Source organism: Camelus ferus, chromosome 10, assembly GCF_009834535.1.
Source record: "Camelus ferus isolate YT-003-E chromosome 10, BCGSAC_Cfer_1.0, whole genome shotgun sequence".
Taxonomy (NCBI): domain Eukaryota; kingdom Metazoa; phylum Chordata; class Mammalia; order Artiodactyla; family Camelidae; genus Camelus; species Camelus ferus.
Window position 1 is genome coordinate 3,154,251 of NC_045705.1, and position 70,083 is coordinate 3,224,333.

At 43.0% G+C, this 70,083-nt stretch overlaps 3 protein-coding genes and 1 non-coding gene across 7 annotated transcripts; all 4 read left to right on the forward strand.

The window, feature by feature from the left end:
• The first annotated feature begins 1,556 nt into the window (after positions 1-1,556).
• Positions 1,557-12,995, forward strand: MMP8 (matrix metallopeptidase 8). The gene is made up of 10 exons (XM_014560449.2): positions 1,557-1,722; positions 3,475-3,719; positions 4,391-4,539; positions 4,627-4,752; positions 7,544-7,705; positions 9,037-9,154; positions 9,914-10,047; positions 10,613-10,766; positions 11,678-11,781; positions 11,979-12,995. Exons 1-10 carry the CDS (start codon positions 1,612-1,614, stop codon positions 12,086-12,088), a joined length of 1,413 nt encoding a protein of 470 aa, XP_014415935.2. The 5' UTR covers positions 1,557-1,611; the 3' UTR covers positions 12,089-12,995.
• Positions 12,996-17,997: 5,002 nt separating this feature from the next.
• Positions 17,998-30,126, forward strand: MMP27 (matrix metallopeptidase 27). 4 transcript variants are annotated; one of them, XM_032488247.1, is made up of 10 exons: positions 17,998-18,128; positions 19,132-19,336; positions 20,593-20,741; positions 20,836-20,964; positions 25,211-25,372; positions 25,554-25,674; positions 26,950-27,080; positions 27,878-28,037; positions 28,581-28,684; positions 29,636-30,126. In XM_032488247.1, exons 2-10 carry the CDS (start codon positions 19,191-19,193, stop codon positions 29,863-29,865), a joined length of 1,332 nt encoding a protein of 443 aa, XP_032344138.1. In that variant the 5' UTR covers positions 17,998-18,128; positions 19,132-19,190; the 3' UTR covers positions 29,866-30,126. The 4 variants fall into 4 exon arrangements, with proteins under 4 accessions (XP_032344138.1, XP_006186271.2, XP_032344135.1 ...); XM_006186209.2 differs by having other exon boundaries at positions 18,005-18,128; positions 19,098-19,336; XM_032488244.1 differs by having other exon boundaries at positions 18,005-18,128; positions 19,098-19,336; positions 27,920-28,037.
• TRNAA-GGC lies at positions 19,714-19,785 on the forward strand. Its single transcript has one exon. It is a non-coding gene; the product is annotated as a tRNA-Ala (tRNA).
• Positions 30,127-34,939: 4,813 nt separating the features above from the next.
• Positions 34,940-36,128, forward strand: LOC116666290 (guanine nucleotide-binding protein subunit alpha-12-like). The gene is given in 3 exon segments (XM_032488248.1): positions 34,940-35,213; positions 35,216-35,598; positions 35,600-36,128. Coding segments are annotated over 3 exon segments (1,116 nt in total). The 5' UTR covers positions 34,940-34,954; the 3' UTR covers positions 36,074-36,128.
• Positions 36,129-70,083: the final 33,955 nt, after the last annotated feature.

Genomic DNA, 70,083 nt, shown 5'->3' on the forward strand with positions numbered 1-70,083 from the left:
ATATGTTATCACCCAAGACATATTTCTTCTGACTGTTTAAAAAGCTCCTGAGAGACTTCAAGAGGGGCTGGAGCCATCTACCAGAGCATCTCAGATAAAGACATTGGTAACATATTAACACATGTAATGCACCACACATGTTGACATATTTACACACGAGAATGCCTGGCCCTTGCAGAGTGCAGTTGACCCTTGAACAACATAGGTTTAAACTGCACGGGTCTGCTTATACTCAGGTTTTTTTCAGTAGTTACTACTACGGTACTATACGGTATGCACTGGTTGAATTCGCCAATATGGAACCGCAGATACAAAGGAACTAAGTATGCAGAGGACTGACTATAAATTACACGCAGAATTTTAATTGTGCACGGAGGCAGCACCCCTAGCCCTGCCCCTTGCTGGAGTCAACTGTACATATAAATATATGGAAGTGAATATATACAGACAGTATACGGGAACAATCCACACGCTCGTGGAGTCAGAATAAGTGGGACCAGGTGACGTGACTTGAAAAGCACGTCCGAGGACCTCTGACTAACACTACACAGCCATGTTGTCTGAAAATCCTCAGTCCTTCCCCGTGGGAGCGTAAGCCTCCTCATGTTAAGCCTCCCTCGTCTTCTCCATGAACACAAGCCAAGGTCCCCCCGCTGTTGCAGGCCTGGAGCTACTGCTCCATCGTGGGCCAGCCGGGCACTGGGGTGGGTGATGAGGGAACAGGGATTGATGTCGTGGCTGCCAGCTCAGGCTCTAAGCTTCTCCCCTGGGTTGGATCCTGGCTTCTCCGCAAGTGACTTGTACAAGCCATCTCACGTCTCTGGGTATGATTCCATCTGCAAAATGCAGGTAAGACGAGCACCTACCTCCCAGGGCCTGGTGAGGTTGGAGGGAGGTGATGTGCACGCAGCATGGACGTCTGGGACGTAACACATACCCAGCCAGTGACCATTACTATCATCATCACCAGCGTTTCCTTCGTCGTCTTCGCCCTGGGAAGTCCAGCTTGCAGACTGGGGGTTTTCTAATGCACTGATGCCAAAACCGCATCCTCCAGGAACTGCTCTAGGACCCGCATACAAATCCAGCTTTGTCACACACGCACGCACGCACGCACGCTCTCCTCACCTCCAACCAGGGTGGGTAAGTGAGAGGTTCTCGGCTTGGGCTCCTCGGCCCCGCGCTACCGCCCACTGACCCAGCGACATCCTGCTGCATCAATGCCGCAGCCTCGGCCCCTGACCGCCCAGAAAACGCCAGCCCGGAGGCGACTGCTGTTCGCTAACCGCAAGATTCGCCTCCTCTCCCTCTTCCTTGACCAATTTTGCAAAAGGGAATATCCAAAAACCCCAAAGGCAGAGTAGCAAGTTGGCCTTTTTTCCCTGTTGAAAGACTCCTCCGTTGGTGGGGCACGGGATCGCATTATAGCGTTGCGAAACTGCGCGGGTGTAATTAACCTGGGTTGCGTCACGTTCCTGATGGGGCAATCGTTGAAGACACGCTTTATAAGGGACCAAAAGAAAGCAGTGAGTGACACAGGATGCTATGAACTTTGGGGCTCCCGCGGGGGCAGCCGGAAGGTCAGGAGAGGTAGTTTTTGAAGAAAAGACCATGTTCAGTCTGAAGATGCTTCCGGTTCTGCTCGCTCTGCACGAGCAGCTTTCTGGGGCCTTTCCAGTACCTTCTGAATCTCCAGAAGAGAAAAATATAAAAATTGTTCAGGTAAATTCGTTCTCCTTTAGGTGGGTGGTTGATTTGCTGGTCATTAGGAAACTGTGTGGGTTGTTTTCTTTAGTTAGAAGACCCTGAAAGAATTATGTGAATGATTTATTTAAGGCTGGACGTCAAATGTTTTCATGACTCGGAGGGTTCCAGCTGGGCCCTCTGAAAACTGGAAATGCAAACAAAGTGGGCTCTTCAACCCTTGGAAACCACTGCTTTCAGGCTGCTCCAGCTGGGGAAAACTTTTAGAAGGAGTGGTTTTAATTACAAAACTAAATGACATTCTTTCTCACTCATCTAAGATCTTCCCTTCCAGCGTATCTGCAATCCAGTTACTACATGACTGGTGCTTTCTAAATGGACTTGTCTTTGCAGCCAAAAATCTCAGGTGTACAAGAAAGCGTGAGGATTGGGAAACTGGAAGGAACTAGAAATCAGCTCCTAATGTAATCGGATTTCCAAAAACCAGATTATGGGGCTGTTTATAAACGCTCAGGCACACTATGAAAGCAAAACCAATAGCTTTTTTTCCCGTTGTTTCACGGTATGAAAGTCAGGCCAAAATTTTAAGAAACATGAGGCAGTGCTGTCAGAAAATTGTCAGGCACAATTTTCTTAGCATTACAGTTTTAGAAAGTCATTTTTCTTACTGATTTTTTGCTTCTCTTTCACTTAAATATATATATGTGTGTGTGTGTGTATATATATATGTATATATATATATATGTATGTATATGTATATATATATGTTTCTTACAACAGTAAGAGTCACCATGGGCTAATAGCTAGAATTAATTAAGTACTTACTCTGAACAAGGCACTCTGTTCAGCATTTCACAAACATTGTCTCATTTCATCCTGTGAAGGTGTATTGGTGTATTGTTATTTCCACTTGAGAGACAGAAGTGAATCTTAAGTCATCTAAGTGACGTGTCCAAGAACACACAGTCTGCGGCAGAGCTAAGATCTGAACGTAAACCCACCTGATCCTAAAGCCTGGGCACACACAAAAGGGCTTTGTCCTGTGTCCCTTGCAAAGTGCCACTGGGGGCTGCTTAGGGCGACAGAAAGAAGCCTCCTGATTGGCTTGTGAACACCCCTCGGAACCTTTCCCTAATGAGTGCTGGCCCCTCCCAGGGAGTCACCGTGGTGGATAAAATGCTAATGACAGTCGTGCTGCTGTTGCCCCAAAATGTATTTGGAGTTCTTCATTTGAAATTGTCAATTCTCATTTGAGAAAGAACGTGGTGAACTGGGGCCTGATTATCGTCTTGGCAAGTTCCTGATTTCTGTGCATCTTCTTTTTTTATTAATTCTTATTTTTTATTGAAGTGTAGTTGATTTACAATATTAGTTGCATGTGTATAGCAAAGTGGGTGTTTCTTTGGGGGGGGTAATTAGGTTTGTTTGTTTGTTTGTTTATTCATTTATTTTTGGTGGAGATGCTGGGGATTGAACTCAGGACCTCATGCATGCCAGGCGTGCACTCTACCACTCAGCTACACTCTTCCCTCGTGAAGTACCTATTTTTAGGCGTAAACATTAACTGTAGCCTGGAAAGGAGGGACCGTTCTTTCCGGTGGGCAGGGTTCTCTCGAAGTCAGCCGGCAGATTTGCGTTTTTCTGTCTTTGTGGCTATCGGGCTACTAGTTCTGGTGTGACTTCTGCAGTGACTTAGAAAGCGATGCAGAATACCCAGAGAACTGACAACAGTTTCACAGCCGATTGCCGCATGTGTTTGTCTTTTTCCAGGATTACCTTGAAAAATTCTATCAATTACCAAAGTACAGACACCCGTCTGAAAGGAAGAAGAGCGCGAGTGTGATTGTTGAAAAGCTGAAAGAAATGCAGCGATTCTTTGGGCTGAACGTGACCGGGAAGCAAGATGAGGAGACCTTGAAGACGATGCAGAAGCCTCGCTGCGGAGTGCCCGATTCTGGCAACTTCATGCTAACCCCGGGCCACCCCAAGTGGAAGCATACTAACCTGACCTACAGGTGATATGTCTAGAGTTTCAGACGTCGTTCACTCAGCCAGTGTTCACTGAGCTCCGATGACATGCCAGGCGCCATTCTAGACTTGGGGTACAACAGAGACAGGCAAATGAACAAATGCACCTGCTCTCGTAGAGTTTAGAATCTAGTGCGTGAGTAGGAGAATGAAAGGGTAAAGGCCCCGTGGGTTCTTTTCACTCCGGAGCTCGCCATTGTTGTCTTCCTTCTCTGATGATCTCAAGAGGAACCTGGCAATGTTAGGCTGCCTCTCTAAGAACTCACTTTAGGATCCAAAAAGGGCTTAAGCATTGCTGGAGAGAATCTAGCCCCACCATTCAGGCATCTTGATGATAATAACAATAATAATGTTACCCAAAATTTGTTGAATATTACTCTTTGCCAAGCAGTGAACTAAATGCTTTCCATATATTAAATCCCGACAACAACCCGATGAGAAGGGCACTATTTTATGATCCTCATTTTATGAATAAGGAAACTGAGTTTGAAGATATGTAGTCACTTGTCCAGAACCCACGACTGTCTTCAACTCTGAGGTCTGCCCTCCCTCCTTAACCCAAAACATCCCAACTAACTCCAAACTAGAGCAATTCAATCTGCTGACAGACTGGTGTCTTAAACAATAATGAACTTTCATATGCCCTCTCATTTTGAAGGATTATTAACCAAACAACAAACTTGACAAACGATGTTGTGGAAAGATATATAGAGGAAGCCTTTCAGCTGTGGAAGAACGCATCATCCCTGAACATCACCAGGGTCTTGCAAGGAGAAGCAGACATTAAGATTGCTTTTTTCCAAAGAGGTAGGCTCAGAGCAGTCAAGCTCAATTTCGCTTTCCCTGGCTAAGCTGAGATTCGGCAAATAGCTAACACGAACTGTGTTATTTCAGATCATGGTGACAACTCTCCATTCGACGGACCCAATGGAATCCTGGCACATGCCTTTCAGCCAGGCCCGGGTATTGGAGGCGATGTTCATTTTGATGCAGAAGAAATGTGGACCAACACCTCTAAAGGTAAGTTGACCAAGGCTGTGTCCACATGCAGTTTCTGGATGAACTCTCCCCCATTAGAGTCCCCCCCACCAAAACACACGCACATCCAAGTTACTGTGACATTTTAAACTCACACAAACTGGCCGTTTAAAATTCTTACCACCTCAAGACAGTAAGTCCATTTAGGTTTAGAAAAAAATCCTGAAACTAAAACCTGACCTTGTTTTCGAGACAGGAATCAGAAAACAACAGGCCATGGCTAAGTCCTTCCTGACCCCTAGTGTATAAATAAAGTTTTATTGGAACAGGATCACATACTGTCCTGTCTATGTGTCGTCTGTGGCCCCTTTCACACCACGATGGCAGAGCTGAGCAGGTATCACAGAGACCACGTGGCTCACAAAATCTAAAATATTGACTCTCTGGGACCCTTACAGGAAAAATTTCCTCACTGCTGCTTTAGGGTATATCTTCATTTTAATAGTGTGAAGTTTAATGATATTTGAACAAGATTCCCATTTTTGGAAATTCAGACATAATTGAGTTTATTTAGAAAACCGTCCTATTTAAGAAAGAGCATCCATCTCGTGATTCTTGTTCACCTAATTATTTCACCTTCCTTTTCAATGATACGTTCCCATGTAGCAACCCCCGCCCCTTCCAGGAGAAGACTCAGAGCTGTTGGGGAGAACTGGGTGTGAGGAGGGGTGTGCCCAGACCACGTGGTGCCTCACGAGGCCCCGGACACAGGAGGTCACAGAACGCTTCTTAGAAAACAATAGGAGAGGAGCATTTTACCTTTGCTTGGGACCTGATCCTCCCACCCTTTTCTCAACACATATGTCGTGAGTGTTTGTTCTGGCTCTGCCTAAGCCCCTGTGCTAGGCGCTCTGTGTACCCCAGGTAATAAACCCTCCCCACTCCTCTGCATTCCTGATCCCTGCCGGATCAGGTGGTCATTACCTGCTTTTTTTTAACTGAAGTATAGTCAGTTACAACGTGTCAATTCCTGGTGCACAGCACAATGTCCCAGCCATGTATATATATACATATATTCGTTTTCACTACAAGATACTGAATATAGTTCCCTGTGCTGTACAGAAGAAATTTGAACTAAATGAGCCAGATTCCCACCTGGACTCATGATGGCCAGTCTCTGCTTCCTCTAATTTTTCCCAGCACTGCAGCAACTTTTGTCTTCAGAAAACCCATCTTTACACTGGGGAAGCTCAGGGTTTCCATTTTCCAGATCAAATAATGTCCAAATACCTTCACTTGCCATCACAGGTTCTCGGTGACTCTCTTACCTCATCTTTCATGCCTTGTCTCCGTATGTCACACACAGCAGCCACATTGCACGGTCACTGTCCCTGGGTCACGCAGTGTGCTTTACAATTTCCCTACGTTTGCTCGCACTGTTTCTTCTTCCCGAAATGCCCTGCCCTGCACCCTAAGCCCCACCGTTCAAAACCTCCTTCTTTCCGCGCTATGCCGACTGCCACCTCCTTCACGCCTTTCCGCTGGAAATGAGACCTTCCTTTCAGAATGCCTTCACTTCTTCTCTGTCTGCTCTTTTCATTACTCTGTGCATTCAGATTGTTTGCACATGTCTCCCCTTCTAGTCTTTGCATCATGACAAATCCCCCAGAGCCCCTTGCACCATACCCCAGGCATTCAAAGACGTTTTTTAAAGCATTCCTGACTGCAAAAATGGAAGGAAGGGATGATCAAGAAAGCAAGTCTTGGGGCACGGGTAGAATATTCCAGGCCAGTTATCAGCAGGAGGTTGCACACTGGTACATGCACAGATCTCGCCCTCATACCTGGGCCCAACCCCAGCGCTACCACTTATTAGCTGCAAGATCAATAGCAAGATATTCAAAATCTGTGGGCTTCGGTTCCCTTACTGTAAAAATATTTCTAACAATACTTCATTAAAATATTAAGATTAAATAATATTACAATTTCCAGCATATGAGAAAGTGCTCTACAACCATGATTATTATTTCTTTTGAGTAAGCAGGTAAGAACATTCACAATGTGCTTGTGAGATGGCACATAGACCAGCTGGAGGGGAGGAGTTACGTCAGAAACCCATCCCTCGAATGTCTGCCAAAGCCGCATGGAGCAGCCTTGAACCTGGCAAAGGATCTCAGGCCTTATTTGATAGGAAATGCAAGCCTTGAATGGTTTTAGGTTCCCAGTTGCGAAGGGAAATATGTTCGTGGAAGTTAAAAGATAAGGGAAGGGAGCAGTAGGAGGTGGGGTTTGGCTCTCTCTGGTGGAGAATTCCTCCAGCTTCTTGGAGAACGTAGCATCAAGGAGGAGCCGGTGCGAGGCTATGGGCAATTAGGGAGCCACGGAGAGTCATCTCAGCATCTGAGGCTCCTTTTCTAAATCCCTCTTCACTGGGACTCTAACGGGGCTGTGGGTCTGGGAGGCTGGAGAGAGGTGGGTGTGGGTGCTCAAGGGGAGAGGGCTTCCGAGGGTCACAAGACCTGTGATGGCTCTGCCATCATTTCTCTAAGCCCAGGTCCGTACCCGTGAAACCTGAGAAGTGGAATAAAGGCAGCTCTTCCTGGTGCTCGGGTTCGATGGGAGGCTCACAGCCACCTAATCTCAGCATATAACTCCTGCAGGATTCCCTCCACTCTTGATTTCTTCAGGGGCCTGGCGAGAAAAGGGATAAGGCAGGAGTGGGAAGGGCTGTTTCTCCAGGCAGTTCTGGCCTGGAAGCTGCATTCCTTGAGATCCTGTTTCCACTACCCTTCAGTCCACTTGGAGCCATTCACCACCCATGCTTGCGTTGCAGATTACAACTTGTATCTTGTTGCCGCCCATGAGTTTGGCCATTCCCTGGGGCTCTCTCACTCCACCGACCCTGGTGCCTTGATGTATCCCACCTACTCTTTCCACGAACCCAGCACCTACGTGCTCCCTCAAGATGACATCAACGGCATTCAGGCCATCTATGGTAAGGTCATCTGAAGAGCAGCAGTCCATGGTGGGACCTGGGCGTGGCAAGGATGCTCAGGGCGGTCTTGTCTGCGGTGACAGAGGTTGGAGGGCAGCTGGGAGTCTATCGGGTGGAGAACCTATGGGCAAAATTTGCTGGATGCGTGCCACAGAGTCCCGTGCTGCGCTGAACTGGAGGTCTGTAGGGCAGCAACGTCGGTAAGTCTTTAAAGTGTTGTGCTTCATGGAAAAGAAACAGAATGATAACATCTTCCACGGTGTATAAATTACACATGTAGACACAACAAGGCATTTTCAAGAAACATGCTAAGAACTATATACATATGTATATACATACATATATGTATAGCACATCTGGATTGTTGTCTGTAGGGGAAAGAGGGAGCATGGAGTATGGAGAGAAGGAAACATTTTTTAAAGACGTGAGTGATACTTTTCAGGGAGGGATAAAGAGACCTTTGACCCTGTTTAAGCAGTACTGTCTGGGTAAGATCGGCCCATCTCTCCTTCCCCTTGCCCTCCTGCCCCCTGGTGACTGTGAGTAAGAACAAGAAACTAGACATCTTTGCAGCTCTCTTGATTTTAAAAATAAAAAACAAACAAACAAAAAAACTGTTGAATGGAATGGAAGCGGGAGGGGTGGCGTGGAATTGGGTAAAGCATTCTCCCTCTGTGCTGGGACCACAGTACAGAACCAAACATGCAGACGGTCCCACAGCTACACATTTTTTCATGCAGTAGGATTTTTCAGGAATGATGAGACCCAGTCTAACTGCCTCTACTACCCAACCAACACCTCTTCCCCTGAAAACACCTCCTTGCCTCGCTCACCCATGTTTTAAATTCTCTGAACTGTTCGCCGCCCTTAATCTGCAATGAGAAAACACATTAAAATGCATAAATACTTACAGAAAAAATGTTGCTAAAATTAGATTTATGTTGTGGGGCAAAAGACTGAGCTCAGCTCCTTTCCTGAAGGTGGATTTTAGTGAGAAAGGAAGAAGTGGATCCTGAGTGACTGAAAATGCAGAAAGAGGGACGAGGAAGGGAAGAAGCAAGTGTGGGGTTCTGACTTCAGGCTAAGGGAGGGGAGGGGGGAGAACTCAAATTTCTTCACAACTTAACCGGGAACTGTCCCTAAAACCACCATTCCTCTTTTTTTTTTTTTTTTTTAATTAAAAAAACTGTTAATTGGCCCTAATGTACTCATGGGATAGTCTGGTAGGATTTCTTTTCACGTGAAGACCCGTCGCCGACCTGAGAGGTATCTGAAGTACATTATAAAAGTCACACTGGACTTATGCTTATAAAAAGCCTTTGTATTTGCAGGACCTGCAGACAGACCCGTCCAACCCACTGGGCCAACCACACCCACAGCCTGTGACCCCAGACTGACATTCGATGCTGTCACCACCCTCCGAGGGGAAATACTGTTCTTTAAAGACAAGTATGAGGATGAACTATTCCTTCCTTTGACTTCTTTTCCTGGCATAACTTAAAACCAGATTCTAATTGTCACATACTATACATTATTATAGTGTTCCCTTTGACTTCTATGCCTTTGTATCGAATTAGAATTGAAGAACTTTCTAGGTCACTCAAAACATCCGGGAAAAGACAAAAACCTCAAACATCGATAAGCATTTCAATGTTTGTGGTGGTGTGACTAGACGTGGGCTCTGCTACTTGGGAACTGTACAGTGGGTTTCCCCAACACCACAGTCACATTCAGTTCCATCCAGACGCGGCCAAGTAAATGGAAGCTCTCACTTAATAAGCTGCGGGGAAAACCATCTGACTGATTGAGTTTTTCAGTTTTCCATCGGCTACCCCGTGACTGGGTAATCGCAGGCTGATGGTACTCCTATTGCTTTTGCTACAATGTCCTAAATATTCTCACTGTATTAGCAACAATGATAAAAGAGACTAACAAGATAAGACTTGTCAGGGTGAGAGGAAGGGACAGTGCAGAATGTAACCAAAGAAGGTCGCTCCTATCCCCTCCTCTAAAAACTGCAAAGTGCTCACCAGGTGGACAGGGTCGCCATAAAGCGCTGGCCACGCGCTGGTCCCCGTGCTGGAAGCACTGCGTTCATTTTATCATCAGACCCTCGCAGCAATCTTACCGGGCCGCCGCCAGCCCAAGACTCCCCGAAGCTGCCTGCTCAGGTGGCGGTGCGTGGTTTTCTCCGTTGTGTCCCACCAGGTACTTCTGGAGGAAGCATCCTCAGGTACGAAGAGTTGAACTCAATTTTATTTCCCTTTTCTGGCCGACCCTGCCAGATGGCATCCAGGCTGCTTATGAGGATTTTTACAGGGACGTAGTTATCGTATTTAAAGGTAACCACCTAAGGTTTTCATCTTATTTTAGTTCTTCCCAAAGGGAGGGGCAGGACTTTTTTGGGGTCCCTTCTAGGCTGAAGGAGGTGGGTCAACGAGAGGGTGTAATGCGGGCTGGGCTTTTGTCAGGAGATATGGGTTGGGGCCCATCTCCACCACCAACTGCTGTGTGAACTTGAGAAGGCTGGACCTTCTTAGGGCTTAGTTTTCTCATCTACAAAATGAGAAGACCTTCTTAGATCACCTTCTGCCCTCATCCCAGACATAATTTTCTAAGATTCCCCAAGGCTGTAATTTAATCTCTGTATAGAAGTCACATGAGATAAGACATCCAACTGTGGGGCCCTACATGTCAGGCCAAGAAGTTTGAAATATTTCACGGGAGCTGGGGGACCACTTGGGCTCTCAGAGTCCAATGAACTTAACTTTTCCACATGTATCTTTTAAAGACTTTTTTTTTTTTCCATTTTCATTTCTGTGATGATTTTATGCAAAGACTAAGAAGTGGTATATATTTTGTAGGAATGGAAAACCTTTATCTAACATGTAACCTGAATCTTGGCAGGCAAGCAGTACTGGGCTCTGAGTGGGTATGACATCCAGCAAGGTTATCCCAAGGACATACTAAACTATGGCTTCCCAAGCAGCGTCCACGCAATTGACGCAGCTGCTTCCTACAGGGGGAAAACATATTTCTTTGTAAACAACCAATTCTGGAGGTAAGGTAAATTATTTTTTTTTTCATTTAGAGATTGAAATCTATATTTCTTTACCCCATCTGCAAACCATCAATGATCAGTCATCTGAAGGTTTACAATATCTAAGTGCTCTTTGACAGACATTTTTTCTCGGAAGATGATTGACGTTGCTATGGCTTTTGAAAGTTCATTTTTACAAGGTTAAGATGCTTACACAATGGTATGGAGGATTCTATATCATGAGACAGAGCAAACTCTAATAAAAAAGTGGGATATGAAGAAAGATTAGGCTGAATCTCATTTATTCTAATGAGAGTTAAATTCTAAGAGTTAAATTCTACCACACATAAGCAAATGTTGTCCAGACAGCCTACAGAACTTGCTGCCCACGTTGAACTTATTATCTATATTTATTCAGAGAAAGAGAGAGATGATGAACCAATTAAATAAAAGCCTTAGAATATACAGGCTCTTCTTTTTGAAAATAACACAGCACTAGCAATCTGTCTTAGAATTAGTGGTACCCATACATTTTATAAATAAGCATGCAACCTTAGGTAAAGGAGTTAATCATTCTTAGTCCCAGTAAAAAGGACATTGTGAAGAATGAGTGGGAAAATGTGAAGGCACTTTGTAAATTATGATGCAGTTTTTTAAAAAAACCCATTATCTGAAACATTATCCTGTACACCAGAAATTGACACAACATTGTAAACTGACTACACTACAGTTAGAAAGAAAGGAAGGAAGGAAGGAAGGAAGGAAGGAAGGAAGGAAAAGAAAGAAAGAAAGAAAGAAAGAAAGAAAGAAAGAAAGAAAGAAAGAAAGAAAGAAAGAAAGAAAGAAAGAAAGAAAGAAAGAAAGAAAGAAAACTGTTATTATTATACACTGTATTGGCCTTAAAACACAGGATAATTTTTTTTTCTCATCAGATATGATGACCAAAGACAATCCATGGATCCAGGTTATCCCAAAAGCATAGCAAGTACCTTTCAAGGAATAGGAAGTCGAGTTGATGCAGTTTTCCAGCGGGATGGTAAGTGAAAAAGAAAACCAAACCAAAAAAAAACAAAAACAAAAACAAACAAAACTACTAATAAATTTGTTTCAATTTTCTAACTAGCTCATTTGCATTTAAAAGCTATATTGGGACCGTAGTGGGATCTTTTTAATTGAAAACATCCAAGATCTTCTACAAACTAATTCAATATATTATATCTTTTTTTTTAATAGATGTCTTCTTTTTCTTCAGTGGACCAATACATTATGCATTTGACTTTAGATATCAGAGGATTGCTAAAGTTGAAAGAAACAATCGATGGCTTAACTGTAGATACGGTTGAAGGAAAAACAAATGTGTTTGTAACCATTTTCTGAATATGGGAGAGAAGTCTAATTTGCCTGTCCATTGCATTGTGTCCTGTTTATGTTTTTCTCAACAATAAATAATGTCGTTTGCTGTCACTGTATTCACTGGACCTGTCCTCAGTGAAATACGCTTGGAGTATTCCACTGTCTGCTGAGGCTGCCTTTGTTCTCACATAGTCCGTCTCAGGTTAGTGAATCCATCACAAGGAGATTAAGCCTTCTTTGTCCTCCTAATATTCACCACTTCATTACTTACTTACCTACCTTCTAAAATGCCCATTTATTCTCCAGCCTTTTAAATATATCTTAAGTATACCTGATGCATGTAATTTAGCACTGGATTTTGTCTAGAAGGATTATGAACAACATAAATAGTACCCCTTGCCTTTACACTCTTGGAAAGAAATATCATGGCTACGTGTTGTGGGTTGAATCGTGTCCTCCCCACCAAAAAAAAGATACGTTGAAGTCCTGACCACAGGTAGCTACGAATGTACCTTATTTGGAACTAGAGTCTTTGCAGATGTAATTAGTTAAGATGAGGTTGTATTGGATTAGGGTGGGCCTAAGAACTGATGATCCTGTAAGAAGAGGGGAGACACAGGCACACAGTGGAGAGGCCATGTGAAGACAGAGACACAGACGGGTACAAGGTATCTCCCTGCCAAGGATTGCCGGCAACTACCAGAAGCTGGGAAGAGGCAGGGAAGGATCCTTCCTAGAGCCTTGAGACAGAAGAACATCACCCTCCTGCACCTTGATTTTGAATTTGTAGCTTCCAGATTGTGATAAAATAAATTTCTGCTGTTTTAAACTACCAAGTTTGTGATAACGTCGTTACAACACCCCTGGGGAGCTGAGACAGTACATCTGCACCTAAGAAAATGAATCAATGCAGAATGACAGATTGAAACCCCGGTAAAGGTCACTGGCATCTTCCCAGGGATGCAGCAGAAAAGATGGGTTCTGCTTCCTCTCCTGCCTCCGCCGTGGCTTCTAGAATCCAAACAAATTGGCTAGTTAGAGCTGTTGTCCCTTACTTCTTTTTCCCCTGGGATCCTCAGTAGGACACCCTCTGCAGATAACCGGGGTTTGCTGCACAAACAGGATAGTGCTGAGCACAAAATTCAAAATCTCATTTAATTGAATTAAACTGAGCTTAGATGCATAAATTTGCTAATGACTCTTTTCTGTTAAGAACTTTAAGATAAATAAGTTTAGACTGTACACCACAGGGAAATATATTCAATATCTTGTGGTAGCTCACGGTGAAAAAGAATATGAAAATAAATATATGTATATTCGTGTCTGATTGAAGAATTGAGCTGCACACAAGAAATTGACACAACATTGTAAACTGACTATAACTCAATAAAAAAAGGACTTTATGACTTGTTGGAGCATAATGGCTAGTCCAGACATCACAACCTTTGTAATGTCATATTTACAGTTGCTAGAATGTAGTGCACCTTATTACACATTAAACAGGTGAATCATAAAATATTTTTTTCACTGGCACATCTTATTTTCTTTTTCTGTTAAAGCTGTCAAACCCCACAGATAATTAATTTAGTATTAGTTGATACTTGATTCTGGTTCAAAAATTATCAAACGAGTTCAAAATAAACATTTTAAATGCCTGACTTGTGATCTACTATAATTTCTTAAGATACTACCATCAAATAGTTCATCCAAAATATAAAAAAGGATAACAAATTTTGATATATTTGCAGCCATTTTTCCCTTATCAGAAATACCATCACATTAATATTAAACTTTTAGATATTGCTTCACAGGTTTATGAAGTTTTGTAAATATTCAGTGTCCTCAAAAAGTCCCTCAAAAAGGTCAATAAATTACTCTCCACTTACTTTACAAGATAAGAAAACAGCACCTAGTTATACTATAATTGCATTTATTCACTCATTTATCCAACAATTAATCCCCTACATGTCCCAGATGTTGTGTCCAGGAAAGTGAGAGACGTAGATGAGCAATTCTTTGTCTCAATGTCAAAGGGTGAAAGGACTTGCAAGAACTGGATATTTTCATGTTTTCAGAGCCAATTCCCAGGCTATGGCATTTTCTAAAACTTCTTATGAAATCAGTTTTTACAGGCATGGAGATGGGAGTGTTCATCTCAGAACACCCGGTAGTCGTGCCAGTTAGATCTGATAGATTCTTGGCCCCATCCATACATTTTTGAGATAAGAATTGAGTTTATGTTCTTTCTTCAACCACATTTCACAGTCACAGGAGGTGAACAGGCCCAATATGAAGTATGAAAAAGAATTTTTAACTTTGTTCTTTTCGTTAGATCTTCTCCCTGACAATGTGCGGCATTTTCTGGATGGTAACATTGAAGTTTTATGTGAGTACAAGAGACATGAGAATCTAAGCATAAAACTTGAAGAATGAGATCACTTTTATCTTAGGTTGAGTTTCTACAAAACCAAAGACTAAGACAGGACCTTGGTGCAGTTACTTTATTCAGGACATGATCCCAGAAAGAAAGAATGAGGCAGCAAGCAGAGCGAAACAGAGGAGGGAAAGCCAACACAGGTATGTGTTGTCTAGGTTTCTGCTATGGGCAGCTGATGCTTAATTCCATCAGAACCCCCTGAGAAGCTTACAGAACACCTTCAGTTGTTCTGCTTACACTTTTTGTCAAGAAATCAAACACATGGTCATGTCTAGCTGTAAGCGAGGCCACAAAATGTCTTTTAACTGCATGTATCGCCACCTCAAATGAAATTGGGGTCTTAATGCAGCAAAGGAAGGGGAGAATTGTGTTAACCTAGGTAACTAGCAGCCTCTGTCACACTGAGATTCAGTTGTTCAAGTCTCCCGTGGATCGGGGGCTTGAGCATTTATCCTTCAGCTCCCTCTCTACTGGGCAGCTCTAAGGCACTGATTTGTCATTTCCACGACAGCTCAGTGACCTGGGCAGAATGCAGAAAGACACCGAGTCTGTGCTTTAGGTTAGACTTGGTCAGAGCCAGGTGCATTGCACAAACCTGTCCACCACCCTGCGACTAAACTCAGAGGTGTCCTGAGGGGATTGTGACACAGGGCATCAGAGCATCTCTCACATCTTGTTGCTGGGAGATTAAAATGATGGGAAATTGAAAGTGTCTTCTCTAGAGAAACTTACCCAGGAAAAAAGATTTACAGATGCCAACACTATAGGAATCTCAGTGTGACAGAGGCTGCTAGTTACCTAGGTTAACACAATTCTCCCCTTCCTTTGCTGCAGTAAGACCCCCATTTCATTTGAGGTGGCGATACACGCAGTTAAAAGACATTTTGTGGCCTCGCTTACAGCTAGATGTGACCATGTGTTTGATTTCTTGACAAAAAGTGTAAGCAGAATATTGTATGGGCTTCTGGAAAGAGACTGGGAATTGACTTTCTCTGCCTTCCTCCGTTCTGCTGCCTGTAATGCAGATACGATTGCAGGAGCTAGAGAAGCCGCCTGGACCATGACGAGTTGGCACTGAGAGTGGCGGTGCAAGATGTCTGTCTGTGGCCTGCATTGCTGATGGTGTGGGTTGTCATACAAACGCCTTGGGCTGCCAAATCTGGACTCCTTTTCTGTGAAGGAGAAATAAATGTTCATTAATCATCTGTGATTTGGGGTTTTTCTGTCTTGTTCGACCAAATCTCATCTCAACTAATAAATCACATGAAATGTCTGGGACCTGGCCCACCTCTGTGCAGTAAAGGTCACACACAGCTTCCTGTCAGCTGTCTTGTCTCTCATCCTGAAACAGATCGCAGAGCACAAAGTATCTAAACATTTTTTTTAAAAGATTCTAATGACAAAAACAGACAGTAAAAAGGAAACTTTGAAGAGATAAGGGACAATCCTGGGAGCAAAAGAGAAAGTCAAAAAAATGAAAAAACACTTGACATTCTTTAAAAACAAGACATATCTTACATCCAAAAACACTAACAAAATACAAAAAAAGTTAAAAAAACATAAATAAAAGGATACTCAGAACTAGAAGGAGTTCTTGGAAATTAAAAATATAAGCGTAAAAAAAAAGTGTAAAAAAAAAAGAACATAAATACAAAGCAGAAACAGACTCATAGACATAGAATACAAAGTTGTGGTTGCCAAGGGGGCAGTGGGGTGGGAGGGACAGACTGGGAGTTCAAAATTTGTAGATACTGACAGGCACATGTAGAATAGATAAACAAGATTATACTGTATAGCACAGGGAAATATATACAAGATCTTGCGGTAGCTCACAGAGAAAAAAATGTGACAATGAATATATGTATGTTGATGTATAACTGAAAAATTGACACACTGGAATTTGACACAACATAGTAAAATGACTATAACTAAATAAAAAAAGTTTAAAAAAAAAAAAAAGGAAAAAATATACAAGTGAAATGAGAAACTCAATAGGTGAGCTGGAAAGTAAAGTTGATGGGAAATAGTAAAGGATATATTGGAAGCATAGGGATTCAACCCAAGAGTTCCAACAGGTATGTATGCCAGAGAGAAAGAGAGAACTGCGTGTAAAGACATTTTCAAACAAATAATATAGGAAAGTTTCCTTGAATTGACGTTTTCATGATGAAAGAACCCACTTTCGGCCCAGCAATGTTAATGTGAAAGGATTCACAGCAGGAGATATTTTTATAAAATTTCAGAATATTTCGGTAACGAGACTTCCACAATTTTTCTGAAGGAAAAAAATACCAAGAATCAGAATAAAAGAATTTTCCAACGACACTAAATTCTAGAAAGCAATGGAATGGTAGCTTCAAAATTTTAAGGAGGATGTGTTTCAGCCTGAAATTCTACATCCAGACACATTCAGTCAGATGTGAGGATGGAATAAAGGGCATTCTAGGCATGAAAAGACTCCAGAAACGCATTTCCCTGGCTCCCTTTCTTAGATCTTCCATCCCCACTTCCCATGGCCGTCTACACGTGTATCTCTCCCTCCCACCAGGCTCGGTGTCCTACCGTCCATCTCCACCATGGTACCTGCTTCCTGTGCCTCCTTCTACTCAGACGCCTTCTCTTTTCTGCTGTGAGATCAGAATCCTACCCATTCTTCAAGCCCCACCTGCTGGAACACTCTTGGTCACACCCATCAGCAGTGATCTCTCTACCTGCTGGTCCTTCTCAGTCTTTAGCATTTTCCACATGCATTTTGCTGCTTGCCTCTGTGTTATCTGGCATTAGTCCCTGTATATGCCTGAATTCTCCAACTACATTGGAACAACAGCTTTTTCATGCTTACATTTACAGTGACAGCCAATAGTAGGTGTCACTAAATGTCTGATGTTTACTTGGGGTAATTAGTTAATTAGGATCTGATTCCTGACTCAATTGCTTTTTTTTTTTTTTTAAGAAACAGACACAGCTTGTTTATTACAAGGAAGGAGGCGTTCCACAGAACACTGCTTCTCAGCATCTGCATCAAGGGCAGGACAGCAGATGAAACTGTATTCCTGAGAAACAGCAAAAAATTAGAACTTTGCAAACAAATATAACAGGTGACTTCAACAGAAGATACATTTTCTTACAAATAATATTATCTTTTTACACAGATATTTTGGGCTTCCTTTCAAAAGAAAATGTTTTCATAGACTGTCAAGAATTTATGGATAGGAAAACCTCCAATTTTGCAAGGACAAAAGTAATTTGGGGGCTGACCTCATGCTATTTTCAATTCAATAATGAAAAATGGCTGTGTTTAGCAGACAACTGCCGATCATGATTGTGAAATCAAGTCAGCCTAATAAAAGAAAGCATACCATGACACAGTTCATGGCAAACATCCTTTTCTGTTTTTAATTAAAGGATAATACAAGCCAATTCATGCCACGTCTCACTGTTATTTTCTCAATCCTATGCAAACAGAACAAGGCTTCAACGGAAGAGAAAGAGGAATGAAGAGACTTCTTCTATTTTTGGTCTTTATAACATTTTCTTCTGCGTTTCCTACAGACCGAAAGATGGAAAATGAAGAAACCATGCAACTGGCTCAGGTACTGTCTCAATAAATGTTATTAATGACTGTCAATACTTCATTGATTGTCCTAGGACCTAAAATGACAGCAAGTTCTCACCAGAGAGTCCTGAACTTTCTTGTGAGGGGGAGTTGCTTTTCCTTCCCTTGGTTCCAAGGACGTCAAGGAACTGCGAGGGGGTGGAGAGTGGGGGTGGGGGGAAGGCAGGGTTTGCTACAACTTTAAGCGATGGTTACAAGCGAAGAGGAAAGGAGAAAGGGGACAGCCCTGCCCCCAGAAAGCTCTAGAAAAGCATTTGAAGACCAACCAGGGGACCCAACTTCAGTTTGGAGCCCTTCATCCCTATATGTGTGAAAAACACATGGCTTTTAGATTCCCTCTAAAAATCCACCCGGTTAATTGGCCGTATTTGGGGAGGTTATTTAAATTTGCAAAATGAATAATCACGTCTCTCTTAGAATTTTTTTCAAGGAAACATCAAAATGAAAGTAACAGCAAAAAATATGCAAGACTGGGGAGGGTAGAGCTCAGTGGTAGAGCTGGGTTCAATCCCCAGCACCTCCAGTAAAATCAACAAACCTAATTATCTAGCCCTTCACCCCCAAAAAGCTGGAATAAATCTACAACTTGATTTAAAAAAATATGTAAGACACATGATCATTTCACATACAGAAGAAGCCTGCTTGTCCTCTGTGGAGGTTTGGAGCCTTAAGAGACTGGGTCATTCAGACAGTTCTGGTCACACGTTGCTCAGCCAGCTCTTGCAAATTGAATAAACAGGGTGACTTTCCTTTCATCTTTGCTTCCTTTCTTCTCTCTTCCCTTGCTCCTTCCCTCCCCGTTATTTCCGTTTTCCCTACAACTGCCAAAAAATATTTCAGACAATTCCATTTTATCCTAGGATGGAGATTTGCTCCCGTGTAGTCTTTCTTTCTTTCTTTCTTTTTTTTTTTTTTTTTTTTTTTTTTTTTTTGTCTTTTCGGCCAGGCGTATCTCAACCAGTTCTACTCTCTTGAAATAGAAGGGAGTCAGCTTGTTCAAAGCAAGAACAGGAGTCTCATAGACGGCAAAATTCGTGAAATGCAAGCATTTTTGGGGTTGGCAGTGACTGGCAAACTGGACTCAAGCACTCTTGAGGTCATAAAGACACCCAGGTGCGGGGTGCCTGACGTGGGGCAGTACGGCTACACTCTCCCTGGATGGAAGAAACACAATCTCACATACAGGTAACGCTTCTGCCCACTGACTTCCCCCTAATCTAAAATGAACATGAACATAACCTCCGAGGAACAAAAATAGTCATAGCTTATTTTACTGAGCCCTGCCTGTGTGCATGGCACCTGATAGATTTTCATTTCATCTTCCCTGCAAACTCATGACGTAGGCACCACTGTCACTACCACCTTACGCACAGAGAAACTGAAACAAAAGCTTATTTACCATAGTCTGGGTTACACAGAGCTTCCCAGCAGACTGGCTCTGGCCGGTGTGCTCGCATGTCTAGCCTCTGCCACCTCCGTAAAAGCTCAGGACCAGAAACACTGCCATCTAAATGCAGACACTTAAAGATATAAATGAAGTGTGCCCAAGAGCAAAGAGAGGAGAGGGTATAGCTCAGTGGTAAAGTGCGTGCTTGGCATGCACGAGGTCCTGGGTTCAATCCCCAGTGTCTCCATTAAAGAAAGAAAGAAATAAAACTAATTACTACCCTCCTCCAAAATTCTTTAAAAATTACAAAAGAGAAAATGGGAAGACCCGAGAGCATAACCAGTTCATGTTAGAGATGTGGGTGAGTTAGACGGTCAGATCTCAGACGGACCTCAGACTGAAGTGTGGAGTTCGCCCCGAGACATTCCAAGGAAAGGGGGCTAGCTTAACTGGCAGAAAGAGGACGAAGTGTGCCGTGATCTGAGATAAAGACAGTGACCTTGAACACTGCTCTAGAGCTCTCCTGGCTGGCCCTAAAGAGTCCTTCTGGCAGTCCTTCCTTTATCTTATTAAATCTTAGGGATTGAGCTAAAAATAAGGTCAGCAAGGTAGGGAAATATAAACCAAAGGAAGATCTTCTCCTAAGTAACGAACTCTTTGTGGCTCTCAGTGAGACTCTCAATATTTGACGCATAAGACTGACTTCCGCAAGCCATTTGAGAAAATAAACCTCAATGTCACAGCAGCCACAGATATGAGATGAACGCTCTCCCACGTAGGAGGTGATCTTAGAGAAGGCATTTAACCTCTTTGAGCCTTATTTGTTAAATGTGATAGTTCTACCTGAATAATAGGGCGGGTGAGAGATTGGATTATATAGCACGCGTAAAAGTGCTTTATTTAAATACTGAATTATTGTACAAAAGTAGGACTAGCATCAAACCAAAAGTTACTGCAGCATATGATTGATAAGATAGAATGACTTTCTTTTCGTAGTTTCTGTGTTTACACACATGCGCCAGCACCGACTGACAGAGTTCTGTTAATTTTTAAGAATCGTAAACTACACTCCAGACTTGGCTCGAGCTGACGTGGAGGAGGCTATCCGGAAAGGGTTAGACGTGTGGAGCAAAGTGACTCCACTAACGTTCACCAAGATCCCCAAGGGGACCGCAGACATCATGATCGCCTTCAGGACCCGAGGTGAGGCTTTCAACAGAGAGACAAATACGGCTGTGTTCATCTCAGCAGCTCTGAAGAGACTGACCTTGCTCCCCCCTCCTGAATTGTATCTCAGTTCACGGTCGGTGTCCTCGCTATTTTGATGGCCCCTTGGGAGTCCTCGGTCATGCCTTTCCTCCTGGTCTGGGTCTGGGTGGAGACACTCACTTTGATGAGGATGAAAACTGGACCAAGGATGGACCAGGTGAGCCCAGTTTTCTTTATGAACAAAATTGTGTTACTCATACAAACCCCTAAAAGGAATAGCTCTGCAATTGGTTGCCTTTTTACTCCCCAGTTTCCCTACAGTTTTTCATGCTCCAGATGACACTGATGAAAGTGTGTGATGTACAGGTCGGGGCCTTATCCACACAGCATTTTCATAAAGTTGCCAATCCTGTTAAGATCATACCATTCTTCCCTTACTCATCCACTCATTCATACACCTACAATGGTGGGGGTATAGCTTAGTGGTAGAGCACATGCTTAGCATGCACGAGTTCTTGGAGTCAATCCTCAGTACCTCCACTAAAATAAATAAATAAATAAACAGAATAACTACCTCAAAATTAAAATAAAAACTAAATCATACCCCTACAGTGCCCAAAAGGCCACCATGTCTCTGGAACTACGCAGGGTGTGGTACAGACCACAGAGCTGTCCTAGAAAAGTTTCAGCCCTTCAGAGCCTTGTCGTCTTGTGTGGCGTGTAAGGCTTCGATCCAGTTCCCACCACGCAAGGTGTTGTACCAGTGACAGAAGTCATCTCTGGCCTGAAGACAGGAAGGGCTCCCTAGGGAGGTGCAGTTCTGAGTTAGTGACTGGAGGATGCAGTGTGGGTTCATGGCCATAGGAGGTCTATTGATACACATGAACTTCCTCTTCTAACGCTCACCAGTCTGCCAAGGAATTAGACCCTCATCTTTACATTTGACCTATTCCTTCAGACCAAGTGGGTTGATTTTATTTCTCTTAATGGGCCTCCTCCCTGGCACTAAAAGAAGAGATATTTTATTACTTTTCAAGCAAAACCCAAAACTCTACTACAATAAAAATACGTGCATCCCAGGAGGGAGCAGGTTCAGTAGACTCTTGGGTTCTCACCACTGTTTTTTTTTTTTTTTTTTTTCTATCCTTGACAACAGTCATCTTGGGTCTGATATCTGGTTTCCAGGGTCCCAGGAAAGCAGAGGCTCTGACTGCTGGGAGGTGGTACACAAGCCCCCAGTTCAGTCCTGATCAAGTAGCTCCAGATGGCCTTTGGGTCAGCTTTATAACTTGTGCAAAACTGAAAGCCTGTAGCTTAAATGATCCATGACCTCTCCTTGCTAAGTCTGAGAGTGGGATGCAATTATTTCTGCGAGGGCTAGGGGACCCAGTGCTGGCAGCAGCGGAAGTCTGGGATTGGTTGCTTTCACTGCCACATGAGTTAACATCACAGACAAGAAAATGAAAAAGGGAGTGGACCCTGTCTGTATTTCCTGCTGAGACATGTCCCAGCATTTCTCTGGATTTGGCCCCAGTGCAGTGTGGATTTGTTCAGTCAGGCAGTTGGGAACCGTCCTGGTGCTCACCAAAGTTGGAATCACTCTTCTTGTTCAGCTAGGTTTTACTTTAATATCTCGAGATAGAGATTAGTCTAAGATTTTACTGTCCTTTTAGCCCTACGAAATCCAATACTTGGTAATAATTACTATTACTCACACTTCAACAGGCCCCCTGCCAAAGGGGGTGTGTGGGGTGGATCATTAAAAAGTTCAAAGAGTTCTGGACCCCAAGTTGGCAAAACTTCCGTGAGCAAGGCAGAGGATAAACATAGCTCCCCACCGAGTTCTGGCAAGAGTACCAGACTGGGTTGTCTTCTAACTGCTTTATTATGTTCCCTCAGGGTTGAAATTGTTGGTCCCAGGGAGCACCCAATCATATAACTCTTAGCTCACTGACGTAAAAGGGAAAACGTCTTCCTTCTCTTTCATAAAATCATAAAACCTCAGGCAAACAATCTCCACTCAAACTGGGATTTTTTAAGTAGAAAATTTGTCAACAATACATAATATACGATTAACTTCTTTATGGATTGCCTCTGCCTGGGCACAAAAGTCTTAGTGTAACTTGCTTAAGAGCAATAGACAGCAGTCATCTGCTCTTCGTGCTGCTTCCTAAGGGGAGGACAGCCACCGCATGGCGATGTCAGAGGGGACTGAGCACACGGACAGATTTTCCTGAGACTCTCCCAATGCCAGGCCAGCGTCAAGCCTGAATGTAAGGTCAATGTTCTACACATGTATGCACTGAACAGAAACAGGCCTCACAAATTGCTACAGACGCAGTGTGGGGTGGGGAGGAGCAAGGGTCTGCGGCTTGGCAGGTGTTAGTTTCTTTTGGGGTTTCTCATTTACTGTCTGGAGGACCCTCGGCAAGCTAATTTAATTTTCTTACTCTCTGTTTCTTTGTAAAGTAAGGATGATAATGGCCCTCTTGTAGGAAGATGACACAAGTTACCTGCAATAAAGGCGAAAGTATCTTGCAAAGCACTTGCCCTTAGCAAACAATCAGAGAGGGTTTGACATTGACGATTATGTTGGTGATTACTAATATTGGTGATGATGATGATTAGAGTGATTTCCAAGAACAGGAAAAAATATTCACAAAGGTACAGATGTCTAATGTACACATTTATTTAGTCACATCTTCAAGAAGGGAGTGATGTTATCTTTTCCCTGCAGTATCGTATGGCCTGTAATGTTGTCAGTACATGAGAGATGTTCTAAAAATATTTGGTAAATGAAGTCATTCAGCCATCATTTACTCAACATCTGCTCTGACCCAAGCTCTGTGATAGAAATGGAACATACAATAGTATAAAGACACGAACCCTGCCCTTCAGGGGTTTACAGTCTAGGGGGCACACACTATCAAATGGCAATTAAAATTAGTGTGATTGACACTGGGATAAAGGGAACCATGGCCATGTAATAGGAGCACGTAAAAGAAATTCCCAGCCAAATGGAGAGGTCGGATAGGAGGTGATGTCAAACCTGAGACCCGAAGGCTCTGCAGAAGCTCTGGTGGCACAGTGGAGCAGAGAGAATTCTGGACAGAATAACCCGACCACGTCAAAGATCAGAACCATGGTGGAAGAGAAGGCTAGAATGATGAATAGGATTCAGGTTATAGAGGGTCTTGAAAGCCAGGATAAAAATTTGGACTTCATTTAGATGACCTGAGTTTGAATTTTTTTAAAAGAGTCACTTGTCCCATCCCTGTCCAAAAGCACATCCAGTGATATTGTCAACCAGACAAGGGACAGCAGCAAAAGCCAGAGCAGAGAAGCATAAAAGTCCATGAAATAATTCTTTGCCATTCCATGTTTGTTTTGTGAAAACATTACTGGGCAAGGCTCCATCATGAAAGGCTCAGCCTCTTCCTTAGGGTCCATAGGCTTAGTTGCAGGTCCAAGGACAGTTTTTTATATACTTAGGACCTATGGGAGAGACAGGGAAGTAAAAAGGAAGTTCCAGCCATGCATGGCAAGACTTCTGACATGAGTAAGTTCAGGGTACCACGGTCTTATACAGGAGGCATATCTGATGATTCCTTCATCCGAATAAACCTCTGGATATCCAGCAGCCATTATTAAACATCCAGTATCGATGAACAGTTTGGCAGTCACCAGGAATAAAAATGACTAAGGTATGGTCCCTGCACTGAAAGGGTGCACAGCTCAGTGAAGGAGATCAACAGGGAAGTCCTTCCGTGGCAAGGCAGAGGTGAGCACTGAGTCTACAGAAGCCCAGAGAGATGCATCTGAGTCAGCCTTGATAGGAGCTGAGGAGGGAAGCCTCACGAAGGAGATGACTCTAGAGGGGATTCCTGAGGAGCAAGGAGGACGTCTATGCAGGAGCAGGGTGAGAGAGAGACGATACTCTGGGAAGAAGGGATGGAGACAGTAGGACACAGAAATAAGAAAGACCACAGCTAGATGAGAAATGCAAATGGTGTAATACGGCTGGCTCATGAAACACGAAAAGGAAATATGAGGCTGGATAAAACACAGAACTGGATGATGGAGGGCCACGTTAAGGCATTTGGACTTTATCCTACAGCCAGTGGGGAACCTCTGAAGAATATAAACAGGAGAAACATGATCACATACAACAGCCTAACAACAACCAAATACTGGTGGCTTCTATTTTTTTTTTTTTTTACTACTATTCATTTCTAAAACACCTGTTTACTGCCTTGTTCTGGGTTGTATTTCTCCGTGATGTGACTAACACCCATTGTGAGAGTGGAAATATTTCCCAGATAAATGATTGTGCATATGTTATAAGAATTATCTGCTGTTTGGCAAGCCTTTTCTTCTTTCCCCTTACTTACTTCCTAATCTCAGATGCAATCATTTGCCTTCTGATTGACTAATGTACTCATGTTTTCCCTGTTTTTGTTAAGGATTCAACTTATTTCTCGTGGCTGCTCATGAATTTGGTCATTCCCTGGGGCTCTCTCACTCCAATGATCAAACAGCTTTGATGTTCCCAAATTATGTCTCCCTGGATCCTAGCAAATACCCACTTTCTCAGGACGATATCAGTGGAATCCAGTCCATCTATGGTGAGCAACGTCATAAATCTGAATATACATGAACTGAAGAAAAAGCTTTCCAGGAAGGACGTTGAGAAAAATCACCTCTTGAAATATTATCATGAAGAAAATCTTGTCTTGGGTAAGATCCTTCTGAAGGTGTTTCCACATGCCTTCTTCATTCACTGTGGTATTTCTTTTCTCATCAAAGGAGGTCCACCTAAGGCCACTGCTAAGCCACAGGAACCCACCGTACCCCATGCCTGTGACCCAGATTTGACTTTTGATGCTGTCACCACTTTCCGCAGAGAAGTAATGTTCTTTAAAGGCAGGTAAACCCATTTCCTTAAAACCTCAACTTCCTGTGAAGATTTTTTCCTTTCAAGAGATTTGGGAATAAGAAAGTCGTGAGGATAATGAGTCTGTGGCTTTATTTTTCGTTCTCTAATTGCCCATGCTGTTTGCATGTCTTACTCTGTGCGCATATCTCTTACTTGTTTGAGAAATTAATTTTTTAAATGTTTTTAAGCAAAATTTAAATTGCTATTGACGCAGAGTCTGCTTTCAGTGACTTCTTAGCTAAAATAAGACACTATTCCTGGCGATCCTAGAGACACCATCTCTAGATCCGACTGTTAAATTTTCAAGAACTTTGTCTACCAGTCCATATCACTTTGGTAGCTTGAAACTGACCATGGCTGGAGTATTGACACCCTGGAAATCAGCGAATGATAAAATTAGATCTTTTTTCTACCTGGAGAACCAGCTGCTAAATTTGCATCAACAGACAGTTCCTTAATGTTGCATCCACTGAGTGTCAGCCGTGGAAGGAAACCTCTTCTCTCATTATGTACGATTTACCGGACTTGACTTGCAGCGTGGTGTGTCGTTATGGGTACCATGACCATATTTTCAGGACAAAGTATCAGGACAGGCACCAGCTGACAAGGATGTAGGGGCAAAAGGAAAGAGTATTTGGAATCAGACTCCTTCCACTCACAACTACACTGCACTGTAATGACATGCTGTCCCTACCATGCTCCCAACAGCGGAGGCCGAGAGGCCACTTGTCAGGGATGGGCTGTCAGCATGGGAAGGAAAATGGACTCATAAGGATGTTTCAAGTCCTGTTCATAGGCTGAGAACTTTACAGCCAGAAGGGAAAACGTGAGGAAACATTATGCCGTGCCAATAATAACATGTCTTCATTCTAGCAAACATCGGCACAGGGAGTTCCTCTTAGAATGCTTGGTGTTGGCTTAGAATGTTGGGTGTTGTTGCTTTGGCAAAAGTGAGGCCATTGAGCATGTTGAGAACTACTTTTGAGATTTCCATGGGTAGCTCGCTACCCTAAGTACCCAAAAGAGTGGGCACAAAGGCATGTCCTGTCCTTGAGAGGCCAAAGGGTAGAACTGAACTCAAGATCGCCTACATTTGCTCAGGAAAATTGTGTTAATGCTCTAAATTGTTTGAGGAAAATACCAACCAAAAAGATGAGACAAGTTGAAGTTTGCGATGTTTTCATCAAAACAGACGTAGATAGGTCATATGTAAAGTATGGTGTTTTTTTTTGTTTGTTTGTTTTGTTTTGTTTTTGTCTAAAACAGGCACGTATGGAGGATCTATTATGATATCACTGACATTGAATTTGAATTAATCTCTTCATTCTGGCCATCGCTGCCAGCTGACATTCAAGCCGCATATGAAAACCCCAAAGACAAGATTCTGGTTTTTAAAGGTAACTTTGCCCTTCATGATTCTCTGGACACCTGAACTGGTCAGTGGGTATTTTCATGCAGGGAATATAATCTTCATGTATGAGCCAAACAGACAGGGCTTCTGACTTGACCTTAGGCTCCTATCATAAAGAATAACTGTGTGGTTGTGAAGATAAACGCCATCCCAGTTGCACAGGAGCTAACAGAAACCTATACAACAAAGACTAAAAAGTCTCTTTTCTGCCAAATAAAGGTAAAACCCATTGCTCCTCTATATTCCCTTTTTACTAGGGTTGCTAGATTTGGCAAATATACAAGATGCTTTGAATTTCAGATGAACAACCAATAATTTTTAGTCTAAGTATGTCCATTGTATTATTTTAGATATACTTGTACCAAAAATTAGTCATTGTTTATTTGAAATTCAGACTTAATTGATGTCTTATAGTCAACCTAGCAACTCTACTTTCTGTATGGATTTCATCAGCTTGCTTGCCTTTGAGAATACTTGGGTGCTGAAATTTAGAACATGTCCAGATATACTTGACTGTTTTGTCACTTACAAAAACAGTCAATACAATGAACCCCGTGGACATGGGTATGCACACTATTGACTATAGATGTATGTCATTTGTGTAGTATTAATGATACAAGCAGCTAAAGAAAGTTTAAGAATAAATGGAGACATAATATTACTAAATATTTAAGCGCTGAACCTAAGAGGAACCAGGTATCTAATTATTTTCAAGCTTCTTGAAGGCATCCATTTTTCCCTCCAGAAAATAGACCAGAAGATAGTCACTTTCTCTCTTCCTAGATGACAACTTCTGGATGATCAGAGGGTATGCTGTCTTGCCAGATTATCCCAAATCCATCCATACACTTGGCTTTCCAAGACATGTGAAGAAGATTGATGCAGCTGTCTGCGACCACAGCACAAAAAAAACCTACTTCTTTGTGGACATTTGGTGCTGGAGGTAAGTTTACAGACAATTGACCCTTTGTTTTATTCTGGAGAAAAATATCCACATAGCATCACTTTAATACAGGCAAAAAAATAACTAGTCTTCTTAAGTGAATTATGTTGAAGGCAATCTTAAGTGGATATCATTCACCAAACAAAAGACTTTTCAGTCAGTTCAAAGATCTTTTTCCAACTTCAAAAAAAGAGATAAAATAATAAAGCTGGTGTTGCCTACCAGACTGCTGATGCAAAACATAACCAGTTGAAATCTTTGAAACCCATGCTGAGCCCTTACTCTGATTTAACAGTTCTTCAGAATAGCATCAATCTGACAAATGAAGACTTTTTCCCAGCTCATATTTCTTGTTTTCAAGACACTAAGAATGATTTCACCAAACCAGTCTTTGCCATATTTTTTTATTATTGATCCAACTAGTTTTCTTCCAGTAAGACTACTTTTTTTTCTATATCCCTGCTCGATTCCAAGTTGTGTAGTAGAAAAATTAAGTTCCCCAAAACAAAGATCTCCTGAAAACTTTCAAATCCATGTCTCCAGGTATGATGAAGTGAGCCAAACCATGGACAGAGGGTACCCACAGAGGTTGGTAACATACTTCCCAAGAATTGGTCTCCGAGTCGACGCTGCTTTCCAGCATAAAGGTAAGCCTCAATGCCTGACTGTTAGGGTCCTTGGAAGCTTTACTGACTGTGAAAGAAGGCAGTACAAAAACTGAGATGTCTCCATTTTAATGCCATGTGACTAGTCTTGAGTGCCTTTAATCATAAACTTTGATCTGCGGGCATTGTCACAAACTGAATAGTAAGTCCTGAATTATATTCTTTGTTAATACTATTTCAAATTTATGTAAAAGGTACCCAAATTGGTTATCACTGATTAAAGATACCCACTAAAAGATACCCCCCGAAAGAGTTTGGAGTGTGAAAAAAATCACTAAGTACATGAACCGAACAGTGATTTCAAACTATAATGTACATAGTTTAATATGCACAGCTTGGGGTGTGTGTGGGAAACTGTGAATTCTTTAGAGCTTCTGAGGCAGCAGGATGGTGGGTAAGACCCAGGGTCTACAGTTTCAAAGGAACCTCGGGCAATTTAACGTATCAGTCCAGCTACCATATCTTCAAAGACAATAAATCAGACCATGGAGTAAGCAGGAGTCTAAAAATGTTTTTGAGTGACACAGTCTTTTATTCTATTGAAATCTAACGTGGAACCGCAAAACCTGAAACAGATAAAACAGAGTAACTCTAGGAAAATGAGGCTACAGGGCTCAAGGCTATACTCACAGGGTCCCCCTTCTCCCCATCACTGAGACATTTTTTGAACCCTAGTTTGAGAACCTCTGGCATAAACCACAGTCTGACCAGGAAGGTGGTAAGCCCCTTGAAATTCATATTTCATACCTTGGCTTTTTCCTTAGGGAAATGAAAATAATATTTCTCATGTGATGGGTAAAATAAAATGTATCTTTATAATTATGCATTTCTCTCCATATAATGTTCAATTATTTTAGTCTGCATTTATAAAATTCAAGTGTGGAAGCATCATAGAGTTGTGCAAGATAACTAATCATGATTCTCTTTCTCTAGGATTCTTCTATTTCTTCCGTAGAGCAAAACAATTTGAATACGACCCTAAGGCGAAGACCATTACCCGAATGATGAAAACCAACACTTGGTTTCGATGTGGAGAACCATTTAATTCATCATCTGATTTTAGTACCAGTGAGGGAAAAGTACATTCAGGAGGGGTGGAGCTGGTTTATTACAAGAATTTAAACTTGCTTATTTTCAGTATTGTTTATGTGCTGAAAAAATAGACAGTGATCAATAAATTCATAGGCCTGAAATAAACCTCCAGAGGTCTTTTAATCTAAACTCTGTTTCAAAGTGGAATAAAACTGTCCTTTAACTTTAAGTTGCCAGTCCTAGTTCTAAATATCTACTAGACAAAGAGTTAACAGCTGTTCTGAGCTGCCTGATTCTTTTCACAGGAAGTTATGTGTAAACAAAATGCTCACTGTACTTTACATATATTTTATGCTTTGTAGACTTGAAGAAGTAAACCATGTGTATTACAATAACTAAATACTGAAGACATTTATTAAACCAATCTTTTGAATTCTATTTGTCTGGACCTTTGGAGCTGGAGAGACCCAATAAACTGCATCCTTCATCCCCATCCATGTTCTGAACCCACTGAGAAATAACATACAGTTGGAAAAGCAAAATTCCACCCTAGTTACTGATAAAGCTTATATTGGAGAACATATCTGTGGGCAAGATTCCTAATATCAAATTCTAGAGTGAGACATTCTTACTCACAAGTCATGGGGAGAACTGGAAACACCAGACCTCTCCGTAAATGTGAGCTGCCTAAAGACAATATGGAGCCCAAAGAGAAAGAAACGAGGATGGAGCTACATGTGCCCAGTTTCTGTTCTCAGATTCACTGATCGATAAGTTATTCTTCCTCCCAAAGAGACAAGTGGGAAGTGTTACACTAAAGGTCATCCCCCAACAATTAAGAAACTAGCAGGAGTGGTAAAGTAGTGTTCCCTCCAACTCCCCAAGCATAGACCAATGCATTGAACCATTCCTTAGAGAGTTTAAGATGAAGTTTTGTGCACACTGATCTCATATACAAGAAATGTGGAGATTTCCTCCCTCTGTTTGAGGATATGGGTCACCTGAGCCTAAATTTTTAGGTAGAAAGTTCCTGTCCTCTTTGTTATACTACATTATCTGTTGAGTTTCTAAATTCTTATTGTTTGGTTTTGCCTTTCACCCTAAAGCTAAATGCTGAGCAAAGAGCTACATAAATTTTCTGACCCAGAAGTTAGCATATTGTCAGCTGAATCTGGTGAGATGATAGATTGGGTAGGTGTCAATTGATAGAAAGTAAGCATAGAAAATCTCAGGAATTCTACAGCTAGTCCGCCAACTAACACATCTTCCCTTAAGTTTGGTATTATCAGATTCCTAAAGGAAAGGTATAGAGAAGAGTAATTGCATGTTTGAAACTGAAAGTAAAATTTGAGAACTGCAGCTTAATACCTAGCATGTAGTAGATAGTAGGTTAGTCTGCAAAAATTAGTGCTGGAATAATCAAATATCCACATCATCATCATCATCATCATCAACATCATCATAATAATAATAATAACCTCAACTCTTACCTCACATTTATCACAAAAATTGACTCAAAATGGGCCATAGATCTCTAAATAAAAGAACTAGAAGTATAAAACTTCTAGAAGGAAAAACTTAAAATTTTGTGGCCTTGGATTAAGCAAAGATTTTTAGACAGGACATAAAAAGAATGAATCGTAAAAGGAAAACTTGACAAATTAAATTCCATCAACATTTAAAACCTTTGCTTTTCAAAGAAACAATATTAAAAGGATGAAAAGTCAAGCCTCACATTGGGAGAAAATATTTTCAAAACACATGTCTGATGAAGGACTTGTATCAGATACATGCTTTGAAAATATTAATATAAATTATAACATAAATACAGAATATATAAAGAATTCTGAAATAAGAACTCAAAAATAAGATAAACAGCTCAAATTTTTAAATGGCCATAATATTTGCTGTATGAGTGGTACATAAACACATTAAGGAAATGCTAATTAAAACCACAATGAGATACCACTACATACCCACCAAAGTGGTTAAAATTTAAAAGACTGAAAACACCAAATGTTGACAAAATGCAGATTAACTGGAACTCCCTCAGAGTGTTGGTGAGAATGAAAAATGATACAGCCATTTTGGAAAACACTTTGGCTGTTTTTTGTAAAGTTAAACATACACTTACCATGTGACCCAATGACCCCACTCCTAAATGTTCATCCAAGAAAAATGAAAACATGCTCCCATAATTGATTGTGCATAAATGCTCTTGATTATTTAGATAGCTAAAACCTGGAAACAACCCGAATGTTGGTCATTGGTGAATGGATAAACAGATGGTGGAAAACTACTCAGCAATAAAAAGAACAAATGAACAATATGGATGAATCTTAAAAGCATTAAGGTAAATGAAAGAAGACAGACACAAAAGACCACATATCTTATGATTCCAAATATATGAAGAATTAGAAAAGGCCAAACTATTGCACATCAACTACACTTCAATTAAGTATATATATAATGTATTATATATATTATATAATATACATATTTATTGAGTGCCTACTATGTGCCAGGCACTGTTTTAGGAGCCAGGGATTTAATAGTGAACAAAGCAGCAAAGCCCCTGCCTTCATGGACCCTATATTCCAGTCAAGGCAGAGCAACAAGAAATAAAAAACCGTAAATATGTCAAGGAGAAGAAATGCTCTGAGGAAGACCTGTTTGCCTTGGGACTGGGTCCTCTGCGCAGAACAGGGTGGGGGGTGCCGCCCCCTGCAGGCCAGCACAGGTTTCAGTGTCAGCCCAGGTCTGGGTGAGGTCCTCCGACGGCTGGCGCTGGGGAAGACAGTGTCTCTAGTGGTGGCTGTGTCCCCTGTGCTCCAGCTGGGCCACAACCGCTGTGGCACCTGCTCCAGCCACGTGGTGGAAGTGGCTTTCTCCCACCTTCCTGGGGGCAGGGGGATGAGCAATTCCCCCGCTATTTCTAACTCCCGGGTTCCTCCAACGTCCCCGCCGGCTTCTCAGCCACCACTCACAGAACTAATACCCTGCATAAACTGTCTTCTGTTTCAAATGTTCAGAATGATTTCTGTTTTCTGGTTGACACTGAATACTTTGAGTAAGGGGATAGAGAGAGTGTGACAGATAAAGTGTGTTCGGGGGTGAATTACACCGAGCTCTTAGTGAGAACCTGAGACCTCCATCTGAAGGAAGTGAGCAAACAAACCAATCTGGGTCAGAGCACCCCCGAGGAACGGTCTGGGACAATGGTCTTGAGGCTTAGCTGCAGAGCAGTGAGAGGCTCCTGTGACCTGGGGAGAACTGGGGGGGGGGGGGTGCAGGCGGGGGAGGGGGCAGGGGAGGAGACCAAGTGAGAAGTGGCAGGGAGGCAGATCATGTAAGGCCTTCCAGAGCTTTATATAGACTTTAGATTCTAGAGAGATTTAAGAAGAGAAACAGCATAATTATTTGACTTGTATTTTAAAAGAATCACTGGCTGTTCCAAGGACAATACACCAGAGGAGCAGAAGAGGAGAAACAGGCGACACCTATGTGCAGCAGCAGATGGTGGTGGTAGCAGCGAGAAATAGCCTGAGGGTGGAGTTTTCTTTGGTACTTTTAAAAATTTTATTTTTTAACACGTTATTATGGTATGATTCCTGTACAGAAAGCTACACATATTTCAGATGAATGATTTGGTGAGTTTTGATAGATGCATATACCCCAATGAAACCACCACCACAATCAAGACGGCTAACACCCATCCTTCCCCAAGAGGTCCAAATCTCAAATCACCCCCAGTTTATCCCTTCTTACCCCCATTCTCCCCTTGGTAACCATAAGTTTGTTCTCTATGTCTGAGTCTGTTTCTGTTTTGAGGATAAGTTCATTTGTGGCCTTTTTTTAAGATTCTACATTTAAGTAATACCATATGGTATTATTCTCCCTCTTTACTTACTTCACTTAGTATGACAATCTGCAGGTCCATCCATGTTGCTGCAAATGGCATTATCTTATTCTTTTTTATGGCCAAGTAGTATTCCATTGTATAAATATAACACAACTTCTTATCCAGCCATCTGTCAATGGACATTTGGGTTGTTTCCATGTCTTGGCTATTGTAAATAGTGCTGCTGTGAACATTGGGGTGCAGGTGTCTTTTCGAATTATATTTTTCTCCAGATATATGCCCAGGAGTGGGATTGCTGGATCATATGGTAAGTCTACTTTTAGTTTTCTGAGGAATCTCCATACTGTCCTCCATAATGGTGGCACCAATTCACATTCCCAGCAGCAGTGTAGGAAGGCTCCTTTTTCTTCACATCTTGAGGGTATATTTTGAGGACAGAACTTGCTAATTGATTGAATGAGTGGTGTAATAGGAAAAGAGAAGTCAAGTATAACCCACCTTTGTTTCCTGAACACCTAGGAGAATGGAGTGTCCATTCACTGAGGTGCTCAAGTCTGGAGAAGGAACAACTCTGAAGACGTCCAGTTGGCAGTGGGATACCTAGGTCTGAATTTGGGAGGATCCTGAGCATGGGGATCACCACTGGGTTCCTGTGTAGAGACACGGGATTGGATCAGGTCACCCAGGCAGCGACACAGAGAAAGACAAGAAGAAACTGAGAACTGATCCCTAGTCATTGACAGATCAAAGATGAACTGCATTGTGTGTTGTGATCACACAGCAGCTGTTTATGTACATGGGTACGTTCTTCCTGCTGGGTGTTCATTCATGATGAGGCCAACGAGGTATGGCATGGCTTTACTTAGTATACAGAGATAAAGATCACGCATTTTTCATCAATGTGGAAAAATTTACAAAATGAAAAAGCTTCCTTCACGCTGTCTTGAGCAGAGATCTATCACCTGTGATGGAGGAAAACTCTGCCTCACTCCTTGCTAATGGGTCTCTGCAAGCTGAGTTTCTGGCCTCATGGGTTACAGAGGTTTTATTTTAATAAGCATTTTAAACGTTGACACTTTTTTTCTTTTTCTGTAAGACCTGAACCTGTTTGAATAAACTACAAAAAGGCACAACATTGTAAAATGACTATAACTCAATAAAAAAAAAAAAAAAGTTTAAAGAAAAAAGGAAACTACAAAAAGGATTTATTCATGAATTTAAAATTAGAGCGGCCGGGCCGAGCGGCGGGCGAAAGCGGGCCTCGGAGCGGCGGCGGCGGCGGCGGCGGCGGCGGCGCGGCCTGAGGGAGCGGCCGGCTGCCGCCCCGCCCGCCGCGGGGGTCCATGGCCTGAGCGGCCATGTCCGGCGTGGTGCGCACGCTCAGCCGCTGCCTGCTGCCGGCCGAGGCCGGCGGGGCCCGCGAGCGCAGGGCGGGCGGCGGCGGGGCCCGCGACGCGGAGCGCGAGGCAGGGCAGCGCAGCCGGGACATCGACGCGGGGCTGGCCCGCCAGCGGCGCCTCGTCAAGATCCTGCTGCTGGGCGCGGGCGAGAGCGGCAAGTCCACCTTCCTCAAGCAGATGCGCATCATCCACGGCCGCGAGTTCGACCAGAAGGCGCTGCTGAGTTCCGCGACACCATCTTCGACGACATCCTCAAGGGCTCGAGGGTCCTTGTCGACACCCGAGACAAGATGGGCATCGCTTGGCAGCATTCGGAGAACGAGAAGCATGGAATGTTCCTCATGGCCTTCGATAACAAAGCCGGGCTGCCTGTGGAGCCGGCCACCTTTCAGCTGTACGTCCCTGCCCTGAGCGCGCTCTGGAGGGACTCTGGCATCAGGGAAGCCTTCAGCCGGAGGAGCGAGTTCCAGCTGGGTGAATCAGTGAAGTACCTCCTGGACAACCTGGACCGGATTGGCCAGCTGGACTACTGCCCTAGCAAGCAGGACATCCTGCTGGCGAGGAAGGCCACCAAGGGCATCGTGGGGCATGACTTTGTCATTAAAAAAAATCCCTTTCAAGATGGTGGATGTGGGTGGCCAGCGGTCTCAGCGTCAGAAGTGGTTCCAGTGCTTTGACGGGATCACATCGATCCTGTTCATGGTCTCCTCCAGTGAGTACGACCGGCGCACCAACCGGCTGGTGGAGTCGATGAACATCTTTGAGACCATCGTCAACAACAAGCTGTTCTTCAACGTCTCCATCATCTTGTTCCTCAACAAGATGGACCTGCTGGTGGAGAAGGTGAAGACCGTCAGCATCAAGAAGCACTTCCCGGACTTCAAGGGCGACCCCCACAGGCTGGAGGACGTGCAACGCTACTTGGTCCAGTGTTTCGACCGGAAGCGGCGGAACCGCAGCAATCCCCTCTTCCACCACTTCACCACCGCCATAGACACCGAGAACATCCGCTTCGTGTTTCACGCTGTGAAGGACACCATCCTGCAGGAGAACCTGAAGGACATCATGCTGCAGTGAGGGGGCCCCTCCCCGCCGTGGCCGGACGTGCCCGCTGCCCTCCGCCCGCCGGCCAGGGGCCGTGCCGCTGCGACGTTAGCTACTGAAGCCTGGCGGCTGGTGCAACCACTGAAAACCCAAGCGGCCACTCTGGTGTTAATGCGGAATGCCTGGTAACACAGCTCGCTTTCCTCTTACAGAAACTGTTCCTTTTCTGACACAGTTCAGCCGAGGACCACGTGTGTGTGCGCGCACGCACACTCATTAATGACAAACACAAAACCCATGGCTTCGCAGATGGCTTTTCTCCAACTCATTAGTCCTCAGTAAGGAGCGTTGCCTGGTGACGGTTGTAGGCAGTGAAGTTCATGCCGAGCTCAGAGCCCCCGCACCCACAGCCCCCCAGCCGCGGGGCCTCAGCGCCACCCCCAAGGGGGCGAGCTGCCTTTTCAGCCTCCTGTGCCAGTTTCCCGAGAGGCCCCGACCCCGGCTGTACAGGAAGCCAGTGAGCACTCGCAGGTGTGGACTTGCCTTAATGCCCCCACCGTGTGTCACATTGCCCTGTGACACACACGATGCTGACGGTGAATGTCCCCTCCCCTCTGCCCACCCGCCCCGACCCCGGCAGACTTAAACCAGCTGGCCTTGCAGATGACTCTTCTCTGGAGTCGTCTCCCGACACCTGCAGTAGGCTGCAGGGAGCTTTTCCCTCTCCGGACGTCGCAGGTTGCCTCTTGTCCTCTCAGGGGCTCCTGGGAGCCGGCCGGATTGCCAGCAGAGCCCTCGTTAACGTCCCAGCCACCTGGTGACTTGCTACACACCTGACCTCTTGGCAGGCCCGTGGACCCCGGGGAAACCCGAGTCCTCCGCACTGCCCCTCCTCCAGTGCCTTCTGACAGCCAGGCCTGCTCGCGGCCGGCCCCGAGTCCAGATTCGGATCCAGGTCTCTTGCTTCTGTTACCGCACACATACGACAGGCCAGCGCCGTCGGACGTGGCTCTCCTCTGGTGGAACAGCCGAAGGCTGGGAATGTGCACGTGAGCTGGTCAGCCTTACGCTCAGCCAACTGTCCAGTGTCTCTCTGTGTCTAAAACTACATTGCATTCCGACCTGGTCCCCGCTGTGTGGGACTCTGCTGAAAGGTCTGTCCTGTCTGGCACGTTTAGGGCTTTTCCCAGCATGTGAAAGAGAAAAGGCGCCCTCTGTCAGTGGTACCCGGATGTCGCGGTGGTCTAAAAACATCCCTAGGCCCCGTCCTCGGGCCACACTGTTCCCAGTCCTCGCTTGCGCCCCGCCAGCCCCACAGTGACCTTGGCAGACGTGACCCAGAGGAGAGGGAGGAGGAAGGCCTGCTCCGGAGTCACCCTTGTTATCAGCGTTTCAATGAGGAGACGACGTGAAGCCCTCTTTCCCTTCAGTGCTCAAGGCTTCCTGTTGACGGTGGCTGGGGCTTCTGCTGGCCCCTTGGCTGGAGGAGACTTGCTGTTTTGGTCTTGCTTCCTGTGGCCCTTGATAACCTGGAGGAGGGCACGGCCCGGGACCAGGGCCGACGACCACGGTTGAAGGGGAAAGGACGCTCCCGCGGCTCTGCCAGGCAGGTCCGAGGCCCCGTCGCCGTCCTGCAGACGGCGGTGTGGGCGGCCCGTGTCGCCGCGGGGGCTCTGTGTGGCTCACGTGCTGCTCACCGGCTTGGAAACGCCCTCCGGGGCCCTGGTGGCGGGGGCGGCCCTGCGGGCGGCGTGGCCGGTGGAGGCGTTTGAGCGGCTTCCCGGCGGGTTGGAGCAGCACGGCGGTGCGCGCTGTTTGTCCCTCATGTGGTCGCACACGTTTGCTGGTTCGCGTTCAGACCTGGACGCGGGCATGTCATGAGAGGCCATGACGATCGAGCGGGGCTGACCCCGGGCCCGGGTCCCCGCCCGGCTCAGAGCTGACACGCTCTCCTCCTGTCCGGGCTGAGCGGGTGACTCAGAAGGCCCGGAAGGCGCCCGCTCCCCTCGCCCTGACTCCTCGTCACTGGAGGAGGAGAGCGCGGTCTGAAGGCTCGGCTCGGCCCGTCCTCCGCGGTCCTGCGCGCAGAGCGCAGCCACCTGCCCCCCAGGCCTGGGGCTCCTGTGTTCTAACTCCTCTGTTGTCCTTGCCTGTTGTCTTTCTCGCTGAGATGCTGGAGAAGCGGGGCACAGTCGCGCCTCATCTGTTACTGCAAAAGAGCAACAATAAACTCCCTCAGACTAGGCATCTCCTCGCTGTCGCGCTGCTTACACGCGAGGCGCGTGCACGCTTCTTAGCTGAGGTGTTTTTCTAAAAAAAAAAAATAAAATAAAAATAAATATAAATAAATAAATAAATAAAATTAGAGCTAACATTTCTTAAAAAAAAAAAATCACTGGATCATTTTCCACCTGTCATGGCCTTCAAATTAGGACAACATCCTGCTTTCAGACCTCTAACTCCTGGCGGCAAGAACAGCACGTGCTCAGAATGGAGCACCTCCTCTATTTGAAACAGATCCTTAAGGGGAAGATGAGGTCAATATTTTTCAGCCCTTATCTACACTGTTAAAAGAGAGTTTATCTGCAAGCTCATTCTATAAGGACTCTTTAATCCTTGTAATAGTGACTCTTTATTAAACACAACAATGCTGGTTACTTTATGGTATATCGTTTTTCCTCATGACAATCCTATAAAGGTGGGTATTGTTGCATTTTATAAGTGAAGAAATGGGGTTTAGAGAGATTATTTTTCTTGCCCAAGGTCACATGATAAATGTTAGAATCTACATCTTGTCTTATGTATTCATATTTTCAATGTTCTCGTGAAATATGAATGTTCTAACACTCTATTATGTCCCATACTCACCACCACTCAGAACAAAGCAAGACTCCCTTGCACACATTTTCTGTTTACCTGTAAGAGCTGGATTCTCCTGCTCACCACCAAGCCTGCAGCGGCACCCAGCAGGCTCCATTGCAACGTGTTTCCTGGTTCTTCTGCAATATGTTTCACCAAAGTTCTAATTTCACGATTGCTGTGGTTTATTTTCTCAACGTGTGTAAAGGAAAAGGAAGGAACACAGTACATTCTCCATTGAGCAATCCTACAACACACTAAGTGATCAAAGCCAGTAACCCGGGTTCTTCTGGACCCAGTGGCACCTGCCTCCTTCAACAAAGACATTCCTGCTGGATGCAGTTGTCAAGGGGCTCTGAGGAACCCAGCTGGGTCTCAACTCTCCAGCCTCTCAGCCCAGGACTCCATTATTTTGCAGTTATTAAAAAATAACTAAAAATATTGCCTTGCATATTATTTGTACAGAACTGCATAAGGGAGAGGTGCTAAGATGGCAGAGTAGAGAGACTCACAGCTCACCCTCTCCCACAAATACACCAAGAATTACATCTACAGACCCAGTGAATCACACAGAACACCTACTGGACTCTGGCAGAGAGTCTCTGACTTCAAAATACAGGAGGATTCTCACAAAATCCAGTATGAGAAAAAAACAGAAAAAGAAAAAAAATATAGGTGCAGGACTGGTCATGCAGGGAGGAAGCAGCATAGGAAGAAAGGCACCATCATACTGGGACGCCCCCTCTCTCACCGGGACGTCAGCGGGGACAGAAGTGGAGCTTCCGAGGCTCGGAGGAGAGAGTGGCAGCCACTTGTCAGACAGAGCTATGATGAACTGATGTGGAGGATCCCTGCAGTCCCCAGCCCTAGACACGAGCAGACAGGGACAAGCCGGGACTGGAGGTCGGTGGTGAGGCTGGGGGACTGGAGGGTGGTGTGAGTTCTGGCTGGGGGGGTGTGTGGAACAAAAAACCCTGGGACTCCCATAAAAAAGCACCACTGCTGGTGTGCATAGTGGGGAGGGGTGCAATCCAGCCAAGCCATAGCCACTGTCTCCACTTGCCTCCACTGTTGGTGTGTTCTCACAAGACGAGAGGTGGGGCTTGGTCATAGCCATCACTGCTGCAGGGAGATGGGGCTGAGAACTGAATCCATGCCCAGCAGCCCTGCAGCTTCACAGGCAGGACTGAGATTTGTTTACAGACCCAGGAAGAGAGGGTGGATTTGCTCTCCCTGGACCCTCTGTGGACCTGCACCTCTGGGACAAACAGGCAGTGAGCAGAGTTCTGGTGCGTGGTGGGGGCGAGTACGGATATTTACAACAGGCCTGGGTACCATACACAGAGGCAGGGCTGGGGTCTGCACTGACCCTGTGGTGCACCATGGATTCAGGTGTGTGACTTCTAACTACGGTGGGTTCTAGCACTTGACATTGGCGCATCTGCCCTAGTGGTTCCTGGGGCCCAGAACCTGGGAGACAGCAGAGCAGGTGGCTGACATTCCCATAGCTAAGGTGAGGACAAAGGCAACATCAGCAAAGAGCACTTTGTAAGCCCGCATGACAAGTGACAGACAACACCACAGAGGGCAGCTCCCAGTGCACATCTGCCTGCTCTTCTTCCCAGCTGAAGCACTCCAACCCTGCCTACCACACACCGCAGCTCAGAAGCAGGGCTATAAGTCTCTATTCCAGCAACAGGGGAGCAGACCAAGACCCTGTCAGGGCTGTGACAACCGCAGAACAAAAAAGGAGTCCTGCGCAACAACAACAATCAGGGCAGGCTCTGATCACCACAACACCAACCACACCCAGGTCAAAGGGACAACAGCCAACACTCGTGGAAGAAAGACGTGGCAACCATCCACACTAAGAACAGCCCTCACAACAAAACTAATAGCTGCACACAGTCTGCACAGGAACGTTCCCACTTTAAATAAAAACAAACAAAAACAGCCCTTCAAGACCACAGTAGATGACTGATACTCCTAAATCCACAGAGCCAGGGAGATATAAGTAAAATGAAGAAGCAGAGGAACCACCCCCAATTGAAAGAACAAGAGAAGTCCCCTGAGAGAATGAGCAATGATACAGACCTCAACAATCTACTAGATCATGACCTCAAAAGGGGGGAGCTAAAAGCACTGAAGGAAGTAGGAGAGACTATGAATAGGGACAGAGAATACTGTAAAAAGGAAATTGAAACTATACAGAGGAGCCAATTAAAAACAGAAAACTCAAAAAAAAAAAAAAAAAAAAAAACCCAAAAACAGAAAACTCAATGACTGAGATAAAAGCCAAGCTAAAGGCAGTCAAAAGCAGACCAGATAATGCAGAGGAATGAATAATTGACTTGGAAGACAGGGTAACAGAAGTCACCAAATCTACGAGGTATTTTTCCTCATTTTGCCACTAGATGGCAGTTGCTTCCCAGAGCATTTGAGCCAAGGCTGTGAAATCTCCAAGGCTTCAGCAAGGCTGACTTCCATGTTACAAATCAGGCCTAGAGCCACACCAAGTAACAGGCTGTGGTGGGGGAAAAAAGAAGAATTTTTTAATTTAGTAACTAAGAAATTCAGAGCCCTTTCCTGAAATTCAAGCAGGGAAGGGGTGATGGCTGAGAATAGCAATTTATTTCTTTTTCCATAAAGGCATTCACTCAGCTAACCTGGGTTTGCCCCTGCCACAGGGCCTTTGCACTTGCTGCCCCACCTTCCTGGATCCTCTTCCCCAAGGCATTTGTATAGCCTACTCCTAAATACTTCATATATTTACTTACTAGCTCCTAGACCTTGTAATGTAAGTCCCAGGAGAGCTGGGGCTGTGTATTTTTCCCTACCCCACCCCCAACCTCGGGAGGAGAGTATAGCTCAGTGTTACAGTGCATGCTTAGCATGTACAAGGTCCTGGGTTTAATCCCCAGTACCTCCGTTAAAAACAAACAAACAAACAAACATAAAACATAATTACCTCCCCCCACAAAAAAATAAATAAATAAAAAATAAAACAAGCATCCCTGACCCCAGGAACTCGGCCTACTACTTAGCAATACACATTTGCTCAGTAAGTACTTGCCAAATGAAAGTTTAAAAATACCTCACAAGTAAATAAATACTCCACAAAAGTTGCTCATCCACTCCCTAAAACAACACCCTCTCTAGTCCTCAAGAAAGCAAATCTAGATGTAAATGAACAACGGAGAATCTGTCCGAGCAGCCCAGAGCTGGATGTGCAATGGTCCCCACTCCTCACCTGCAGGAAATCACACCTAATCTCTCTCATTCCTTGAGCCTTCGTGACAATGGCAAGGCTAATAGACTAACCTGAGATCATGGGGGAAAGACATGAATGGCCCCCTTTCTTTCCTTCTCAGTAGCATGGCTTTTAATAGAGTCATTCTGGAGAGAAAGCTGCTGCCAAAACCCGGTATCTCCTTCATTTAAGTCTCTTGTCTAAACTCTATGTCTTACAGGTGCCTCAAACTCAAATAAATTCATTCTCTTCTTCCATGAACTGTCCCTGATTATGGCACCCCAGTCACGAGACTTCAGGTCATTGCTCTCCCTGGACCTCACATGTGACTGCCACCCCCTGATAATCCACCTCAAACCTGCCTCTCCTCTCCTCTCCCCTGTTCTTGCTACCATCACCCAGGGTCAGGCACTCATTTCCCTGGGCTGTCACAAGAGGCTATGTGCTAAAAGGCACAGCTCTGACTGTGACCTGCTCAAAACCTTCTACGGACCCTTTAAGATCAGCTTTCTCCATCTCCTTTGTGAAGCCTTCTCTCTCCCTGCCTCTGTGAGCAGAATTGACCCTCTATTCCATGTGTTTCATGTAGATTTCATGTAGATTGTTTCATGTTGATTTCATGCAAATTTGTTTCATGTAGATTTCTCCCAGAGCATCTATTCCTCTTTGCTGCACTGGATTTTTACCAGCTGTTTCTCACTAGAGTAAAATGAGGGCTGGACCACTCATTATTCGTTCATTTGGAGTTTTTTATGCCCTCACCTAAAAATGGATCTGGAGCATTTTGAAGCCCATAAAGGGTCCCCATTATCTACCAAATGAACTCCAACCTCTTATCTTATTCAAGAGCACTAGCATGTCCCATAATTACTTTAATACATGCCCCATCCATCCCCAGTCATGCTGAACAACCTGGGTGTCCCTGCGGCACATATCAGGGACCACCCGGTGCCCCTGGAGAAAGGCCTCTGAATGAGAAACTTTAGTACATGATGGTAGATTGTACCGCCATCTGGTTGGATCTACAGCCAGACTGCCTGAGTTCAAGCTCCCTACCACAATCTTCTGGTTGCGTGACTTGGGAAAGTATTACCTTAACCTCTCTGGGTCTCACTTTCCTCATTGTTTCTTTCCTATAACTAACTTACTTTCTTTCTTTCTTTCTTTCTTTCTTTCTTTCTTTCTTTCTTTCTCCTTCTTTCTTTCTTTCCTTCTTTTTCTTCCTTTCTCTTTCTTTTGTTCTTTTTTTTTTTAGCATTGGATTAATATATGTAAAGCTCAGAACAACCTTGACATATAAGAATTCAATCAATACTAATTAAGTGTCTGCGATATGTCAACCATGGTGCCAGAAACTTGATACATATTACATCCAGTCCTTACAACAACCCTGGAAAGAGGCAATATTTTTCTCCTTCAGCTGGTGAGAGGGCTGAGGTCACGTGACCTCTTTCTCAAATTCACGTGGTCAGAAGTGCTGGAGCAAGAATTTGAACCCAAAGATGCTAACACTTTCCAAACTTCAGTCAGCTTCACGCCGCTTATGAGACTTTCGTCATATGTGTGCTGTTGTTTACTAAGTGTCCTTTAATTTGGCTCTTTCTCCTTTAAATAAATAGAGTATGAATGCAAACTTCATTTCACGCTCGCAAGGGAGACCGATGTGTTGGCCAGCTATCCTAATTCACATTAAAATAAACATATGCTTCTTAAGTGTTGGTCCATTTCTCACCTAAAAGTGCCAAATGTCCCACAGTACTTGGTAAACACAGCCCTGTGCCACGCTTCTTAGTCTGTTTTAATTTAATGAGTTTTATAAGAATAACGTGGTTGATCTGCTGTTGAACAGTGGGCATATCGTTGACAATACGGTAGTGTTACTTGAAGGGTTTTGGAAGGCAGGTTTCATGTTATGCATTTTTTACCACAATTAAGAGAGAGAGACTGAAAAAGTAAAAAAAAAAAAAATTGCAAAAGAATAAAAATGAGAGAGAGAGAGAGCCAGAAATGTGCAGTTAAAAGAATATGTGACATCAATTCCAGAGTTGGGTCTACCGTTTAAATAGCTTTGGCGCATTTGGCAATTACTCAACAGTTACTTTCTCTTCTCTATTATATATGAATAATGTACATGCTTCAGCTCTTTAAGGTACTGTAGGAAAAATAAAATTAGGAACTGATGGGATAATATCGTAAGAAATATAGAGTACCCCAGACATCAATATTTTAATTATTACTTGTGTAAATTAATAAAAACTTGTATCACACCAGAACTGAGTTATAATAATACAGAACCATTATGATAAGCTCTTGTCAATATTCCAGTAGAAAGTGTTATTAGATTCTAACCTAATCAACACTCTCAAGGGAAACCGTGCTTCCTCATAACAAGGGAATTTTCTTGACTGAATTATTCGCCAGGGAGGCAAAGTTTTCTCTTTACTATGGGCATAAATACAATGTGTTCCCAAGTCTCATGAGGGTCCTGCAATTCTGAGACACAAATTAACCTAGATTTCACACATGATCAATTCACATTCTATACAAAAAAAGAAACAATCCAATACTGATGGTTGTCTTCTCATGAATTCAAGTATGTATTCATGTCCGCAGAGTTCCTTTGTTCAAGAAAGATCTGGTGCCGTTTTTATTTCACTGCATTTTGCTTTTCACTTTGCTTAACAAAAATAATTTGGGGAGGTTCATAATACAATTAAAACATAAGCACTGTTGGTTTTACCATTTCTGTCCGCCTAGGTGAAAATCAAGCACATCAAATTTGGGGGTATTTTTTTAATTCTGATTTTTTTATTGAAGTGTAGTTTATTTACAATGTTTGTTTCAGGTGTACAGCAAAGCGATTCAGTTACACACACACACACATATATATATATACACTTTTTTTTCAGTTTCTTTTCTATTATGGCTCATTACAAGAAATTGAATATAGTTCCCTGAAACACATTAAAATTTGATTTTGTTTAAAAAGTTACTTATTTTATAAATAAAAAGGACCTTAAAAGCTATTTATTCCTAGATGAAGTAGCCTTCAATTTATATGGTAACTTTGAGGAACTAGCAGTGCTGCCTGGACAAGAAGGAAAATTGCCTTAAGGCTCTCCAACCACTAACAGCCCAGGTGGAGGGGGTTAGGGGGACTGGTCACCTATTTGCCAATCCATTCATCTTTCCAGAGGTTATTCCCCACCAAATTCTCTTTGTCACACCACCGTTCCCTGACTGGATAACCAGTAGGGCCAGGTTTTCCCAAGAGACCCTGCTAAGTAATGGAGGAAGGAAACACAGCAACTCTCTGGATCCCGGAGTGATGGTGCCTTAGGAGATACGCCAGGGACCCAGAGCCAGGGAAAGAACTGAAGGGACTGAGCGACCATGTGCCTGAGGGGCCTCCAGGTGAGGCGGGAGAAGGAGCTGCACCAGCCAGACACAAGAGGATCCTGGCAGGTAAACACTGTTTAATGTGATGACTGTGTATTCAACCTGCAATCAGCATTTAGCCCTGTCAGTCAGCCAGCAGGATGCCTCTAAGTGCTTACTGTGGCTCTCGCACGTGTATATTTTCCTGCTCCAACACATACTTAAGGCAGACGCTGGGCTGTGGTGAGAGATCTCGTTTATGGTTATTTACCTGAGCCAACCTGTGATGCTCTTGTGGACAAGTCTCTACTTATTTAGTCCCATTTGAAGGATTAAAAAAAAATCCCCAACTGATTCTCCCCCTGTGATTCCTCCTGGTGTTTTTCTGGCTTAGAGAAGAAGACAAGTTTGTAGAGTGGTTATGCTCACTCCAAAAACTACAAAAAAAGAAAAAAACAAAAAAAAAAATGGAGCTCCTTCCTTTGCTGGAAGGACCAGAACTCTTTTTCAGAAACTATTAAAGGACCACTGTGCAGAAAAGAACGGACAGTGTAGGCCAGACCTGCTATCCTTAGGAAGCTGTGCTTGCAAGGTTGGCCTTTGGCTGACTTCTAGAATCTTAGATTTTTGGAAGGGTTCCCACCATTAATAGATAAGAGTGGCTCATGGTGCCTGAACTGCTTGTACAAACAATATGGTTTATGCAGAACACCTGCTTTCCTTCTGGGAGCCTGGAATCTGGGTACATGCCTGGCAGAGGCAGGTGGAGGGATCATGAAAATCCTGGGCACTAAGCCTTGAATGAGCCTCTCTGGTTGACCACACCTCACACATGTTGTCACAACTTGCCAGGAGATTTAAGCATGTTCTGTGTGACTTACTGGGAAAGGACCCTTACTATGTAAATGTACATCTGGCCCCCCCTAGACTTGGCCCCTTCCATCTTCCCCCTTTGCTGGTTTTTCCCTGTATCGTTTCACCACAGTATATCATAGCCATGAGCACCACTACACGCTGCATCCTGCTCATTCTCCTAGCAAACTGTGGAACCTAGGGGTGGGCAAGGGGGATCCACCAACATGACCCCACTCTGGTTTACTGTGCCTTGGAGATATTAAGGAGATGGGTCACAGCCAGAAAGCCAAATAAATTTGAGCTAAGAATCTGAAACTTAAATGTAAGTTGTGAGCTCCATAAACATGAACGAGAGAGTCAATCTGTGTCTTGGACATGTGGGGAAAGACGATGAACATTCTGTAGCAATTGGAGAAAGGGGTATTTTGCCCTTGAAAAGCATCATTTAGTTTATGACCTGGTCTTGTATGGAAGAAAAGAAAGTTGCTCTCTAAGTAAATGCTAGTTAACACAAGTGATCTTCCTTGAAGTAGACCTCAAAACTAGAAATCTAAGATACCTCCTTACTTTGATGGGCCCTGCCTGCCATTTTAAAGGTATTTAGAAAATCTTAAATTTGGGGACCTCAGAGGTCATCATCCCTTCTTCTATCAGGATAGAAATCCTCTGCGGAACATTCCTAGCAGACATTGCTGGAACCCTTCCCTGCACTTGGGGCTTCTCAAACTTCTCCTTCAACGTGCTCTAAGGAAATAATTGTTATTGGCAAAGAAGTAGTTGTAGATATAGGGCAAATCAGATTTTCAAATATGAATGTCTTCAAATATACTCGTTCTCACTTAAAAAATTCATCTGAATTTTGCTTTCTGTTTCATCTGTATGTCTGTGTTTACTTAAAATGTTACAGATTCAGGCATAATCTGGCACATGTATGTTTCTATGGAGATTTTATCACCATTTTTAAAAGCAATTTTTCCCTAATTACAGAATACATAAAAGCACAAAGGAAAAGGGACCACAGTCATATATAGCCTCTCTCTGCCCCCAGGATAACTGCTTCTAATATTTACGTGCATGTCTTAGAAAGAAAATTTTTTCAAGGAAAAACTCCCAACAGCCATACTGTATTGTGATAGATTCTACTTTTACTTGCATAAAATAATAAGAAAGAAAGGAAAAGGGAATCGGGTATCACAATTTCAATAGAAGGAAGTGCCTGCAAATCTAACTTTGACTGGAAGACCTAGAAGTTAAGAGAGACAGAAAATTAGATGTAATAACCATGTTTCCATTTTAAAACACACCTTTCCAGTAAAGATCCAAATGCCTTAGATACAATATGGCAAAGACAAGAGTCCAGAAAAGTGAAGAAAGGCTGTCTGCGCGTTTACTCGCCTGGATTCTTTGTTAATATAAGGTTAGGCACCTGAGTACCCTTTAGTTATACTCGCTCAGCCGCTGTCAGCAGAATCATTGCACAGGTTAAGGGCGGCGTTGGCAATTTACTTTCCAGTTATATATATACAGGTCTTTCCAAGAGGTGGAGAACTGGGTCTCATAGGGAAAATAATTGTGTTTGCAAGACTATAAAATTCTCTGTTTGGCCAAATAGGAGACCTAGTAGGTTTTCAAGGGCCTAAAGTAAGTGGATGTCGGTTATGCGAGCTTGCGTGACACACATGCGCACGCGCGAGCGCGAGCGCGCGCACACGCACACACACACACACACACACACACACACACACACACACACACACACACACACATACACAGGGAAAATGGGGGTGGGAGTGTGAGAAGGGACAAAACTAGTAAACAACAGCAAGATTCCATCAGGCGTCCGGCTAAAAGGCTGGATTTACTCCAATGTTTGGAAACTTGAAGTGGCGGCAGTGTTTGAAAGAAACAGAATGTGCCCTGCAAGACATCCAGGCTCTACTTCTGGTTCTGCTATTTACCAACTGGTGGGCTTCTGCAAGCCGTTTGACTTCTCTGAGCTTGTGTTCCCATCAGTGAAATGGGAATCACAATATCCACTTAGAGAGATTAAAGTTCGTAGAGTTTAGACTGCCTGGCATGTAATAAATGTTTAATACACGGGAGCTCAGAGGATTGGTAAGACAGTTGACATGAAAGCACTTTGTAATCTCTATATATAGTTATCTGAGTGGGAGGGGGCCAAACCTTACTGGAATGCTAATATTTAGAACTAAAGATTATGTTTATTAACAATCTCATTGACTAAGGAAGGCAAGTAGATTTCGCCTGGAGGCACAGCGCCATCCGATGAGCAGCTGCTGAAAAGAGCAGCTGCTCTGTGAAGGAGAAAAAGAAGTCCTAAAGCCATGTCCAGGCTCAGAAAGCGTTCTGTGAGAAATCAGTTACGTCTTCCACGAGTGCAGAAGGAAGAGGAACCCCAGCGCGCATGCCTGGCGCTGCAGTCTCAGGCCCTAGAGGGACTCCAGCCCACCTCCAGCACGTGCGATGGAAAGGCACCTGCCTGCACCCCGGCTCCTGACCTACAGCTGCTCCACTTAAGGCTGTGGGAAAGGATTTCATGAACAGAAAATGGCAATCATAAACATCAGACTGGTGTGATATGTCCATGGATGAGAGCCACAGTATCCCAGCCTTTCCAAGTTCTCCAAATGCATAATCTCAGATCAGAGGGTGTCAGCCAGAAAGAGCAGGAATTCTTCCCACCCACAACCCAAGGACAAAATTGGACATCAGTTTCCAATGTGATGGTAGGTACATTATTACTTTTAGGGTTTTATGAGGAATAAGTGAGATGAATAGATTACATGCCTAGAATAGGACCTGGCACATGGCAAACCTTCAATAATATTTAACTCTTATTACCAGGAAGAGGATTCATTATCTTGTGTTTCAAAATTACTTTTGAGTCAAAATTACTTTTGAATAATCCTTAATTGTCAAACCTAAAAACTTGGAAGCTCAAAGGCAAAGAATAAACGATTTTTACTTCTCCTTGTTTTCTAGGTGAGAGCTCCTTTTACCAAGGGCAAAGAGAGGTCCTGTTTAAAGTGATGGGGGGTGTGGGGGAAGGCGGAACAGAAGAAGAGCTGAAGCTGCGGTACATTTAAGTTAACGGTGTATGTGGTGCAAATCCATTTATAATTTTCCTTAAGAATCAAATCATATAGTATTAAAAGACAAAATAAAGCTATCCTCTGCTATGCCCTAGTCTGACAACTCAGAGGCGACCATGGCTTCACATTTAATTGTATCTTCTAGTATTCAACTTTATTTCTCTAAATAATATACTTATGCATTTATTTCTTGATTTACCTGTTTTATACATTATCTACTGGCCTCTATTGAGATCGGATTTGGCTCTATCATAATCCCAGCCCTCTGTGCCTTTTCCTCTCCTACGCGCCCTCTTTACTCATATCACAATTTTTAATTAAGTCAATAGTTGACATTTTGGGTTATATAAATATTACTTAATTCTAAGGCAGTATAGTTTACTACAATTAATTTCCATTTACACAAACTTTCTGTTCTTCCTAAAAAGGTTATTTTTTTCTAATAGTTATTGCTTTATTTTTCATTGCTTAGTTTTCTGTATGCACCCATTCCAAGTTTTTTCAATTGCTCCAGCTGATTTGATGAGTGCCTGTCAATAATTAGCCAACTCAAACACTATCCAACCACATAATTTAGTCCTATTTTTTCTCCCTGAGGATGAAGCTGTCGATCCTGAACATGTAGGTCTCTGACTCCTGGATTCCGTGTCTTTTTCTCTCTTGTTTTACCCTATCAACTTGCTGAACCATATTCTCCAGTGACTTGTAAGAAAAGGTACATGGAAAACTTTTTTTTTTTGGCTTTTGATTTATATGGATGATAGATTGGTTAGCTATAAAAATCTAAGTAAAAGTCAATTTTGAAGACATTTCCCTACCGTCTTCTAGAGTCCAGTATCCTGGCATCTAATTTTCACACTTTGAAAGTGATCTGTTGCCAAGGGGGGTGGGGTGGGAAGGGACAGACTGGGAGTTCAAAATCTGTAGATACTGATAGGCATGTGTAGAATAGATAAACAAGATTATAGTGTATAGCACAGGGAAATATATACAAGATCTTGTGGTAGCTCACAGTGAAAAAAAAATGTGACAATGAAAATATGTTATGTTCATGTATAACTGAAAAATTGTGGTCTACACTGGAATTTGACACAACATTGTAAAATGACTATAACTAAATTAAAAAATGTTTAAAAAAAAGAAAGTGATCTGTATTTTCTATTTGTATCTGTTTTTCTCTGAATTTCAAGGTACTATGCCTTGATGTGAGCCTTTTTGCGTTTGTTGATCTGGATAATTGATGGATCCTCTCAGTCTAGAAACTCTCAGCCTTCAAATGAGGGAAACTTTCCTATATTATTTCTTTGATAATTTCTTCCTCTTTTTTTACTCAGTTCTGTCTTTCTGAAACGCTTCTTGGATGGATGGTGGTTCTCCTGGTTTGATCTCCAATTTTATCTTTTTCTCCAATTTTTTACCTGTTCTTATTTTTATTCCATTTTCTGGACAATATGCTTCACTTTATCTATTGTTTTTATTTTTAATAAGATTAACCAATTTATTTGTATCAGTTAGGGTACTTAGTTGAAAGCATGAGAAGCAAACTCTGGCTAATTAAACAAAAAGAGAATGTATTTAAAACATTTGGAGTAGTTTATAGAATATTTTGAGGCTAAGGAACAGACTTGGAGGATACAATAGCCAAGAAACTCAAATATCCAAATAACTTACAGAACTTTGTCCATCAAGAAACTACTTCACCATCACTGGATGTAGTCACCACAGCTTACACTGCCGATGCTGGATGCTGTCTCTAGAATCTCTTCCAGTCCACCCCTGGAAGCCAAAAGCAGCTGCAGCCACAACTGCCAGACTCAGCAGGATGAATCCATGTTGCACCTGAGTCTTCCGGTCACTAGATGCTAATTCAAAGTTTGGAGAGGCGGGCCATGACCTTATTGGAAAAAAAAAAAATGCTTGGTATTTTCAGTTTCCATATTGAAGGCTGATTTGGCTTCATAAGTAGGAAATTTTCTAAACATAGGATGAGAGCTCAGATACGGGCAATCATAAAGGACGAAAATGTCTATGAAGTCCACCCCTTTATCTGTCCTACACCGATATTCACCATTCTTATGTTCTTGCACTTCTCAAACAAATGCTCCTACATACCATAAGCTGACCAACTAGCCCTTGTTCCAGTGAAAACCTGCTCATTTTTTGTCCTTGTGTTAAGAGTATTCAACCAAAGCCTTATTATTCCTTGTTGCTTCCATTCCAAGGCCAGGGTCTCTGAGTGATGTCCATTCCCCTCTGGTCATGTCACGATTCCATCTTCCATTCAATATCCCATAACCTATGGATTAATTTGTAAAGACAGCCATAACAAATATAAAGTAGTGAAAGCGGGAAAAAGGGAAAGAAAAAAAAAGGCAATTAGTGCAACTGTCAAGGATACATAATAAAAGAGAATATTAGTGGATACCCATCTTATGTCTGCAAATGTCCATGAAGCTTGTAGTAGGCTGAAAAATCACTCCCCAATGTTATGTCTACATACTAGTCCCTGAAACCCATCAATGCTACCTTATTTAGAAAAAGAATCTTTGTAGATGCAATTAAATTAAGGATTTCAAGATGAGGGCAGTATCCTATGATTATCAATGTGAGCACTAAATCCAATCCCAATTGTCCTTAAAAGAGAGAGGCTGAGGAAAATTTGACACAGACAGAAGAGGGAAAGTCAATGTGACCACGAAGGTCGATTGGAATGAGGCTGCCACAAGCCAAGGCCGGTCAGCATCCACCAGAAGCTGCAAGAGGCAAGGAATAGGTTCACCCTTGGAGCCTCCAGAGGGAGCACGGCCCTGCTCACATCTTGATTTCAGCCCAGGGAGACTGGGTTCAGGCTTCTGGGCCCCAGAACTCTAAGAGAATAAACTTCAGTTGTTTTCATCAACCAAGTTTATAAATGGTTTACAGCAGCCACAGGAAACCAGCACAAAACTGTAGCAGCATTTAGGATTTCCAGTCTCTGCTATCAGGCCCAGGGGTCTGGATTTCTCAAACATTTCTCAGGAGATTCTGGATGTTAGCCAGGCTTCCAAACTACTTCTCTGGAAGCAGCAGCATCTGAAAAAAGGCTCATTTCTCCTCCATCCCTGATATTTCCTTCTTCAGGAAGGAGCCCCAGTAGTTCCAACACTCCCGGCCCATCTACTTTCTCACTTACTGATGAATTTAGGTGGTGAAACTGGCCATGCATAGGCCAGTCCCTTCCTTTTCCATCTCTTTTGGGAGCAACTGCCTGCATGGAGGTCTTTCCAGCTAAGGAGTTGGCTTTTAATCGCTCCCACCTGCACAGGAGGCTTTTAAGTTTTCACTTTCATGGTGATTACAGGTTAGGAAGTCTGATTCCACAGGCAGAACTTGATCCACGGCTGGTTTCAGAGAAATGGTAACTGGAGGCCACTCGGGCCTCGGAAAGGACACTGAAGCCCGCAGGTCTCAGCACCAACAGGATGTCTGGTGGGGGTGAGGGGGCCTCAGTTGGAGGCAGTTGACACGGGGGCTGGCAAACACACTCTGACTTCTCTGTCCTCAGCAAAGTGATCGGCCTTTAGTAGGTGCGGGTGGCCTCAGGGTGTTGGCAAAGGAATCAACCTTCAACTGCACATCATGTACCTGTGTGGGTAGCAGCAGCCTCTGCGGATGCCTTAGGAGGCCTGAGCCAGCAGGAAACCTTTGAGGCAAGGGTTCAGTCACAGGCAAATGCAAGTCTTTGTTCCCAGAGGCCTTTTAAACATTGCTGACAGAGTAACATTTGCTTCTTTTAAACTGAAAGATAATAAGCCCACGTGCGTTGCAGAGCACTAGGGAGGGTCTGGCTTTATGTTTTCAGGGTCTGGGCCACCTAAGCTGTGCTGAAGTGGCTGTCCCAACTTCCATTCTCCATTCCCAAGAGGGGAGCAGCAACCAGGTCTAACTGGGAATTTATGAGCCTTGCACATGGATTCACGGGTCATCCCCCATTCCATGGTGCCCCATTTGGGGAATCTCATACAAATAAGAAATCTCCCCCGGAAGGCCGTTTTCTTTGACCTCCACAACCTCATAGCCAGAGGAAGTGGAATCAGCTACTCGGCAGAGGACTGAGATCGCTTTCTCATAAGGCAGAGTCGATGCGTGAACGCGAGATAGAGCCCACATGCATATGAACCCTGGGGTGCCAAACGCAATGCGGCAGTGAGATGTAGGAGGATGTGAACATCGCAGATGAGAAATAAAGGCTTCAAGTGTGTACCAGAGATTGGGACAGACCCCATTGCAACTTTCTCAACTTTTGAAGGAGGCAGAATTATTTCAAAGGCTACTCTGCAGGAGAGAAGACTGTACGTACAGGCGAATATTCCTCCAAGATGCGGCGGACACACAAGGTCACAGCACTTGTTCTGGGAGACTTCTCCCTGCTCGTCCTTGAGGGGTGGCCAAGGGGCTTCTGGAAGTTCAGGCACTGACCTTCTGATGTCTTAGGGAAGCTAAAACCAGGAAACAAGGACGGCTTTCTCCTTCCACTCTCCACTTGGGAAACTTCAGAGTCTTTATGATATACTGGATTCTTGGGAAATAAGTGTCCCTTGGTTACCCGTTCTAGGGCCCAGGGATTGACTGATTGTTTAATTTGGCGGATGTAGTCAGTGCTGTAAAACATATGCGTCTTGTTAAGTTGTTCACCCAGGGCACTTTTGGGGTCCCTGCAGGACCTCCAGTCCTGCCAGTGAGAGGGACCCTGGGCTGCAGCTGCGGGAGGAGCCTAACCCCACCCTCTCCCTTAGATGCAGCAGCAAAAGCAGCTGAAGAGGGCACCTGGATTTCTACAGATTTTTAACTTACAAGAGTAGGAGAATTTAAGTTATTGAGGGGGACTCAGTCACCTAAGACTCAGACGTCTTTCAACTTTAGCTTGTGAGGGGACCTGACCTCTGGGCCTAAGTTTCTCTGTGGGAATTTTGATGATGGTACTAGGTTTACGTCCACATGTAGGGTGTCTCTAGGGTGCAGGCATCTTGTTACTGGAGGGTCACCATGCACTTTATTTCGGGGCATTTTATGCTATTGTTTGACCTCATTGTAGACCATCTGGGAACAGTAACTCACTAAAAGAAGAGCGCCCCATGGGGAAAGTGTTTTTAATCATCGACATTGTTTAGAATTGTTGGCACTTGATGACAATAAGACGTCAGACCACTGCCTGCACGAAGGGAGGACCATCCGACCGCAGCTCTCCACCCTTGGTAAACCGTTCTCTGATAAGCCACATTTTGGAACATAGTGAGGATAATTTGGGATGGGAAGAAGAATAATACATTTGCTTTCTTGACCTATTCCTTATGTGATGGGTTTTGAGTGCCTCTTACCTTCCGGTTCCTCTCTGTAGAAGTTTCAGTTATGACCACTTTAAAATGCAGACTTTGGAGCTGCTCACAGTGGTGCAGGGGTGTTCTGATAGGTGCTGAGGTCAATGAACCATCTGGGCCGGCACTTCATCCTCCTGCATCCAGCCCCAAAATACACCCAAGACTGGAATCTCGTGCCCTGTGAGGCTGGTCACTCTGCTTCCAGACAGTGCTTGTTTAGAAGCAAACTGTCAGAGAAACCAAGGTGTACCTTCCTCAGTATGCTTCCAGCAAGAGCTTAATACAGCCCTGATTTCACTGATTAGGGTTAAGTCTTGTATAATTTTAGTGGCAAAAATGGTAGGAGTGGCAGAGTATTCCATCTTATTTGTCCATTTTATCTTATTTATAATTCTCAGATTCATCTAATCATTTCCCTCCTGAGTCCCAGCCTCCATCATCTCTCTGTTGGGCTGTTGCTACAACCAGCTGCCGGAATCCCACTGCCTCCAGTTTTATCAGCCCTTTGAAATACAATTCATGTCATTCCTGTTCTTACGAACTCTGAGTGGGTGTCCATCAGTCTTAGCCTTTTTAACATGACTTACGAGGCCTGACATGACAAAATTCTCCACCCTGCTTTATCTTCATCCTTTACCCACCCGGCCACGTGTCTAATGTTTAAGCCATGCTGAATTGTCACAAGTTGGCCTGACTGTGGCCATGTTCTCCTGCACCTTTGCACTCGCTGTTTTATTTTCCTGGAACTCTCTGCCCCTACTAGCCTGTCCTATTCACCTGGTCTTCTCCTTCGCACACCAGGTAGAGTCTTGTAGGATTCTTTTGGGAGTCCTTCCAGTGGCTCCCAACACCTAAAGTTTCCCCTTCCACGCTATTTCCTTAGCATACTGCATGGCACTTCAATCACCACATTTATCAGAAGTCTTTCTCAAGACAGCAGGCCAGGAAGTTCACAACCAAGTGATCAGAGTTGGTACAATCTATATGCCTTGAACTGACCCAAGGAAATTAGTTGGACAACCAGCATATACACATTTTAACCCTTAGAATGCTTTGGCCTTGAAGAGCAGAGGGAAAGGAATAGCCTTCCTCTATTAAGTCTAGGAATAGAACAAAATGAGCAGGGTTGAAACCCCAGAAATCTGATGGAAAACAAATGAAGATCTTAAAATAATAACAAGAAAATACAGTTTGCACTGCGAACGGTGGTATTTGGCAAATCCCAGGAACTGAGTCATCAGCAGTTTCAACCACCCGTGAATGCTGCAATCCGGACTGATCTGGCCTTTTTTAGAAACCTGTAATCAGCTCCGGGTCTAAACCCAGATGATGGGTGTTGACCCGAGCAGAGGACCAAAAAGAGAGGAAACAAAGTGGTATCATCTTTCTGAGAAAGGAAGCACTGTGTTGAAAGAATGAAGGAATGGAGTCGTTTTATTCAGAAGACGAGCACATGAAAATGTGATGAGATGAGAAAAATCTCAGTCACCAACATCCCCATTGGGAAAAGCATGGTGTGTGTCCTGGACTAACTGAATTAACCTCCACCAGTCAAAGGTGAGAACCACCCACTGGCTGCAGGCGCACGCTCGAGAAAAGAAACACTTGCTAACTTGTTCTGTATGGCAGGGCAGTGAGGGATTTAAAATTCTCTTTGGAAAGAGAAGGAGAAAGAGACCAGAGAAAGAGACCAGAGAAAGAAGACTCCCAGAAATGATGAGAAAAAGAAGAACTGAGAACAGACATAATCAGATGGTTAAACCATAACCAAAAAAAGGCTTAGATAAAATATTACCTAGTCAAAAAAAAAAAAAAAAAAAAAAGAAAGAAAAAGCAAAAGAAAAACTCTTTGGAACTCTGTGTGTCCTTCCTTTCCTGGGTATTTTAAAAGAAAACTACAGGGTAAGCAAATGTTTGCAGAAGTTTAAACTCATGTCTCCTCGGAGACAGAGACTAAAGACCTTTTGAGACCTTCTCAGTCCTGTGATTCTATGACATTTCATGGAATCAGGAGCATGATTAAGCCCGGAGAACTATAATAAAAACAAACCCTGGGTGTAATTATCATATCCAAAAGTGCCTGCTTCGTCTCTTTTGCTGCTGCTTCTTGTATTTTCAACAGTTTCAAACTGCAAATTAACATTTTAAAAAAGATCCTGGGTCCTCAAGGGAAATAAGAGTAAATACTTCTGAATTCAGAGTGCGGTTCTGATTCCAAGTCAGTATTGTTGTGGCTGCTGTAATTTCTTTGATACATTGGGTGAACTGCTCTCTGCAGTTTGTATTAGATCCTACGGGGATAGGAAATCAAAGATGAGTGAAATATGATTTCTGCTCTTAGAGACCTCATAATGCAGTGTGGGAAGCAGATATACGATAAATAACCCAAAGAAAGGGAGGGAGATATATGAAAATGCTACCTAGGGAGGGGAGGGTATCGCTCAGGGGTAGAGATCATGCTTAGCACACACAAGGTCCCGGGTTCAATCCCCAGTACCTCCATTTTTAAAAGTAATTAAATAAATAAACCTAATTAGCTCCTCCCTCTCGGCCCCCAAAGGAAAATGCTGCCTAATAAGAAATTCCTATGAAGGGCATGAAGAAATAAACCCACCGCAAACCTTAAGCTTTGTTCTTTGTAGCACAGTCACACCCCGTTATCCTGGTCGAAACGTGACAATGAGCGCTATATCAAAGCCTCATGGAGACAAGCAAAACTACGCCAGTTGGTAAATAATGCCAAATAAAACCAAACAGGCTCTGAGCTAAAAACTGGAGTCTGACTCTGTAAGGGCTACCAGCCGGGTGATTGGATGATTTTGCTGTGTAAGCCAAAGCGTGGCCTCACCGTTCAAAAGGTCAAATGTAGTTAGAAGATGCAAAACACCCCAGGAAGGGTCAGCCCTTAGGAGATGCAGCCCTTCACCACTGCTTCATTTCATTCAGATGAAATCAGGGTAAAATCAGGGAGGGAAAAAAAGTTAAAAGGGCAGTTTGCCAGTTTCTCGGGCTGCTGTACGGAAGTAGAGAATGACTTTGCTCTGATGGTGATGGTCTTGGGGAACCATAAATACAAATGCTTCAGACCATTCTAGCCCCGCCAGCTGGTCAGGGTGTCACGCCCAGCACTGTCAGCTTGGCCTTGAGGCTTGGATGCCCCAAGGTGACCACTCTTATTTGCCACTGCCTGTTAATGGTTCTAACCTCTGTTCCTCTCACCAATAACCTCTAAAACCAACCAGCTATTTGCAGATGAAGAAATGACTTCCCTTGATTAATCAATGGTTAACATCTGAAAGACTTTCTGAGAAGAAAAATTATTACTTAATAATGTGAAAACACAGCTGAGTTTGCTTTCCTAATTAAAACCAGGTATTACAGTTAATGTGTGAAACAGCGCTATTCAGAAATCACACCTGGTAAATTTTCTCTCTCATTTCACATTTTACTTATTTGTCTTTAATCAACATTGGGAATGGGGGAGCGGGTGTACCTAATGTTGAATGACGCACGCTAGAAATTTTTTTAAAATTCAGTGCTCCGCGGGAAAGGACCAGGTGAAATCAGAAATTACAAAGGATGCAACATATAAATATATGATGACAGAGTAACCAGCTTTGAGGGAAACAAAGCCAACTGCAGTGACAAAGTTGAAAACAAAAGCGTCAACTAAGATTAAATTTCCCTTGAATTCAATCTTCATGCAGGAAGAAAGAAAAGATAAAGTCATTTGAATGAGTGACGAGTGTATATGACTTCAGCTAAACTCCAAGCCGTCGTTGCGTTCGCAGTGGTTGTTGAAGACCTACCCTGCAGTAGGCACAGCTATTCGGAGTGGCTGCTTGTCTCATTATAATCATAGAATAATCAGACTTAAAAGGCAGAAATTTTCTTTTAAAACAACAACCAGGGACATGAGACATGAGAATGAAATCTAGAAACTTTTCACTTGAGCAGGAAAAAAAAAAAAAGACATGGTTTAGGTAAAAGAAAAAGGCCTGATGACCCAAAAGAAACCTGCACCTTCCTAGGAAGAACCCAGCAACACGCCACAGACTCAGCCTTAGAGGCAGGAGGTGATTACATGCACCTCAGAAGAAGGTGCATGTAAAACAGGGAAATCCAGGAAATTAAAGCCGGAAGTGCAGGCGGGGTCAAAACCCTCACTTCCACGAGATAAAATCTGGGTACCTAATGAGGCACAGAAAACGCCTCGAGACTGACCCTCCAGCCCCTTCTGCCTGTGTCTGGCCACTCTGCTTCTTGCGCTGGCAAGGCCATCTCATCCCGCTTTCCTAAAGTGCCCCCTTGTTTTAATTTGCCCAGTTCAATGCTGCCCATCCCACCGCTGCCCATCCCACCTCGCTCAGGAAGCCTTCTCTGACCTCTGCAGCAATCCCAGAACCATGACATCCTATACCCACCCTTGACCCCTGCTTTATAATTACTCTTTTTTATGACTGTCTCTTAAACCAGCCGGTGAGCTCCTCAAAGACAGAGGGTCATGTGTACTACAACAACACTGGTGCCAGGTATGTGGCCATTTGTTCTGTGAATGAGTAACTGGGTATTTGTAAACTTTGATCAGCTATTCTTCCAACTTTTATTGGCAAAAACAGTCCTAAGCAATATTCTTGGGATCTTTGTGGGGGTGACGGGCAGGGAAGGGGTGGGGGTAGGGAGGAAATCCACAGTGAGCCTTGTGTCCTTGACAAAGAGAGTGCTTTTCATTGTGGAGTAGTTGGGCAGGAGTAGGGTAGATAAATTTAGGATATGTTTAAAAGATTGGGAAAGGAAACATGAATGAGAGAACAGAAAACCAGAGAGGAATTTTGTCACCACTCACTGAGCTGTACACATTTGTGTAGCAGTACTAAGCATGCGCAAAGGAATTCAAGTAGAAAGGGAGTGCTCATTGAGAGACTTTGCAGATAAACCATATTTTATGATTATAATAATAATTATGTTATATTAAATTATAATTGGATGTTATATGTATGTACATAATATATAAAAATAGCAAACATTTATCTAGCATTTTCTACCATTCAGGTATTGTGCTAAGCCTTTACACACAGTAACCTCCTTTAATTCACATAACTCAGTGTAGTAAATTTTAATATCCTCATTTCATAAATGAAGAAAGTAAACCTTAGGAAGGTAAATTACCTTGCCAGAGATTACACAGCTGTAAGTGCCTGCTTATATTGCATATATGCGAGGAATCAAAGGAATCAATAACTTAATTAACTGAAATTTCCCATCATTATGCATAAAGAAACTTGTCCAAATGGTAGGTATTCTAAAAAACGTTGCAGGACCATTATCTTGTTACAAAAACGTCACCTCTGTCTCAAGTGGACCGATAATCCTTTCCCAAAATGGAAGGTTGTCCTTATTTAGATTCTGGTTAATTGTTAGTGAATGATAACTCATGAATTGTTTCCTCTGAATTTGCCCCAAGTCATTAGGGGAAGGTTTATAAAGCAAAATAAAGGTTGTATTTAACTATCATTCTTGTCTTGAGGAAACATTTATTGACATAAATGTTTTGGGTTTATAGAATGAAGGGATCAATAGCTCTGTCTTCATAGACATTAAAATAAAATTATTTGAGAATCTTGATAAATGCAAAATACCTTTTTAATTTCTAAGAACACTGAGCAGGAAATCCTGTGGTTGTTTTATTGTGTGCTCATGAATTACTATGATTATGTGGTTTAGACAACTAACATTTATTTATATACACTTTTTTTAAAATCACTGCTACCTACGTTGAACTTTATTCACAATTTTTCTTTACCTAAAAATGCAAATCTTTATATTTCGTGGCTTCTTAGTTCTATTATCATCCTTCTCTGAAGATTTTGAAATAACCACATTCGTAGAATTTCAGTTCTTAAAATCTTATTTTACTCTTTAAACAGAAACATTAAACATGATAATGGGCACTAAGAAGCAATAAAACTAAAAAGCTAAGATCAAAATTCTTAGGTCATTATTATCAAATTTATTTTATTTTTTTTTACTGAAGTACAGTCAGTTACAATGTGTCAATTTCTAGTGTACAGCGCAATGTCCCAGTCATGCATATACATACATATATTCATTTTCATATTCTTTTTCATTAAAAGTTATTACAAGATATTGAATATAGTTCTCTGTGCTATACAGAAAAAGCATTTCTAAAATCCATTTTTATATATAGTGGCTAACATCTGTAAATCTGAAACTCTCAAATTTATCCCTTCCCACCCCATTTCCCCAGTAACCATAAGATTGTTTACTATGTCTGCAAGTCTGTTTCTGTTTTGTAGATGAGTTCATAGTGCCCTTTTTCTTTCTTTTCTTTTCTTTTCTTTTCTGTTTTAGATTCCACATATGAGTGATATCATATGGCATTTTTCTTTCTCTTTCTGGCTTACTTCACTTAGAATGACAATCTCCAGGCTCATCCATGTTGCTGCAAATGGTATTGTTTTATTCTTTTTTGTGGCTGAGTAGTATTCCACTGTATAAATATACCACAACTTCTTTATCCAGTCATCTGTCACTGGACATTCAGGTTGCTTCCATGTCTTGGCTATTGTATATAGTGCTTCTGTGAACACTGGGGTGCATGTATCTTTTTGAATTAGAGTTCCTTCCAGATAAATATCCAGAAGCGGGATTGCTGGATCATATGGTAAGTCTATCTCTAGTTTTTACAGGAATCTCCATACTGTTTTCCATCATAGTTGCACCAAATTATATTCCCACCAACAGTGTAGGAGGGTTCCCTTTTCTCCACACCCTCTCCAGCATTTATTATTTGCAGAGTTTTTAATGATGGCCATTCTGGTGTAAGGTGGTGCTCTTTCTCAGATAAAAAAAAATTGTAGTTAGCTGAGAGCATCCAGGATTTTGCCTTTATGACTACCTCAAAGAAAGAAAGGCTCAGCCCATCCAACTCCAAATTGAAGGATTTTGTTATTGTCACTATATGGCCCTCAAGTTCATTGGAATGGCTGGATTTGTGCCTCTGGCTGGCAAGCCTCCCATATGTTCCCTTTTATGTTCACTGGAGCTCTAGAAGATTCTTAAGAAATGCACCTTCCCCCGACCCTGCCACCCTCAATTACAGTGTTAATGGAATCCAAACCATCTAGATCATAGTATTTGTAGATGTAGCAGATACTACAACACAATGTCTAGATGCTCCTCTGAACTAAAGGATTATTCCTCTGGCTGTTGGGGGCACTGCAGCAGGCAGCCCTCAACTGTTAGTCCTGCTTCAACTGAAGAGATTTTACCTCTTCCAAGGCAGATCACACCCTTATTACATGTGTGGGTTATAAGACAAATCAATCACACTCTGACTCAGAACAACTCTGAAGGACCCTAAGGAAAGAGGTGATGTTCCAAGTCAAATCCAGCTCTTCCACTAAAGGCACTGGGCACACGCAGTCTGTAGGGGGACATTCGTACATAAGACCTCCACTTCAAGACCACGATAGGAACTGTTTCACTTAAATTCATAGAAGCAGAGAAAGTTAAGCAAAGTGAAAAAGCAGAGAAACTACTCTTGATTGAAAAAATAAGAGAAAACCCCTGAAAAAATAAATAATAAAAGAGAAATAAACAATTTACCAGATAAAGAATTCAAAGCATTGGTAATAAAAGTGTTAACTGAATTAGGGAAATGAATTGATATGCACAGTGACCGCTTTAACAAAGAACTGGAAAATATGAAAAAGAACCAATCAGAAATGAAGAATTTAATAGCTGAAATGAAAAAATACACTAGAAGAAAAGAATAATAGACTAAATGATACAGAAAAATGCGTAAGTGATCTGGATATAGAGTAACCGAAATCACCCAATCGGAACAGCAAAAAGAAACACAAATTTTATAAAATGAAGACAATCGAAGAGATCTCTGGAATAACATTAAGTGTGTATTCACATTATAAGGACCCAGAAGTAGAAGAAAGAGAAAGGGGGATCAAAAATGTACCTGAGGAAATTATGGCTGAAAACTTCCCAAACCTGAAGAAAGAAACAGATACCCAGGTACAGGAAGCACAGAGGGTCCCAAACAAGATGAACCCAAACAGATCCAGCAGAGACATATCATAATTTAAATGGCAAAACTGAAAGATAAGGAGGGAATTCTAAAGACAGAAAGAGAAACACAAGGAGTCACAGACAAGGGAACCCCCATAAGGCTTTCAGGTGATTTCTCTGCAGAAAGTTTGCAGGTCAGTAGGGAGCGGCATTACAGATGGAAAGTGCTGAGAGAGGAAAATCTGTAACCTAGGATAGATACTTTACCCAGCAAGATTATTTAGAATAGGCAAAATAAAGAACTTCTCAGACAAGCAAAAACTAAGAGTTCATCAATACTAAACCTACTGTTTAAAAAGAAACGTTAAAGGATCTTCTCTAAGTGGAAAAGAAGTAAGAATCTATAGGAAAGGGAAAGTCTCACTAGGAAAGACAAATTTATAGTGAGGACTGAGACTACTACTTCAATAAGGCAGTACAAAGGTTAAAAAGCAACTATAACTATAATAAACAGTTAAGGGATAAGCATGAAGATGTAAAATACAACATCAAAATGCAAAATATTGGGGAGGGGAGTAAAAAGATATAGATCTTCTAGAATGTGGTTGAACTTAAAGGACTACCCGTTTAAAACAAGTGGATACAGTTATAGGTCAACATACATGAACCCCATGGTAACCACAAATCAAAAAACCTACAATAGATACACAAAAACTAAAAAGAAAAGGAACACTAGCATACTAATGAAGAAAACCATCAAACCACAAGGAAGAAACAAAAAGAAGAAGAAACTAACACAGAGTAACTACAAAAACAACCAGAAGACAAGTAATGAAATGGCAATAAGCACATACCTATTAATAATTATGTTAAATATCAGAGGAACAAATGCACCGAACAAGACGGAATGGCTGATTGGATTAAAAACAGGACCCATGTATGTGCTGCCTATAAGAGACTCAGTTCAGAGCTAAAGACACAGACTGAAAGTGAAGGGATGGAAAAAGGTATTTCATAAAAATGGAAACAAGAAAGTGGGGATAGCTATACTCATGTCAGACAAAACAGACTTTAAAACCAAGGTTATAGCAAGAGACACAGAGGGCATTATAGAATGATAAAGGGATCAATACAAGAAGAGCGTATTTCACTCGTTAACTTTTATGCACCAAATGATAACAATAGTGCTAATGATGAGAGAAATGCAAGTCAAATCAACAATGAGACATCACCTCACACTTGTCAGAACGTCTATCATTAAAAAAATCTACAAATGAACAAATGCTAGAGAGGATGTGGGAAAAAGGGAGCCCGTACTGTTGGTGGGAATGTACATTGGTGCAGCCATTATGGAAAACAGTATGGAGTTTCCTCAAAAACTAAAAATTGAACTATCATATGACTCAGAAATTCCACTCCAGGGGTGTATATCTGGAAAAAATGAAAACAAAATTCAAAAAGATACATGCACTGCCATGTTCATAGTAGCACTGTTTATAATGGCCAATATATAGAAACAACCCAACAGACAAATGAATAAAGATGTGTTTTATATGTATATATAAAATACTTATAATATATATAGGAATATTACTCAGTCATTAAAAAATAATGAAATTCTGCCATTTGCAGCAACATGGATGGATCTAGAAAATTTTATGCTTAAAGAAATTAGCCAGAGAAAGGCAAATACTATATGATATCACTTATATGTGGAATCTACAAAATAATACAAACAAATGTATATAGCAAGAGACAGAAATAGACTCACAGATATAGAAGACAAACTAGTGGTTACCAAAGAGAATGGGAAGTAGGGAGGGCCAGGTTAGAGGTATGGGAGTAAGAGGAAAAAACTGCTATGTATAAAATAGATAAGCTACAAGGATAGATTATATAACACATGAAATTATAGCCATTATCTTGTAATAACTTTTAATGCAGTGTAAACTGGAAAAAGATTGAATCACTATGCTGTATACCTGAAAATAATATAATACTGTAAATCATCTAGGCTTCAAATGAAATAAATACATATATATATGTACACACACACATATATATTGACAGGCAGGCTAAGAGAGATGTGTAGGAGAGTGTCCCCAGCAGAGAGAACAAAATAAGACAGACAGAGCTGGATTATACCTCCTGGCACAATTCAGGGGTGACAAGGAGTTTATTACAGGTATAACAAAGGCTGCAACGAGGGACACCAAAGCAAGAGGCCAGAGGTTGCAGGGCCAGGACGGGGATGTCATGCAAACGAATACAGACGTTTTCTTAAAGGAACAACTGAAGCCATTGAAAGACTTCATGTTCATGGTGACATGTTTATGTTTTGGGTTTTTTTTAATGTTACTTTGGTAAGAGGATAGTTTGGACCAGAAAGTTACAAGACTGATGCAGAGAGACTGGCGAGGAAGCCATTGCAGCAATCAAAGTAAGAAGTCATGAGGGCCTGCCCAGAGCCAGTGAGGGAGGAGAGAAGGCACCTGACTCCAAAGACACTTCGAAGGCAGACTTCACAGGACGTAGGAAGCCACTTAGAAATGGAGACTTTTGTCCTTTAAATATTTCACATGCATGCCTAACATCATATTTTAAATATTTTTTAAATGACACTGATTATCTCAAATAATATAATTAGAGATTGACGCTGGAGAAAACCACCCTAAGGTCTGGATAAGGGAAAGAAAGCAGATTAAGAAGCCTAAAAAGGAGCACAGGAACACGGGTGTAATGTGATATGATTGGCCGAAATGTCTGGGTGAGGCTGCATTAACTGAGATGGTAATGACCAATCTCTCTGTACAAAGGTACATACAATTTTATTGTTTTTACTACTAACTTGATAACATTTTTCAGATAGTCGTGAATTCAGCGAACAAATAAATTTATGATTTAATTTTCCTATCTTAGGACAATTTGTTCCATGTACATTGAAAATTATATCACATTTCTGACCATTGTAATTTTTTCTGGGAATCTGAAAGATCATATAACTCTCCTTCCTCAATCAGGCTACACCAAGGCTAAACTAGCATTTAGTCTGATAATTTGGCACCTTTTAAATCTATGCCTTTTGAAGATTTCTCCAATGCTTAGTTAAAGGAGATCAGAAAAAAAAAATCTTTCCTATTAATAAAGATCATATCTTTTGGGTATAAAATGATATTTATCACAGGCATTACAAATCACAAATTTTTAACTTATTTGGGCTTATCTTTTACTTCAGTTGCTCCCTAAGATAATTAGGCAAAGCTAGAGGTGATTTGCATGGGTATGGTTTTACAGATTGCTCATAATAATTATCTTTCTGGCTTGAGTGTCCTCAAAACCCCTATCATTTATTCTTCTCTTTGGTTGATACCATTTAAACTTACAGAGATTTCACACTCTTTTCACTGGCTCCTCCGAGCAACACTGTAAAGTAGCTCCTATTGTGTAGACGTGAGTCCTTTTTTTCAGCCTAGTTAAGTAAGCCTGAATAATTTAGATAATCATTTTTCAAATGTTTATTTTAAAAAAATGTCTTTTCATTTTGAAGCAGCTTTCCCCCTACAGAAGATTTGCAAGAAGAGTAGAAAGGACTCTCGCCCAGAGACCTCATTCAGAGTTCCTCCAGTTATGCCCCTGAAGTCCCTTAGAGCAGGCGATCCCAGGTGGCACCCAGCTGTCATGTCCCTCTAGTTTTTGTCACCCTGGAACAGCTCCTCAGTCTTCCCTTGATGTTCATACCTGACTGTTTTTTTAATTATACATAGTTAGTTTATAGGATGTTCTTCGATTTGGGTTTGTCTGAGGTAGTCTCGTGAATAGGCCTGGGTTGCGCATTTTGGGCCAGACCATCACAGAAACTACTGGGTGGCGTATAGTGTCTGTTTATCCCATCGCAGGGGATGGTAACTTTTTCCTTAGTGATGCACATTTTGCGGGATGATCCTCTGTAACCCTGTAAAAATCCCCGCTCCCCTCCATTTCACTCACCAGTTTTAGCATCCCCTGATATTTCTTGCCTGAATCAATTATCATTAAGATGGTTTCCAAATGCTTATTTTTAAAGTCATTGTTTTTTCCACACTTATTTATTAGTTGATTTTCTACTGAAAAGAAGAGCTTTTCCTTCGTTATTTACTTGCTTGTTTATTTCAGTATAGACTCACAGGTTCCTATTTTATTCAACAAACTGCAACCCACGTCTGTCATTATAGATTTTGATGCTAAGCGTCTCACATTAGGCCAGAGGAAGTCCAACAAGCTAGCTTGTGTCCTTTTGAGGTCAAATGCGGGTGGTACCTTGGGGGAAGGCAGGCCTGAGCAGGGGTCCAGGTGTACGTATGAGGGCAGTGGGAGGGGCCAGCCTGGCAGCGTCAAGAGAGTGGCTACATACAGAGGGCTGAGATAGCAAGAGCCAAGTTTCTCACGGTCGGAGAAGAGAAGCACAGACAGAGACGGGAGGGAAGCTGCGATGAATGAAGCCTGAGAGAGTGGGAATGAGGGTGTAGGCGTGAGCTCATCCGGCACAGAAATAAATGAGGAGCCAAATGCGGAGGCGCATGTGTGTGCGCATGCACGTGTGTACTTCCCATCAGTGTCCACAGAGAGGGTCTGGGAACAGGGGTACACCGGTTACAACGTGCACACTTTGCACCCAGATTCTGCTTTCCAACTGCCACCTCCGCTAAAAAGAACCAGGGCTTCTGGGAAACGGCAGGTTCTAGAGCTGGGGGAGGAACATTGAAAGATGAACCTGGAACATTTTGTGGTGCCGGGTAGTGAGGAAGTTCTCAAATAATGACGGAGGCATGTCAAAAGGACTGAAGGCTTTGTAGCTACTGTTCCCTCTGCCTGGAATACCCTTCCCCATAAACACTGATGAGACCGCTTTCTCATTACATTTAAACCTCTGCTCAAATGCCACCTCCTGCCTCCTGCCTCCCCTGCGCCGCGAACCATGCCTGGCTCACAGAGAGGACACTCAAAAGACATTTGGGGGCAGTATATAAAAGAAAGTTGAAGAGGAGGAAGTGGTGGGGGTGTGGCAGATCCTTCAAAGTGGCTGAACTGATTTTACATGGAGACAAAACTCTCGAGGGAAAAAATGGAAACCTTCAAAAGAAACTGCTGGGCAAACCATCCACTTCCAGAAACTGCTGATTCGTGTGCTGAAAATAAGTCTATCATTTAGAGAGCTGACTCACTAAAAATGATTGGGCAAGTGGAATGTGCTCTAATGGGTCTTTTGACATCCCACCCCTCCCACAGGCATTTGTAAACACATTTACTCATTTACTATCTAACCTCAAATGCTCACATCGGTGATCATGGCATAACAGGGCTGGGGTTTAATAAATAAAATGCCAACTATACTGACGTGCTTGTCTCTCACGGTACGTGATCGATCTGAGATAAACTGTTCTCGCCGTGACCCGGGCCTCCTGCACCCTGCCCCTCGGTGACCCTTTTGCCTCCATCCTCACTCCTTCCCAGTCTGTGCCGTGTGCCTGTTCCTTTCAGAGCCGTCTTTCTGAAAATGCAAACCCAATCACATCAGCCCTGCCAAAGGAAGGCTTCAGTGGTTTCGCATCACAAACCATCAATGTCTGGATGCCTTGGCCCGGCGCACGGGGCTCCGTGACGTTGTCCAGTCCACCCCTCTCCGTGCGCTTTAAATAAGCCCAGCAAGTCTTCAGAGGCCTGGCTGCTCCTGCGGGCGCTCTGGGTTCGTCCGGGGCATCCTGCTCCCCTCCTGCCTTCTTGGTGTTGCCGGCACGTTCCAGCTCTGTGCCCTGGAACCTCGTTTCAGCGCTGCCCTGGGACCTCTGCTCGGGGCAGAGCTTGTGCTCCGGGCTCTCACCACTGCCCACGGCCCCCCCTGTGGGTGACCCCCGGCCTCCGCCTTGCTGTTTCCGCCATCGGGACTGTGGGTGAGAGGTGTCCTCCCACAGCCAGGGCTCTGCCTACCTCTTCTGCCCCAGGTAGACCTGAGCATAGAAATACCTTCAATCTCCTCAGAGTAGATGCTTTTGGACATCCCCTCACCCCATAGTGCCTTCAGCCTGGAATTCCTCCCTCCCTCCTCCCCTCCTCAGTCCTACTCACCTGCTCATCTGGGTGGTGAACTCCGGTGGCAATGGGCACTCAGCTCAAGCTCCACTCTGTGGAAAGCCCACCCTGAGCCCTCCTTCCCTCCATCCCACTCCTGCTCTCAGCAGCCCAAGCAGAAACAGGCTTGCCCTCTTCTGCCCTGTCTGGACCTTGAAATACCTCTATTATTCCACTAATTAGACTGTGGGATGTTTTGAGTTTGCATCCAAGTCTCTCCCCGGAGACGCTGAGACCATGGGAGGTAGGAACGGGTTCTTCTTAACCTTTTGTAACTCAGCATTAAGCCTAGTACCAGCATGCAGGGTAAATGCAAGTGTTTTCAATAAATGATGGGCAAAAAGATGAATAAGTAAAATTTCACTTTTTTTGTGGTGCAAAGGTCATACTTTTTCTAAAGTGCAGTTGAGCTACAGTGTAAGTACAGGTGTACAATATAGTGATTCACAATTTTTAAAGGTTTTGCTCCATTTATAATTGTGTGTATAACTATATACAACTAAATGGGGAGGAGAATATAAAATGTTGGCCACATTCCCTGAATTATACAATATAACCTTGTAGCTTATTTTATACATAATAGTTTGTACCTTTTAGTCCCCTACCCCTGTGTTTCCCCTCCTCCTTCCGTCGCCCTACTGATAACCACTAGTTTATTCTCTATATCTGAAATTTTCACTATTTTTGAAAAATATATACAGTAATACTAGGGGAAGATTTACAACATGGTTAAATATAAGGTCTCACCACCTTAACACTACTGTTGTCATCTCTCCAGTTTTCCTGCAGACTTTTTTGCCTCTAAGTACATAATTGTCTTTAGCAGACATAGAAGCATATTTGTCTAATTTCATGTTTTGCCTTTTTTAGTTAAAATTGTTCTTTTAATATGTAATACATTGCTATTTCCTTTCTAATGATCAAATTATGTAACACTGAGTTGCCATAACTTATGTAACTACTTCCCTATTTCTAGATATGTAGGTTATTTCCGAGTTTTTGCTCTTCTAACTAAGAATAAAATAAACATTTTTGCTTTTACCCTTTTAAATTGTATTTTCATTGAAAATTCTTAGAAAT

Coding starts and splice junctions, on each gene's coding strand:
- MMP8 (XM_014560449.2), top strand. CDS start 1,612: ATGTTCAGTCTGAAGATGCTTCCGGTTCTGCTCGCTCTGCACGAGCAG. Junction 3,720..4,390: donor CATACTAACCTGACCTACAG/GTGATATGTCTA, acceptor CTCATTTTGAAG/GATTATTAACCAAACAACAA. Junction 10,048..10,612: donor CGTAGTTATCGTATTTAAAG/GTAACCACCTAA, acceptor GAATCTTGGCAG/GCAAGCAGTACTGGGCTCTG.
- MMP27 (XM_006186209.2), top strand. CDS start 18,030: ATGAAGAGACTTCTTCTATTTTTGGTCTTTATAACATTTTCTTCTGCG. Junction 18,129..19,097: donor AAACCATGCAACTGGCTCAG/GTACTGTCTCAA, acceptor CTTTTCGGCCAG/GCGTATCTCAACCAGTTCTA. Junction 27,081..27,877: donor CAAGATTCTGGTTTTTAAAG/GTAACTTTGCCC, acceptor CTCTCTTCCTAG/ATGACAACTTCTGGATGATC.